The sequence below is a fragment of the Mya arenaria genome, chromosome 13, assembly GCF_026914265.1.
Source record: "Mya arenaria isolate MELC-2E11 chromosome 13, ASM2691426v1".
NCBI classification, from domain to species: Eukaryota; Metazoa; Mollusca; class Bivalvia; order Myida; family Myidae; genus Mya; species Mya arenaria.
Genome location: NC_069134.1, coordinates 55245942 through 55318030, shown reverse-complemented (window position 1 = coordinate 55318030; position 72089 = coordinate 55245942). Strand labels below are relative to the sequence as shown.

The 72089-nt window shown below is 33.7% G+C and overlaps 3 protein-coding genes across 3 annotated transcripts; 1 reads left to right on the top strand and 2 right to left on the bottom strand.

Annotated features, from left to right (window-relative positions):
* Positions 1-7646: 7646 nt before the first annotated feature.
* LOC128214991 (probable low affinity copper uptake protein 2) lies at positions 7647-10305 on the bottom strand. The gene is made up of 4 exons (XM_052921724.1): positions 9842-10305; positions 9565-9628; positions 9042-9150; positions 7647-8754 (listed from the first exon to the last, which is right to left on the bottom strand). Exons 1-4 carry the CDS (start codon positions 9923-9925, stop codon positions 8442-8444), a joined length of 570 nt encoding a protein of 189 aa, XP_052777684.1. The 5' UTR covers positions 9926-10305; the 3' UTR covers positions 7647-8441.
* A 16260-nt stretch (positions 10306-26565) lies between these two features.
* Positions 26566-29896, bottom strand: LOC128214888 (uncharacterized). The gene is made up of 4 exons (XM_052921591.1): positions 29052-29896; positions 28340-28403; positions 27321-27435; positions 26566-27092 (listed from the first exon to the last, which is right to left on the bottom strand). Exons 1-4 carry the CDS (start codon positions 29250-29252, stop codon positions 26828-26830), a joined length of 645 nt encoding a protein of 214 aa, XP_052777551.1. The 5' UTR covers positions 29253-29896; the 3' UTR covers positions 26566-26827.
* Positions 29897-42760: 12864 nt separating this feature from the next.
* LOC128215392 (alpha-1-inhibitor 3-like) lies at positions 42761-71804 on the top strand. Its single transcript, XM_052922079.1, has 31 exons — positions 42761-42917; positions 43152-43222; positions 44044-44169; positions 44468-44507; positions 45389-45476; positions 45882-45963; positions 46548-46663; positions 47383-47530; positions 48078-48287; positions 50996-51145; positions 51506-51580; positions 51736-51781; positions 52425-52545; positions 52792-52909; positions 54287-54400; positions 54750-54860; positions 55122-55250; positions 55464-55602; positions 55849-56025; positions 56224-56302; positions 56531-56687; positions 56871-56960; positions 57337-57526; positions 57970-58166; positions 58520-58678; positions 59276-59338; positions 60069-60178; positions 60660-60807; positions 61180-61282; positions 62291-62406; positions 71622-71804. The coding sequence occupies exons 1-31, from the start codon at positions 42761-42763 to the stop codon at positions 71802-71804; spliced, it is 3813 nt and encodes a 1270-aa protein (XP_052778039.1).
* Positions 71805-72089: the final 285 nt, after the last annotated feature.

Below are 72089 nucleotides of genomic sequence, written 5' to 3'. Positions count from 1 at the left end.
TGGCAACAAAATAAAACAAAATTCTTATTTTAAAGAAATACTACGAAATAGAAATCCTACAGCTCACTCTCTTCACCTCTCTAATTCACATATGATAATTCAATAAGGTTTTTAAAGCTGCATTCTCAGATTTACCGCTTTGACAACTTTAATTCTTTATTTTTTGTCTTGAAATTTTGCGTAAATATCTGCAAACCAGTGATATAAGACAGCTGACAAAAGATCACATCGCAGATTTTCATACTTCCGTTCGAAAATAAATGTTTCATGGCTAAAAGCGTTACTATCGGTTTAAGAAAATGAATTAAACATCAATTTTTGAACTTAAATTAAATATGAAAAATATATGCGATCTGATATTTTGTCAGCGGTCTTACATCACAGGTTTCCTTGCATTTTTGCTAAATTGCCCTTTTCCATAACAAAAAAAATAAAAAAAGTAATCAAAACTGTCAATCTGTGTGAGTGCAGCTTTAAATTGAGTTGCTTTAAATATCTTAAGGAAGATGGGATAAAAAGTGTGCCGGTTACATTAAGGTTTTTGACTTATCCCTCGATACTTCTGAAAACCTATAAACATTCTGTAAAACACAAATGTATTGTTTCTTTTTATAGTCACCTGGTTGCTGATGCTCTAGAGGACCTTTAAGGACAAAAATGCTGCTCAAAATTAGTTTTTTCTGGAATTCTATACCGCCTCCAGAGAATGGAAAATGTCTTCAAATAAGAAGAGATTCTAAATATGTGCAGTTCTGGCTCCTCCAAAATGCTTCTTTGTAGTCAATTTCCTTGGAGTTGTTTAATACTCATTGCAAATTATCCAAACGTAATAATTTATATTTCATCAATTTTGTCACGATCTGTGAATGCATTAAATGAACACTATGAGACTATATCAAATTTATGACAATATATAGAATTGTGTATGCCTCAAATGATTGGTAACTGGGATATTGCATACCTTCACAGTAGTATATATTAGTTTTATTCTGTTAAAAACTTTGATTTTATGTAATTTTGAAATTCTGATGTGCCTGCAACCTGAAGTGGTCAAACAATTTAAAACTTGGAGTGGATGCAGCCAAGAATCCCATATTTCAAGAAAGTGAAGATGTTAGTCACCCCTGTCAAATTTGTTTGTGTGTAAATTATTCAAAATGTGACATTTACAGCAAATGTGTAAAAATTCAGCAACATATGGACAATTGCAAAACGCCGTTCTTTTAATTGTGTGCCAAATTTACCATTTAAAACCAGATATTAGCATAATTTGACACTGTTTTTTCCAGATTAATCTATATTAATTAACAGTAAAGATAACTGTAGCCTAAATTTGTGCATATTAACATAATGTGCACGATTAGCCTCATTATGGCAATCTGTGTAAATAATATGATCTAGTCATTTTAATTGTTTCACTTGTTTTCATATACGAATGGTTTTGGAATGGAAATTGTGGCTTGCTCTATTTGCTATATATATATATATATATATATATATATATATATATATATATATATATATATATATATATATATATATATATATATATATATATATATATATATATATATATATATATATATATATATATATATATATATATATATATATATATATATATAAAACCTGTCTTAATGACATTGATGACGTTTTAGGGAAAACCGGATTTAAATGACGTCACGTAGTTTATCCAGGAAGTGAGAAGTTAGATTTGTAAACACTGAAGAAAAAATAGATATTTGTACAGGTAATTGACTTAGATGTGTTAAAATGGATGCAGAGTTGGAGGTAGTTATCTTTTTATGTATTTCATTATTTTGTTCTGTCAAAGGAGGGCGTAAATTTGGTTTTACCATAAATTTGCACTTGATATAACATGTGAATAAATAACGTTACATGGATACATCACCTTATATCGGCATCATAACATCCCTTAAAACTGGTTAAGTTAACTTATTCCCTGGCTTAAACGCATTCCGTCAATATATACATTTATTATTGTACATCGTAACGTTTTATAAATGAGAATTATTATTATTTTATTCGTATTTTGATGCAATGACATTCAAAATGAAAATCTCTTTGTTTTACTGTATTTGAATTTATATTGTTTAGTATTTTGTACAGTACTGTAATATGCTATTCCAATAGATATGTTCACTAAACGAATAAATATGTACAAAAAACGAAATATCATGTTTAAAATGAGATGGAAAAAGTGTCGAGTCATTATATCGAATTATGACCAAGAGTTGATGTAATATATAACGTTAATTAAGAGTTAGACTGATGAGACTGTGGCGCAGTTGAAAGATCATCGTGCAGCACCCGGGAGACTCAAGTTCAATTCCAGATATGAGCTATACTTTTTTTTTTGCTTTAATCACATTTCCACTAAATTGTGTTGGTATATATTGTTTTATCATTGATCAATTTTGAAAAAAAATGGTTCAAATAATACAAAACTACCCGGTTCATATGACAAATATAATGAGGTTTTTCCTATAATATATTTTCAGGAGTTAGAGAGTGTGTACTCAAATCATTTTGGAAGAACGCCACTTTCCACACCATTTGCATCACAAGAGTAAGACGAGGCGTGTGAAGTTGATACTAAAGTCGACAACGATGATATTGACACAATTGGCGGGATATTGGAAGGTCGTGTGAGGGATTATATTTTGCAGCTACAAATCGTAGATGAAGATACAGACAGCGATGGCAATGGAGAGGCTGAATTAGATGAAAGCGATATTGAAGTGGCTGAAAATTGTGAGCTTACAGATATAAAGAAAGTGTGTAAAGATGGATGTGGGTGTCAAAGGAAATGTTCACAACAGCCTAATGTAGGAAATGTGTATGAACACATACTCAACTTAAGAGAAATGGACACAAATGAAAAAGACATGTATATTATGGCCATCTTACATGACGACCGCGCCAAGGCAACAACTAAGAAAGGAAAAAAGAGACAACGGATGCGTTATACATTTAAATTTAATGGGTCCATTGTTTGCAGGAGAACATTTCACCTCTGCTATGCCATAGGAAGAAGTGCCTTAAAAGGTCTGATGGCGCACATGGCAACAAATGGGATCGTTCCAAGGACCCATGGAAACACTGGAAAACGGCCCAAGCACGCCCTAACGTTTGACGATGTGCAGCGCGTGGTAAAGTTTCCTGAATATGTAGAACGTGAGGGGTTACCAATGCCTACAGCTCCAAGAGGGCGAGACAATATTCCGCCAACTTATCTCCCTGCAAGCGAAAACGAAACTGAAGACATTCAAACCCACAAGAAGACAGATAAATCTTACGTACGTATTAAATGATAAATACTGACCTTTTTCTATTATCCTTTCCCTAAATTTGATAAAATTGAAGTAGTATGTTTCATTTAAATATACACACTTGAGGACAAACATATGGACATTCTTTCAAATGTTGAGTTATCAATCTCCTGAATAAATATTGTTGATTGAGTATATTATTTTTTAAAGTCACAGATGTCGACGAGCATTGCTTCGTGGTACCTACAGTTAAAGAGGATTGAACATCTGCATATCTTAAACATGCAACATTGTAATGTTTTAATATTTTATTTCCTTTGATTATGTTTAATGTATGTATGTCTTCTCTTGTAATGTTTAATGAAATACAGATTGTTTCGGAATATAGCATGTTTATTGTTTCTGTCTGTTGTTGTTTGCGATTCAATTTCGTCTCATTTTAAGGATAACTGCAACACATGTAAAATATATATAGAATTTAAAATCAAGTTGTTTGAACATGTAAGTATATTGAAAAACATGAATGTGTGTCATACACAAAGAGGATAATGTCACACACATATTTCACCGAGATAACATTCCGGTACGGCAATATCGGCTTCTGTTGATTTGAAGTGACTACAGTTTACCTCAACTGCGTCTATCCAAGTCAAGTATCCAACTGACAGCAGTGACTGCATGTGGTCTAGTGTGCTCATCCTGCCTGGGAACAGGCGTCTGCTAGCAGACTCAAACAACAACATATTGAAGCTTGTTTACCTGCTAACCAGTTCCATGGCGTCTCAGGATTTTTTGTTTGTTTTATTCTTTATATATATTGTACCAGGTTTTGCAATACTATTGTTGTTTGTTCATTTAAATAATAACAAATAAAAATGGCAAACACTTGGGTGTTTTCAAACGTTGTTTTATCCATTGGCTGATATGATATTATAGTTTTGCATACCTTAACTGAATTGTTCCTGTAAACCATGGCAAATATTTGACCGACGACAAATAGCTTTTTTGTCAGCGGGCAATTAATAGCGACATCAGATTTTATTATCACCCTAGTAATTATATGATCTGGCAAGTGAACATGTTAAGGCTCCAGATTTAAAGATAAGCAGTTTAGCAGGTCGTTAACGACGGCCATAATGCCTCTTGGTCCATTAACTGCATAGTTTTGAAACTTCCGAATTATGTTAAGGTCCGTGTCAAGTTATGTTGTGTTATGGTGCTCTTCTTGTAATCAGTTACGTAGATATAAGCAGCAGAAACTTCATATAGTAAAGCTAGGTAAATAGAAAACTTGAATATTTCGTGCCCGTTGCCATCTCTTTTCGCTTTTCGAATTGCATTTTCCGTCATTTCCATTTTTTGCCTGAATAAAAGAGATAAGCAAGTCTGGCTATACTAGATTGTCTAGGCTGCTGGCTTGCAATTACTTCCGGTTACTCATGTGGAGTAACCGAGGTTATCAACAAGTGAAATGTTAGTTGTTATTAACCGAAGGTCAACGTAGGGTCAATTCGCATGAGTTGTTTATCGCTCTTCTAAATTTCTATTGGTCAAGTAAATTCTCGCTTTACACGTAATAATCCTTTGTGGTAAAGCTTTCTTTCGAATCAAGCCATCGTCAGTACAAGGTGTGTTAAAAGTTATGGAATTAATTTCATCGTCATTTAAAAAAAACCACCCTACCCCCCTGCATATTTTAGGCAGCCGAGCAGTACGCTTTATATACAAACATTAGCATCAGACGCATTATATTATCATTTTTCGATGTAAATAGTTGCTCTCTTCTGTTGTGTTGTTCGAATATTTCAGTTTTGCCATTACCATCGCTCTATTGAATGACGTAAAACCGGGGAAGCTGGCGACCCAGTGCAGAAAGTTCAATGTGCGCAACGGCCATTAGAAGTTGCCAGACGAATACCTCGAAGAATCCAAGTCCGGCGAGGCTCCCATAGACTATATGAAAAAATGTATTTTGTGTCTCCTAAGCAGAATGTGTAAACTATCATGATACCTTGCCTTTGTTGAAAGGGTTTGTACGTTGAACACCGCGTCAATACCCGTTGTACAAGTACGCCATACTTCTATTGGTTAGCGCTCGGCAGCACCTTTTCTATCCAAATCTTAAGCAAATTTATCATTAACCATTTTAAAGTGCTTTCCGAACATTGCTTTTCCGTGACGGAATTCACTTACATTTGCTAAAGAATGAATACTTGTAATTGATAGTTGATACTGATTTGCATATTTGCTGAGCTGAACTAAATTGTATTGTTTAACTGCTGCAATAATTGATTGCTTATTTTCAACCCTGAGGCTTTGGGGTAGGTCGCCATGGAAGACGCCAAAGTTTGGCAGGTGACCAGTTGGCCTTTAATCGGGTCAACATTTTCGGACCATTTTATTTCAAAAATTCATTTTGGGTCAAGTGGGCCCAAAATTAGTTTTTTGCGCTATGGCCATTTGGGCCTAAATAATTTGCGCTGTGGTCAATTTGGCCCAGATATTTATATATGTGAAAGGGGAGTCTCGCCAAACATTCCAAACCTTTTAAATGTAAATGAACAAAAATAAATATGATGAAATGGACAGCTAAGTTGTTTTTCTTCGTTTAAGAAATTTAATGTGTAACATGGAAATAAAGTTAAGAAAGCGTCGCCTTATTCAGGTTTAGGAAGAGTATGGTGTCAAATTAAATTGGTTTTGGTCAACTTTGTTGATAACTGCGAATATAGCTTTTATGGTTTAACCACCAGATTTCAATATACCATCAAAACAAGTATTCGGACAACATTGGTTACAGATTATGTTTGTTTTCGGTCACGTTTTGTTTCGACACATGAGTCGGGATACACTGATTATTTTGGAATTGTAATTTGTATTTTAAGGTTCTAATAATGAGGCGTTTATTAGTCTAAATATACAAAACAATGAGTTTTTTTCATATAACCATTTTACATGACTTGTTATCGTCACTGATGTCACAGCTTGATTTAAATTAAGGTGAAATTATAAAAAAAATACTTCTTACTATAGAAATCTTTACATCTTCTAAAAAGATGAAATGTATGAAGCTCTTAAAAACTTAAATATCAGTGATATGAGTTAAATTTGCTGTCTCATTAAATACAACACTTAAATTCTGCTATAACCTTTCACGATAAACTATGTAAATGATATGTTTAAGCAGAATGCTTAACAAAAGTCCTTGATATGGGATTTATCATGTGCGACCTTGACCGTATACTGTGCGACCTGGACCGCATAATGTGCGACCTTGACCGTATAAAGTGCGACCTTGACCGTATAATGTGCGACCATGACCGTATTATGTGTGACTTTGACAGTATTAAGTGCGACCTTGACCGTTTTAAGTGCGACCTTGACCGTATAATGTGCCGTATAAATACTGCGACCTTCTTCAATAGATTACTTTTTATCTTAACTCCAAACCGTGCTCTATTCATCGTTAGAACATTCAAAAGCTAACTCTTATTCTGAAGTGTACCACGCTTTATCTGGTGTCTATTTAACAGTAAACTACATAAAAAAGACAAATTATTTGTTTGATGTTTTCTCTAAATTCAAGTATACGCGTATCATTATCATCGATTTTAGTGTATTTAAAGAAAATCATATATAATTAGTTGTGACATAATGGAAGTATCTCAAGCTTTTTCCAGTGGTGCTGCCTATTTTCTTTATATTAAAAAAGTTCATATTTATGTACCTTAGAGTTGTATTAAAGATACTTTCAACCAATCATACCGAACATACAAATGGACCCATGACAGAACGAAGTGTAATGTATTATAGAAGGGATTGGTACACATATATATTTTCCATAGGCATGTATTACTCTTTAAATTGATGATTCCTCTACGGTTTCATATACATAATTAATTTCAAAATGATCTTAGTTTGGCATCAATGCACGGTCATTCAAATCAAGTCATGAATGGTTGTAACATTGATCTTAGTTTGGCATAGGCAATGCACGGTCATTCAAATTGAGTCATGAATGGTTGTAACATTGAAACCCATTTCTTTGGACAAAAAGGTATAAGATACATATGTTCAAGAAACAATCAACGACTCATGACTTGGTGTTTTACAGTGGCAATGCAGTGACCCGTATGTGACTCACATTATTATGATAAAATGCGATTTGTTTAAACATTACCTGGATTTCGCTACCATACACCAAGTAATATTGTAAGTTCTGTCATCGTCAATATCGTATAACGATCGGCAGATGAGTTTAATAAAAACGTATAATTTACGTATGTGTTGTACTTCATTCAAATGTATATGTGTTCAGATAATATTTAGTAAAAAAATACAACTGAAATTAAATAAATATTAAACTTTTATTGTTTCTGTACATGAATTGCTAAAACTAAACAAAAGGGAATATGGCGCTTGCATAAAGCAGATGACGATACAATCAGCGCACCGTACAACATACTTATCTATAAAATATATACTATTAGACGGTTTTGCAGAATGGCTTATCTTGATTTTCCCAAAACATAAATACCCATAACATTTATAAAATGAACATAAACAAATCTTTGTCAGTGATATTCCATCTACGAATGTCTATTCAGAATAACCATAGAGTATCCTTTTAAGGTGTCCAGTTTATTGTAGGTAGAACGTAATAAATTGCAACGCCGACCAGTTGCGTGATAATTGGCACAGGTGTCTTAAAACGGCCCGAGACACTGAGACAAAGACAATACATGTGCTCTTCTGCAGCCAAACTAAGATACTCTTGTAGAACATTATCTGATTATATTTCGTTCTACTGGTACGTAGTAAGTGTTGCGTGAACATATTATTATACAATGCAAACTACAGAGAGAAACCTAGTAGCAAAGTTTTTAACGAATAATCCGTTAAGGGGCGTAAGACAAGGGGTTGATATACACAAAACGTGAGACACGCAATGTACAAAATTAACACAGACATACCGTAGACGGTCAAGGTATTGTCATTAATGAATGGGGGGATGGGCCTTGGACGATTAAAGAAACAGTTCACGAGGCGTTAAAACAATTGTATGTATATATTACACACAACACAATAAGCTTAGCAGTGTTTAGGTCTATGGAAAACATATGGACATAATTTTCAACGTAAAGACCCTTAACACGAAGCCTCGATTAGTGGGCATATCAATTCTACATTGTTTCCGGACACAGTTCCATTAACATGTCTCATCTCAATGCACGTACGTCGCTCATTGGTCTTTTCGAAACCGACATTGATGTACGCCGACACGAATGGGCGGAGGAGAAGATATCCAACACCTTTTCCCAAAATAGCGGAAACAAGAATCCAAATGTTTCTTGACACGATACATAGCACCATAAGATACAAGAGGGTAGTTGTCAACAGTTTGTTCAGTGTAGCAATTAAATGAAAACGACTTTCAGCCGCCTGTTGGTCATTTTTTGACCTGAAATAAACATGAAATTTACTTGTACATCATACCATAAAACAAAAACAAACGCAAATTTGTTTATATATGTTTGTTATCATTATTCGAATTAATGTACAAAATTTATATAAGCATTATGGTGAATCACTCCAAGATCCTGTTTTAATCATTCACTTCGTAAAAATCTTTCCTTTTAACTGCATAAATTGAATGTTCTTGATCGCTAAAAGAAAGCTTGTATTCTTTTGACAATAGTTTTCACTTTCGAAAAATGTTTTGTTCACGTGACAATTATCAAGATTTACCTAAAAGTCTTCAGACTACGGTTGATTTCCCATTTGTTTTGAATCCAGTAGGTAAATCCTTCATGCAACATCACTAACACCAGAACGAACAACATCGACAGCACAACACCTGGAAGTGTTGATGTGATCATATGAGAGTGAACACATAACTTACATGTTAATATTTGGCACTAAAGCATATGTTTCCTTCTTGTTATATCATAGTTATGTAATAGGTCAGATATCTGTTTCTAGAAAATAAAAAGTATCCTAAAAGAGATCAAGCTCACCACACATTTTGTAAAGGTAAGATTTGTGTAACAATCTCATTTGTCTAAGGTATAGGAGATTAAATGTTTCAAGTGTAAAACCAAGATTAAGAAATGTAATGAGATACCTGATCGTGCTATGCATCATTGGAGATAAATTTAAATATATGCATACAGTAATAGTCAATGTCCATAATAATTTCACATCGATAGTAGCCTCCATATTGTTTATTTCTATGAAAGTAGTTCAGAATTATTTATGACAATGAAATTACCTGCAGGGAAATTAAGCTGCAATCCTTTAAAGATAAAATCTCCATGATTTTCTGTGCTGAAATACTGTCAAAAATAGTTTAGCATTTAGAGCAAAAGTAACAATCTTAATGATAAATAGGGACATGCCAAACTGTCGGCAGTATAAGATTATTTCTGTTATAATGTTTAATAGCACAATGATAAAAGGTCATTGTTAAAATGACAACCAGCTTAAGACACACAATACGTTAACCACAACGACGCAAACATAGTTTAAAAAAAACATTGAATACTTACTTTTTGAATATTTGGATTCATCTTATAATTTTCTTCAGTGCTAAGGTTATTCATGGTTGAATTTTCGTTTGACGTTCCTCCCATGATTGTACGTTGCGTTTCAGAGTGTTACGGTTGTAAACATAAAAACAAACGTTAAAGGTGTTTTGCCGCCTTTGTAGCCTTGCCGAACATCAGCCGGTTTCTAAACCAGCACATTTCATTAGATACGCATGGAATCACCCTCTTTGTACTTTATTATTTCTAGTTTGCTTCATTCTTTACATTATTATTGCATTCGGTTGTTTTGCATTGGCCTTAAACTATAATATTTAAATCCTCGAACTGAGTGTTATTATCCTCTGTAATAAATTGGTCGTAGATATCCACTTCTTCACTCTAAGTATTACCTAATACGGTAGTTATCCAATCAGGCTTCAATCTGATTTTTTTTCGTATAGACATAGTTTATAAAAGCAATTCATTTGAAATACTTATGATACAACAACCTATATCAATGAGATCGCGGTGAACGAGAGTGTGGTTTTCGGTTGAATTCACATCCAATGCAAGTTTAAATTCGCTTTAAGAAGTATGATTATGTTTGCATTTAAAGCAGACATTACACTTCAATTAAATCAAAGAGCAAGCAAGTCGGTAGTATGCATACGATTATAATCTATACTATTCAATGTGAATGTTAAAATTATTACAATTTTCTATCTTTCAGCTATACGCTTCATCTTAAAATTATTTTGCTCCGATGAGTTATTTTTATTTGAAGACAGAAACGAATTGAATGATGAATATCGTTAGTGAACTTTATCATTACCCGAGCACGATCTCTCTTTAACTACCACTGCCTCTGTCGCTGTATTCCTACTACTACTACTATTTCTTCGCTACTACTACTAATACTACTACTACTACTTCTACTACTACTACTACTACTACTACTACTACTACTACTACTACTACTACTACTACTACTACTACTACTACTACTACTACTACTACTACTACTACTACTACTACTACTACTACTACTACTACTACTACTACTACTACTACTACTACTACTACTACTACTACTACTACTACTACTACTACTACTACTACTACTACTACTACTACTACTTCTACTACTACTACTACTACTACTACTACTACTACTACTACTACTACTACTACTACTACTACTACTACTACTACTACTACTACTACTACTACTACTACTACTACTACTACTACTAGTAGTAGTAGTAGTAGTAGTAGTAGTACTACTACTACTACTACTACTACTACTACTACTACTAGTAGTAGTAGTAGTAGTAGTAGTAGTAGTAGTAGTAGTAGTAGTAGTAGTAGTAGTAGTAGTAGTAGTAGTAGTAGAAGAAGTAGTACTACTTCTACTACCAATGCCTTCCATTCATGCAATCAGCATAACAATATTTCATTTTCTCCTCATAAAACAGGAACTTATGTTTAAATTTACTCTGCTGTCATATGAAATACTCATGTTTCACCTGTACATTTAAGGTATAGTACATATTTTTATGAGTACTCTCTTAAAAGTATGAGTTGAGTTCATTTGTTTCGAGTAATTGACAAACCAGGATGGAAATTGAAAAATGTCATTTATTCACATTAAATGACGTATATCGTTACAAACGAACAATATACATGGCCGAAACAAAGTTGGAGGTAAATAAAACGCCCTCCAATAAAACATATCAAATAATACAGAATGCATTATGTAAGACAAATGGTTAGATAACAGTATAGCAAATGTAAGATAACATTATAGCAGAAAGTAAAAAGATAATAGAAAAAGAATATCAACACAAACAGGCATGGCGTTTAAGCGAAAATGGAAAGGACCTTATTAGGTATATTAAGTAAAACGCACTGGCCTATAGATTGGGTGAGGTAGGGTGGGATAAAAAAGCTTATGAAAATACTGCGTAATTCAGGTTGGCATAAGTTATCTGTGAAATTATTGCGTTGTGTTATCCGCAAGATGAGATGGTTAAATAATACTATCAAAATTGTAAACTCGGTACTAATAATTTACTACGTAATGCGTTATGTCCCCTGAAAGTATCATAAATAAATTTATTTCTAAGGCAATAAATTAAATTTTATGAGTACTCTCTTAAAAGTATGAGTTGAGTTCATTTGTTTCGAGTAATTGACAAACCAGGATGGAAATTGAAAAATGTCATTTATTCACATTAAATGACGTATATCGTTACAAACGAACAATATACATGGCCGAAACAAAGTTGGAGGTAAATAAAACGCCATTAGAAACCCCAACCTCAACTCAAGCGCTATAAGAGAGTGCCAATGTGGTCAATCATGGACGATAGAGAAGAAGCCCACAACTCCAGTCTCTAATCCATGTACCAGACCTACAAATCAAGTCTCTGAATAGCAATAGCATATGAAAGAGAGAAAGAGCCCACAACTCAGTCTCTAATCCTACAACTCCAGTCGCTAATCCATGTACCTGGCCTACAACTCCAGTCTCTGAAAAGAGATAGCACATAAAAGAGAGAAAGAGCCCACAACTCCAGTCTCCTATCTATGTACCAGGCCCACCACTCCAGTCTCTGAATAGAAAAAGCACACAAAAGAGAGAAAGAGCCCACAATTCCAGTCTCCTATATCTATGTACTAGTCTTACGACTCCAGTCTCTGAATAGAAAAAGCACAAAAAGAGAGAAAGAGCCCACAAGTCCAGTCTCCTATCTATGTACCAGTCTTACGACTCCAGTCTCTGAATAGAAAAAGCACACAAAAGAGAGAAAGAGCCCACAACTCCAGTCTCAAATCTATGTAGCAGGCCCACGACTCCAGTCTCTGAATAGAAAAAGCACACAAAAGAGAGAAAGAGCCCACAACTCCAGTCTCTAATCTATGTACCAGGCCCACGACTCCAGTCTCTGAATAGAAATAGCCATAAAGGATAACCACAGGCTCCCACAGTTGTACTCTACAATAGAGTAATACAACACTATGCTTCAACAACTGTATTCTACAACACAGAAATACAACAACAGGCTTCAACAGCTGCACTCTACAACAGAGAAACACCACAAAAGTCATCTACAGCTGTACTCGACAAAAGAGTCATTTAACAATAGCCCAAACAGCTGTACCCCACAACAGCGTAATACATTCATAGGCTCTCAATGCGGAACTCAACAAATGAGATATATAACAACAGGCTCCACCCTGTGTTCTGTACAACAGAGTAAAACCAAAATGGGCTCCAACCGCTAACTCCATCAGATAGGAATAAAACAAAAGGCTCCAACAGAGGAACAAAACAATAGGCTCCAACAGCTGTACTCCCAAATAGAGTAAATCAACAATAGGCTCTAACAATTGTACTCTTAAACAGAGGAATACAACAAAAGGCTTCAGCAGTTGGACTCTAATCACAGGAATACCACAACAGGCTGAATCAGTTGTACTTTTCAATAGAGTTATACAACAAAGGCCCCTACAGCTGCACTTTACCAAAACGTAATACAACAATAGGCTCCAACAGCTGTACTGTACTACAGAGCAATACAACAATAGGCTCCCAATAGCTGTACCTTACGATAGAGTAATACAACAACAGGCTCCCAACAGCTGTACCTTACAATAGAGTAATACAACAACAGGCCCCAACTGTAGCACTCTACAACAGAGTAAAACAACATTAGGATCCAACAGCTGAACTCTACTACAGAGCAACACAACAACAGGCTCCCAATAGCTGTACCTCACAATAGAGTAATACAACAACAGGCTCCCAACAGCTGTACCTCACAATAGAGCAATACAACAACAGGCTCCCAATAGCTGTACCTCACAACAGAGCAACACAACAACAGGCTCCCAATAGCTGTACCTCACAATAGAGCAATACGACAGCAGGCTCCAACCGTTGCACTCTACAACAGAGCAATACAACAACAGGCTCCCAATAGCTGTACCTCACAATAGAGCAACACAACAACAGGCTCCCAATAGCTGTACCTCACAATAGAGCAATACGACAGCAGGCTCCAACCGTTGCACTCTACAACAGAGCAATACAACAATAGGCTCCCGATAGCTGCACTTTTACAATAAATAGAGTAATACCACAACAGACTTCAACAGCTGTACTCTACTATAGAGCAACAAAACACTAGGCGCCTACAGCTGTACTTTACAAAAGGCTAATACAACAATAGACTCGAACAGCTGCACTCTACATCAGAAATACAACAAATTGGCCTAAATAGCCATACTCCACATTTATATAAGAGTATTACAAGAATAGGTTGCAATAGGTTATTACAAAATCGGCCCCAAAAGCCGAACTCCACAATAGAGTAATGCAAAAAAAAAATTAAAAATAATACAACAATAGGTTCCTAAAAGCCATACTCTAGAATAGCGGAATACCGTAACTGGATCCTGTAGCGGTACTCTGCAATAGAGTAATACAACAGCAGGCAGTACAATAGCCGTACTCTGTAATAGAATAATGCAACAATACGTTCCAATAGCCGGACTAGACAATAGAGTGAAAAGCAACAATCGATCTTAATAGCCAAACACCACAATAGAGCAATATCACAATAGGTCCTTATAGCCGTACTTAGCAATGGAGTAATACCCCAATAGCTTTACTCAACAAAACAGGAAAACACTTATCGGCTCCAAAAGCCGGACTCCACAATCGAGGTAATCTAAAATTAGGTGTCAATAGCTGTACCCCACCAAAGAGTAATTATATACAACAAAAAGGCCCAAATAGCTCTACTCCACAGAAGTTAAACAACTATCGGCAAATACACACATTCCACAAAAGAGAAATATAACCAAAGGCTCCAATAGCCGCAGCTTACAATAGAGTAATATAACAATATGCTCCAAAAGGTCACTCAACAATAGAGTAATTTATAAGAACAATATGTCCCAATAGCAAAACTGCCAAATAGAGGAAAACAACAAACGACCCCAAATAGTCATTTTACAATACAGTTATAAAACAATAGGCTCTAATAGCCGTACTCCACAATAGAGGAAAACAACAAACGACCCAAATAGTCATTTTACAATACAGTTATAAAACAATAGGCTCTAATAGCCGTACTCCACAATAGAGTAAAATAACAAAAGGCCCCGAATAGCTGTACTCCACCAAAGAGTAAAACAACAATAGGCCCCAATAGCCGAACTCTACAATAGAGTTATATAACAATAGGCCCCAATAGCCGAACTCTACAATACAATAGAGTTATAGAACAAATGGCCCCAATAGCCGAACTCTGCAATAGAGTAATAGAACAATTGGCCCCAATAGCCGAACTCTGCAATAGAGTTATATAACAATAGGCCCCAATAGCCGAACTCTACAATAGAGTTCCCCAATAGCCGAACTCCACAATGGAGTTATAGAACAATAGGCCCAAATAGCCATACTCCACAATAGAGTTATAGAACAATAGGTCCCAATAGCCCAACTACACAATAGAGATATAGAACAATAGGCCCCAATAGCCGAACTCCACAATAGAGTTATAGAACAATAGGCCCCAATAGCCGAACTCCACAATAGAGTTATAGAACAATAGGCCCCAATAGCCGAACTCTACAATAGAGTTATAGAACAATAGGCCCCAATAGCGGAACTCCACAATAGAGTTATAGAACAATAGGCCCCAATAGCCGAACTCCACAATAGAGTTATAGAACAATAGGCCCCAATAGCCGAACTCTACAATAGTGTTATAGAACAATAGGCCCCAATAGCCGAACTCTACAATAGAGTTATAGAACAATGGGCCCCAATAGCCGAACTCTACAATAGAGTCATAGAACAATAGGCCCCAATAGCCGAACTCTACAATAGAGTCATAGAACAATAGGCCCCAATAGCCGAACTCTAAAATAGAGTTATAGAACAATAGGCCCCAATAGCCGAACTCCACAATAGAGTTATAGAACAATAGGCCCCAATTGCCGAACTCCACAATAGAGTTATAGAACAATAGGCCCCAATAGCCGAACTCCACAATAGAGTTATAGAACAATAGGCCCCAATAGCGGAACTCCACAATAGAGTTATAGAACAATAGGCCCCAATAGCCGAACTCCACAATAGAGTTATAGAACAAAAGGCCCCATTAGCCGAACTCCACAATAGAGGTATAGAACAATAGGCCCCAATAGCCATACTCCACAATAGAGTTATATACCAATAGGCCTCAATAGCCGAACTCCACCATAGAGTAAAATACCAATAGGCTCCTATAGTCATTCTCCACAATAGAGTAATATAACAATAGGCTCCAATAGCCGAACTCCACAATAGAGTAAACCAACAGAAGGTCCCCAAAAAGCCATACTCCACAATAGAGTAAACAACAATTAGCCCCAAAAGCCGAATTCTACAACAGAGATATATAACAATAGGCCCCAATCGCCATACTCAACAATAGAGTTATATAACAATAGGCCCCAATAGCCGAACCCCACAAAAGTCGTTTAAGAGTAATACAACAATCAGCCCCAATAGCTGTTCTCTACAAAAAGAGGTACACAAATATCGGCCCCAAAAGCCTAACTCCTCAAAAAAGAGTTACCCAACAATCGGCCAAAATAGCGGAACTATATATATATACACCAGGGCTCTCGCGAAAAGCTGACTTTGGCAAAGTGCTCGTCTAAAATTCCCTTACTTCATCTATATGTCACATCAAGTGACATTGACTTGCAGACAATATTTGCACTTGTAAATCAGTCAATAAGAGAGTATTTGGTCATTGTCCCATCCGATATAAAATGATAATGATAGTCAACCAATCAGAATGTGCATTGAGAAGACCCTGATCCAATGACACAAGTTTGCCAAAATATGATAGAGAAAGTAACATAATTATGAAAAATCATGTCAAGCATGAATTACGGAAAGCATAATTGATATACATGTAAGTATTGTACAAACAAGCTAACTCAATCTAAACATAGTTGCATTTAAAGCGTACAAAAATAAATAAAAATAAAAAACATGACATATAAACAAAAATATGAGTGGTTGTAGTGAAATCTTCAATTTTTTTATTTATTTTTTTGTAATTACAATATAAATATTTCTTGCTTTATGAAGAGTTCACTTACGATATTGTCCTCAATAAGTTACGTTGCCAGAAATTTTGGCAAAATGATGCCATTTTGTTAGAAGAATTTTCATAGAATATCTCCTGATAAGTTTGTAATCAAGGAATGTGACATTCGTACCCTATCCTGATCGTACCAAAATCAGATTGGCCCCTGCACTGAATGAGAAATATGTATGGCAGGAAGTAATTTATGATTGTGAAAGCATTGAATTTAATTAAGGTTGACAGAAATCGGTTATAAATGAATGTGCATACTGTGCACTGAAAAATTAAATGTAAATTAACAACAACAAAAAAAAAAAAAAAAAAAAAAAAAAAAAAAAAAAAAACAATATTGCCATGCTCAAACAAATTAAAATAAATTGTCAAAGTCTCTCTGTGTATGGAGAAATTCGGCAGGAGTTGAGCAATGGACAAAGTTAATGTAGTCTCTAACACCGAATAACAGCTCCAAAGAGTGCCGTGGGATAAAAATCGAGTCCTCTGGCGTTGAAAAGTACACCGTCCAGGCAGATAACGTTGGGGAGGGGGGGTGTCCGGCAGTTGTAGCACTTTATTAAGCCAGTAATGAAAAAAGTCCTGAGGTCCACATTTAGTTTTCAGGGTTCGATGGAATAATCCTGAACCTCGTTGAATCTCACAACACTAATGTTCCTTGTGTCTCATTGAGGAAGTAGCTGTGGAATAAAATATCCTTGTAGATGGAAGCGGGTTGCCCATAGCGATACCAAGGCAAACATGCACAACACCATTGGGGATCCACTATTGCATTCGCGCTGGCCACGCCGTTTTCTCCAATCATCATGATAATATAGAGATAATTTCCTTTCAAATGTGCAGATAACACAGCAGACTGTGAATCGTCCACTACAAAAGCATCTTCCACCGTACTAGCATACTCGAGGAGGAAATGATAAAGTCCATTAACGAAGGGATCATTCAAAATAAGTTCATCCAGTTTCTTTGTTTACATCCGAAACTTATGTTACGTAAACACACACAAAACTGAAAAAAACATGTTCGTAGCTGGACGAGACTGCCCAAATGCGTATATCCCTAAAAGGTTAACAATTAATCAAATGAAATCGATCAAAAAATAAACACTGAAGACCTTCAATTGGGAATTAACTTGAAAATAAAAAAGCTTATGAAAATACTGCGTAATTCAGGTTGGCATAAGTTATCTGTGAAATTATTGCGTTGTGTTATCCGCAAGATGAGATGGTTAAATAATACTATCAAAATTGTAAACTCGGTACTAATAATTTACTACGTAATGCGTTATGTCCCCTGAAAGTATCATAAATAAATTTATTTCTAAGGCAATAAATTAAATTGTGGTTTGCTTTATCGCTACATACTGGCACAGACTACGCTTCAGCAGTTATTTTTAAAAACAAACAACACCAAACCATATTAAAACTATTTTTCTTAGCAAATAATTTCAACAACAGTACCAACTACAATGAAACAAGCTTATTGTAACTATACCAACTAACTTTTGGATATATAGAGAATAATAGGTTAGTGCCGTAGATGGAGGGCGGTTATCTGGCAAGGCGGAGGATTTTCCGATAAATTCCGCAGCCGAGCCAGATACACTTTCTCCATCAACGACACTAACCTAGTATTCTCTATTTATCCTTTTACTTCATTAAAATATTAAAAATTACCTTAAAATTATTATTTTAAAAATGGAGGACAACTGTTTTTCCCTGTTGACATCACCACACTCAATATCCATGTTTAAATGCGTCCCAAATAATTCTTAAAACTGTTTAATTTTATTCAATACATTTATAGCCAAAGTAATTGCATTTAAATACGTCAATATCAATTCAAATAATAAAAGCTTTTAAAAGTGCATAAACGTGGATCAGTCACCAAACATGATTTAATCATTTAACCATTATTTCGCAAGTCACAGAGTACAATGATCACGAGTGTTTACAAACAATAGCCGCATGGTCAATGGATTTTATTTTGATATTAAAGAATAGAGTGTTAGAAGTTCAGAACTGCACCGGCAAAGCGAGAGTTCATTTCTGTTGTGAGATTCTGTCATTCACCACAGAAATGGAATTCGCTTTCGTTGAATGCTGCACATTTTCAGCATTTGCGGTTGGGGTAAGTGGACATGAGTTGTATATATGTATATATGATAGATGGTCGTATGTTCGCAAACTATTAATAAGAATCTGAAGTTGTAGTTGTGCTTTCTCTCTGACATTTCAGAATAGATACGAAGTTCGTTTTCGCTGTCACATGACAACCAGACTTTAGATAAACATCACGTGGTCTATCATCCTAATACACTCAAATTTACACGGCACCTTGTATATGTATTATAAAACTACACACGGTAAACTTGGCCCGTTTACACAACTTTGTAATAAAGTCAAACAATCCTATGAACCTTCCATAACAAGTGTATCAAACGTATAATAGAAACATCTTTAACCAAAATGAAACGTTGTATGTGACTTGATATCAGAGGACAGATATCAATTGTTTTTCACTACTCTCGTAGACAAGTAATTGATAATCTGCGCCAATTTCCTCTAACTGACAATTGTAAAATCCCTTCATGACAAAGCAATCTTTGCCAATACCATCCACATCTGTGTCTTTTCTATGTTTTACGGAATTCATTTTCTCACGTTTTCCTATTCCATCGCTATTATGGTTAGTCCTACTCGTGGCAAGGCAGGCACTAACAGCAGGACGAAGGAGTAAGTAGCCTATGCCAGCACCAAGTATGGCAGAAACCAGCATCCACACGTTCATTGTCATAACACCCAACATCAGAAGGTAGCCGACGATCACCGATAACATCTTGTGAATATAAGCAGTAATACGAAGGATATTGTCCCCAATGAAAATAAAATGGATTGATTTAAAGAACCATTTCCTTATGTATTTGTGCATACAACTGTAATATCTAGTTTGCCAGTCTATGTGTAGTTTGAATTAATATGTATAGAACTAATTGTATTCTGTTGGGAGCCACATACATGTTTCTTTACTGACCTCTCTGTTACTTGAGTGTGATTTGATCCGTTTCCCTGTCGAATATGCAGCCAGTGTTTAATTTCCTCTAGAAAGCCTGCCAGAACAATCACGATTAACATGGCTCCTACTATACCTACAGAAAAACACAATGTGTATGACATAAACATTGAGAAGGCAGCAAGGTACAAGACACAACCACAACAAAGAATACTGTAAAGGTCACTCCATATAGGATGTTCTAAGCTCGGGCTTGCAGTAATTTTCGAAAAAGGTATTTTAGGGTTTTCACTACAATATCATAACAAGTAAAAAAAAACTTGGACGATTTAAGGGTGTGTGTGGGTGTGTGGTGGTGGTGGGGGGGGGGGGTGTCCTTGGATCCGATAGTGCAAGAATTACAATGAAAGGGAAGGAATTATAAATATACTTTTGTTTGTTGAAATAAACTTCAATGGGTTTTCCATACAACCACATTATATGCCTAGTTTTACATGTCAGTGATTGAACAGCCTGTTTTCAATTAGAGTAAATATAAAATAATCAAAACGCTAACCGCCAACTGTAGAAATCTTCACATCTCTTAAGATGAAATCACTCTGGTATGTAGCGCTAAAATACTGCAAAAAATGAAATAACTTTAGTGTGCTATCAACATGTTTGATAATCATCGCTTATGTCATGCACAAGTCAAAGGAAAACATTTCGTTTGTCCCAAAGTGCATTGCTAAATAAAATACTTACATTCCGAAATAGCCCATGACGACGTACGATGTATATTTGTTTCAAGCCGAATGTTAGGGTAAAGAGCTTAATTTGGAGTGGTTAATGAACGACAACGGTTGATATTTCAGAATCGTAAACATAATTGCGGCCTTCTTGATAAAATTATCATGCGTCTTAACTACAATCTGATATATATGTATGTGTGTATATATAGCCAAACAGTATAACAATACCAGACTATTCGTTAAACAATTTCTAAAAAAAAATGAAAGCATTTCATAATCATCCATATTAGTGTATAAAACAGTTAATCGTAGCAATAACATTATAAGTTGTTAATTAGTGTTTAAATCTCAGGCTAAGTCAGAATGGGTGATCATCTCAATGTTTAAATGGATCTAGAGTTAGAATAAGATCAGTTTTATGAGCCGATCTGTACAACCTACCATGTGTTCGTGCATTATGTCACCCTGCATCATGCTGTCGTGCAACATATTTCCACGAGCCATGTTCCCGTGTTCCATGCTTCCAGTTTTAATCCTCCCCCCAAAATCCGATTGACATGTTATCATGTGCTCATGTCCAGTATTTGTCATATTCCCGTGCATTATTTGAGCGGGCCCCACTTGCATTTTCCCGTGCTGCGTAAGATCGTGTCGATTTTCAGTCATTATCCTCTTTTAATTTTACGATCGATATTTAACGATATATTTATAGTTCACGAGCGTGTATTGTTTCCGTTTGTCTACGGGTGATATATACATTCGTTATTTGAACTACCATATGCGTGATTATATTCTGATGGCTTTTTCCGGTACATTTTCGTGTGTATATCGAGTTCCATAAATGTTCCATAAAGTTAACAAAGCAGTTTCTTGTTGATGCAATTCTATAAAAACATCCTCTGTTATAACACTGTTCACTTATACAATCAAGACAAATGCTTTTTTTCTCAAATGTTTGTGTTCACTTTTTATCGCGCACAATATGATTGCAAACATTGATATGCATGTGATACAAAAGTCTTAAGAAACATTGGATTATTTATATAAGATAATTCAACCAAATATGCTTCCGTTTATTTGCATGAACTAGGAAGGTACTTGCTGGTGATCGAAATGCAATAATAATTAAATTAATTTAATAAGTCAATTCATTGTTAATTTTGAGCAGAAACAGAATGGTGACTATCTTCATCACGTTTCTATACATATAGTCATCCTCGTGTTTATGTTATAATATTAACTTGATAAATACTATTTTAATTTCTTACATCATTCTTGTGTTTGTTTATCTAAAGTGGCACTCGTATCTTAAATAAATGCATACGCATGTTTAACAATAATACATTTTGAACGAACAACTTTAACTTACTAAATAATACATTTGTGGAAAATATTAAACACTGATACCCACTTTTTAACCGTGTATTTAATAGATGAAAACGCAAATATATTAAACGACTGGTGAGTACTAAAAGATTTACAGTGATCAACTGTCGCCTCATAAGGGTGACATACGGTGTTTTCTGCACCTTTTGTTTCAAATTAAACACTCTATCCTTCACAAGAAGCATTGATTTCGATATGTATTCATTATTTTCGGTAAATTAGACCAATTGTATTAATTGTGGTATATCTTATTTAGAAGTAAGAGTGCATCTTTAAAAATAATCTTCACCAGTCGGACTATTTGCAGCGACTATGAAGTGACTCCCTTGTGATAATCACTTTTACGACGAAATGCAGGGGATTAAAAAGTTAACTTTACCTCAATTTCGATACCACCCACCAAATAAATAATGTAGTGTAACTGAAGTCCAAGACAACATCGTATTATTAGCACCCGATTGATCAAGATTAAAGCGGCTGGGATATCCATTAATGAAAGTTCAAATATATGTTTCAGATTTATTACAAATCGATTTTCAGAGAGGCATATTGATAGTATATAAATAACTGAAGCTAGCTTATATTTTAAGGCAGTCTTTGTCTGCATATGAGTTGTTCTGAAAACTAAGCAGACGTAAAACTGATGCTCATTTAAGGCAGGTGACAAACAAACAGTGCATGTAAAGTAAGCTAATCGCTAAATGTTTACTGATTAGCGGTTTCGCTACGGTATGAATTACCTGATAGTGTTATGCTACATTGGGGCTAGATGTAAATAAATGATGCAACATATACAGGAATAGTCAATGTCGAGAATAATTTTACATCGAATTTACGCTCCATAGTGTTTGAGAGTATAACACTGGCATAATTTGAATTCAAGTTTTTTATTGTGACCAGTTTAATTAGAATTTGCCGTGGAAATGGAATTAACTGCATGTGAATTAGTCTGCAACCCTCTACAGATAAAATCGCCATGGGTTTCCGTGCGGATATACTGTCAAAGATACTACAGCGTCCGTAGCAAAGTCAACAATCTTTAATCTTAACAGTACTTCGTGTATCTATGTAAAGTTTGAAGGAAAGACAAAAACAGCATTGTTTAGACTTTTAAACTTTTGATATTAATAATGATATAAGGTGATAAGCCAAGCGGTCAGCAGTAACAAGAAACATGTTCTTATGTTGAATGGCACAATGATAAAAGGTAAAAGTCAAATGGATAGTCTACTACCAACACACAATAACTTAAATGCACATTAAACATTGCATACTTTCTTTCTAAATATTTTAATCAAACTTATGATATTTGTCAGTGTTTAGATGGGTCACTGTAAAATACAATTCTCCTGTACGTGTATGTTGATGTTTAGAGGGTAGTGGTTGTAAATGTGAGAACAAGCGTGCCTTTAACTTGCCGCATTCTTAATTTTTCCTAGAGTGACCGGTCGACTTCCCACAAATGCTGCTCGTTCAATGCGCATTGATTATGGACGTTCACTCCCTGTGCGTTTTTAGTTTTGCTTTGTTATTATATTAATTATCGCATTCGACTGTTTTAAATCGGACTGAGTAATATTATCTTAAATCTTAAATTGGACGTCATTATTTGTTGCTTTTTTATTATAAGTCGGTAGTTTCTTTTTAGCTTCTTTACTCAATTATTTTGGAGTATTACGTTGGTCGGGCGATTATAGGCTATATTACTTGAGTATGACCTAGATCAATCGTTTCACTTTTAGATTGTATTAGATTGTATACCACCTTTGACGTCTTATTGCGCATGTTATTTTTTTTATTACTTTTTTATTCCTCTAAAGCCCCCAAGTAAATTATTTTGCTGTTTCCACAATGTTGTGTGTATTGATGTTGATGAATTTGAATCTTAAATGTATTTTTCAGTGAATAACATATATGCATTGTTGTATAAATACAGTTTTGTTTGCCATAAGAAGCAGCGTTTGTGAACGGATTCGATGTACCGGTCTCTGTCAAAAATCCATACATGGAATATCTCGCGCCTAATAATTAATTGTCACAGCACAAAAAATAACAAACATAAACGTTAATATATTTTAACATAAGGTTGGAAGTGAATGTTGACGATTTGACGATCATAACATGCAGAAACAAGGGAAGATCGTTAGTCTATCTCTATTACTATGATGATGTGATTCTGTCTTTTTTGTTTTGGTAATCAGCTCATGTTGACGGTAAGGTGAAATTTTATCATATTCGAAATAGCTACCAGTTGTGTAAATTATAGATAAATTGGAAGTGTTCTCATCTGTGAAAATGATCTTCGTGATTATCTTCATGTTGTTTGAATATCATGTTCCTGGACATTTAACTGCTGCTGCCGACGTGAGAAAACATAGTCAAGGTCATGCTATGCATCTAAATCACACAGGTTGTTTCAGTTATTTTTGTCACGCTATTTCAAGCGACGCGAAAGTAATTCTTTAATTACACACCGTATTATACGGGATCAGAAAACGACAGTATAGTGATACGGATTTTTTATAGCTGTATTTCTGCTGTTGAATATGGATAAAGAAACTAATAGTTATACCATAAAATGCAAAAATGTGATGCAAGAAATAAGTACTTGTTATTTGTCGCTGGATACACTTTATTAAACTATTTAAATAGCGTGGTATGAATGTTTTTGACACGCATGAATATGTGTTTATTAAAAAATGAAACAAAACACTAAACAGTTTGTGTCTCGGTCGGTAATTATAAAGCCTCTGAAGCATTTCCTAGAATAAGTCAACTATCTAATTCAAATATACCACTGTAAATAGTTTTTGTTTGTTTTAAGAAAATTAGCAGCGTATTATGGTGATTGACATGCTTCGGATACCTTCGATTTATGCAGTCAGTATTATAATATCTAAAATTAATCCTCTTCACAAATAAGATGCATACCCCTAATGTATCACTGACAAATGCAATTGACTACAGAGTAATGTCATGTATGATTAACTTGTATAATTAAGTATAATAATTAATGTTCATCTTGGTGGTTTGCCTGATAGCTACATTGAGTAACGACTACGCTTTTAGTAGTTTATTTCGAAACTGATATAAAACCATATAGCACACATTTTTGTGAGAACAAATAATTTAAACAGCTTCTGAAAAAAGTTTATTGATTATCGACGGTCTAACAAGTAGATAGATATATATATATCATATATACTGTGTTAGTCTTGGTCAACATATTTATCATGTGTTACTGTGCATTATAGTGGAGTATGCAGCTTACTTTGCTCTCTGAAATGTAAGTGTATATGACATACATGGGTAAACTTTGCCTTTTTACCCAATAATGTAAAACATTGAAAATATCACGTACGAACCATATATCACAAGTTTAACAAAATTATAACATATACATCATCAACCAAAGTGACAAAGTTTATATAACTTGGTATCAAAGGAAATATACCAATTGTATTTTTTTCACTGCTTTCGTATGCAAGCAAATGATATTCTATCCCCTTATACATTACTGACATTTGTAATAAGACTTAGGACATAGAGGATATTTGTTTATTTCAGTGTCGTATTTTATTTCACGAATGTCATAGAAAAACATATTTTCACGAGTTCACTGTTTCTTTTAAGCTTAGTTTCGGAGTTGTTTTTTTTTATTTATTTCTGAATTACCCCCTTTTTGAAAAGGATAGGCTTTACGCCGCTACCCATGGGGCGCCCCTCGTGCATAACTATAACTTTTCTACCTTCGGTTTGCTGAAAAATAGTTCTCTGCTATTAATTCTTATAGCTTAATATTCGCTCGTTTTTTATTGCAAAGCTTTATGAACAGTAAACAATGAAGTATTATTAGTGCACATATGTTCCAAAAAATAATGAAAACACTTTTTATTTTAAGATGGGCAAGAGTACATAACCAAATTACTACGCCGCTATTTAAAGAATGAAAATTTGGAAGGTCAAATGTGTTAGCAAAACAAATGTGGATTCTCATTGGATTTTAACCATTCTTTTTAGTTTAAGACTGCATGTACGCGTGTTTTTATAGTAAGTTAATATTCAGTCATCTTACTGTCAGAGACCAGTCTGTTTCGCTTTAAGATGTTTGTTTTCCAGATAAAGAGTAGATGCCACGCTAGTTTGTTGACACATTTTGAGGTGAGGGTAGGGTAAAAAATATCGGATCTATCTGTAAATTGCTGTGTGAATTCTCCGGGAAGCTCATTTGCAACATTTACTACAATGGTTAACAGTTCAAAATACATTTGAACGATGATATAAAATTTTATTTATGTTTCAACAGTTCTTTTTGTCTGAAATTTGTTTGGTATGAAAGCAAATGTTCGAACATTCAGCTTCAAAGATCAGTAAAATGTTTGATAAACGGGATAACCGGTAATAAATAAGTTGTTAATTTCCAATTATATATTTATTTAAATCGATAAAACATTTCTTTATTTCTTTTTTAACATTTTTTTACATAATTTACTGAAGTCCAGTGTTCTGTTTTGATCAAGGCAGGTACATGTAACAACAAAGGAATTTAAAAGTAGTTCTGAAAGTTGATATTTTCACTCCTTATTTTGCAGTGAAAATATCAAATTGATATTTTCACTGTTGTTATTTCACTGTTAAAACCCCATATTTCATCGTAAAGCATGAAAGAAAATGCAATCTTTGTCAATGTATTTTACATCTGTGTCCTTTCAATGTTTCACCAAGCTCATTTCCTCACGTTTCCCTATTTCATTGCTTTCATGCTTGGTCCTTCTCATGGCAAAGCATGCACTTACAGCAGGACGTAGGAGTAAGTAGCCTATTCCAGCGCCAAGTACGGCAGAAACCAGCATCCACACGTTCATTGTCATGACACACAGCATTAAAAGATACCCGACGGTCACCGTTAACATCTTTTGTAGTGAAGCAGTAATACGAGCAATGTTGTTCCAAAAGGAAGTGAATTGTCTTGATCTGAAAATATGAAAGGCAAACGGCTTATGAATGTAATATATGGCTGCAATTTCCTATGACAAAACTGTAATTTATAATAGCATTACGTTTACTTAATCTTGTTTTCCTATTTTTTGTTCATGTGATGTTGAGGTTGCGAGTATAAAGTTTGTTGAAATTTGTATAAAAAGGGAAGGTATTAAAGCATTTAAATACTGAAGGGATCTACACACTCGTTTCCATACTTACTTCCCTTTAACTTGAGTGTGGTCTGGTCCATTTCTCTGTCGAATGTAAAGCCAATGTTTGAATCCCTCGAGAAAGGTTGCCAGTAGAATCACGACTAACATAGCTCCTACTATACCTGCAACGTCACATAGGGTGTATGAAATGCAGATTAAGCAACACAAAAAGACAAACAAGATACCAATACTCAATGATGTGCAAAGTTAGTCCGTATCAGCAACGGCTTCGGCTTGCAGTTACTTTCGAATCTCGTTTTTCGAATTTAATTCATAATCAGTACTCGGACAACATTTGTTACATATCCAGCTTTTGTAGTTTGTGTTTACGTTTGGTTTAAGCCCATGGGTCGGGTAAAAATAATCTCTTTTTTATTTTAATTATTTAAGGATTTGTCGCATTTGATCTTGCGCTTATGCTGTTTTGACGCAGTACGGCACGCGAGCAAATTCCATGAAGCGCTCCAGCTTCTTGTTTTTTTTGCCCGCTCGCACTAATGCGTTCAAAATAACAATAAAATTACGATCAATACTTATATTTACATTTCTAAAGAAATGTTCACTGTGATTAAACATTAGTAGTATCTTCTGCAATGAAGTATTTGGTCTCAGAGTAATGTAACCGACAAGAAACGTTTGTATAAAAAAGCTGATTATTGTATCATTGGATAATAACCTCCCGCTTATCTTATCGAAGCTCAATATTGAAGTAAACAATGACGTCATAATCCCTGGAGTGTTATACAATAAGAATGTCAAGTTTTATATGTAAAGGACTAGGCGAATGTAAATATATTATTTTACGCGTAAACGTGTACGTTTAGATACACAATAAATATAATATGTTTCATTATTAAAGCAAATAAATACTTGAAATTAAAAATAAAAATAAAAAAAAATATTTTAAATTTAAATATACGTGAATGAGTTTTACTATTTCAAATAACGAATTAACCTGACTATTTATCCAAATATTTACATTTCAATTAATTGACCCGTTTTTAATAATCATAAAATCCAACTTACCGCCAACAGTGGAAATCTTTACATCTTTTAAGATGAAATCGCTCTGGTATGAAGCGCTAAAAACCTGTAAGTATCAAATGTAATAACTTCAATTTACTGTCAACTTGGTTGAGAAACATCGCTTATTTCATGCATGATTGTTAGTTTAGATAACAAAACATTGACTTCCATTTTGATATAGAGAGATTAATTAAATAAAATATTAAGATTCAAACTTTAACGATGTTCGATGTTTCAAGCAGAGTGCTTACGGAAAACTTACGGAAGATTTGAAGCTGTTAATTTGCGACCACTGTTATTCAGAACCGTATATGAGAATAAACGCACTCTCCTTGATAAGATTACATCGCATCTTAACTCCGAAATATACCCATTTCGTTATCAAAATAAATTCCGCTCGTCTTCTAATAAATCTTAAAATATCATATTTGAATGCATTGATGTCTTACGTTTTCATCAATGTATTAAGTTTTTAATCATAAAATAGTAGCAATTATCTAATTAATTATGACCTTATGAAATAACTCAAGCTTGACGAGAACAGAACGTTACCTCAATAATTAAATGCATCTACGGGTAGAAATAAATCAGTTTGATAAGCAAACCTTTATGTGTCCATGTTTAACCCTCCATGGGTCATGTGTCCGCTTACCATGTTCCCGTGCACAATATGTCAATTTGTTATCCCTATAAAAGTTATTTGACCGCTTACCATGTTCCCGTGCGCCACTTGTCCATGTTTTATCACTCCATTTGTCATGTGGCCGCTTTCCATGTTCTCATGCGTCATGTGTTTATGTGTTATCCCTCGATGAGTCATGTGACCGCTTTCCATGTTTCCGTGCGCCATATGACCATGTGTTATCCCTCCAGGAGGCATGTGTCCTGTATGTGTCATGTTCTCGTGCATCATTTAATCATGCATCACTGCATTTCCCGTGCTGATCAATACCTTATTGCTTAAATGTTTTCTTATTTTGTTCCTGATATCAATATGATTAAATTAAGTGATAATTCACGTTGGTATATCATTCTCCAATTTGTCTATATATTATATCTCCCTTCGTTACCCGAACTACCTTATGCGTTATTTACCCTAATGTCTTATTTTACGCTCCATTTCGTGAATAAGGCGATGAGTACCAAATATCTATTTTTGTTGTTCATTAAAACGAAATTCCCATATTATAACATTGTTCACTTTACTTGAAATGGGTTAAGCAAATATCCTCTCTTCTGTCCTGTTTGTATTAAAATTTTATCGCTTAATCCATTGGCAAAATGCTTATCGAAAATAAAAAAATGTCCAATCTTTATCCATTAATTAAGCGGGCCACCATATAAATGCATAGATTGATACACATTTTTTTATTTAAGATAATTTCAACCAAACTTGAGTCCGTTTATTTGCTGAGATAAGAACGTAGCCTGCTGGAGATGGAATTGCAAAAAGTGAATTAACATCGATTGAGCTTTCATACAGTGAAAAGATTATTGTCAATATACTAGTATTATAAACAACCGATGTCCTAAGACAGAAACATTGAAGATGGTTTTCATCATGAAGTCTATCTTGTTTTTAGATCACTTTTATTAATACAATTTCAATATTTTTATATTAAAAAGCAAGATATGGAAAACATTAACGCACCAAAAGCGAATGTAATGAATGCAAGAACAGTTCAGTTGACATTTACTTTCTTTCAATTATTATTGTCTTCAATAAACGTATGAAGTGTTATTTTGAATAATGAATTTCAAAAGAAACCTTATGTAAGGTTATATTCAAAATGATCTGAGATTCGTATAAACAATGCACGTTTAATCAAATAACATTCATGAATGGTTTAAACATTGATACACCTTTATCTGACGCGGAAGTTATTAGGTATTTGTCTTTCTATTTGATATCATTTCAACGAATCAGGAGTCGGTTTATTTTCAGAGACTAGGAAGTTACCCGCTTGATAATCACATTATAATGACGAAATGTAAAGAAAATTTACCACATGTTGACAACCATACACAAAGTAAATAAAGTTGTGTAATTTTAGTCAAAGTCAACATCATATTATTAATATTCGGTTGTAAGAGGAAGATTTAAACAAAACGGATATGCTTAATATAACAGTTTTATTATATGTTTCGTATTTAACACAAGTTAACTTTAACAGGGTATATTGAGTATAAACATAACTGAACCTGGGTTATATTTCAATCAAATTTTCATTCGTCTGCTGCTAGGTTTTGAAAATTACCCAGAAGTGAAACTGACATTGCTATAAAGCAGGCGACAAACAATCAGCGTTCCGAAAAGCAAACTTAAAATATTTACTGACGAGCGGTTTTGCTATCTCGAAAATAAGGGTCTTTTCCATAGCTTAAATATCTCTGGTCGTAATTTTCTTTCAATAAATGTGCCGTATATGAAAAAAACTAGTTTTTATTCAGTGATCTTGCTTTTATCAACTCATGTCTTTTCAAAATGGTCCTAGTGTATCCATCCAAGTGTCCAGTTGAAAAATAGTTAATGCCTTGATTAGGTCTTCAAAGCAATAAAGTCGACAAGTAAGGTAAAGCCAAGTTGCAGAACGTATCGCGTCCAACACATTCTTGCAGCGCATATTGCATCCAATATATACTTGAAGAACCAACTGCATTCCGGACATGATCTTATTTTCAAATAAATTGAATACTGTTCGAAGTATAAGACACGTAAAATTTAAAACCAATGTCTACAAAATTATATTCTTTACTTAAGTGAAAGTCTTGAAATATTTACACTTTTCCATGTTTTAATTTTATAAACTTAAAACGACAAATATCAAATATAATTATAATTGTCCCAGGAATTTTTCACACTCTTTGCCGTCAACAAAGCTCCAAATACGCCATATATTTTTTTAAAATTTAACGAACTTTACCAATCCAAAACAATCTCGCATCCGCAACTGCAACAACACATACTTTTAGCACGAACTACATCCGTCACTAGCCTATAGAACAAACTGCATTCAAACATTAATAAACAACATCTACGGCATCCAACACGTACTTTCAGCACCAACTTCATCAACACATACTTGAAGCATAAACTGGATTTCGGTACAGGATCTTATTTAAAACAAATTCCGGCCATCTTTGACAAAAAGGAAAACTTAGATTTAACAAAGTATGCTTTACTCAAATGAAAATTACTTACGTCAAAATTTCGAATATAATACTTATTTTTGTCACAGGAATTATTCAAATTCCTTGACATGAACTTTCATGACACAGAATTTCTGATTATTGTATTATTAGAAAAATTCTTACCTACGAAAAGAAGAAGCATAATTTAAATAAATCCAATACATACTTGTAGCACCAATTGCATTTACACAAACTTGAAGCACCAACTGCATTAAACATTGATTTGAAGAGCCAAGTTCACTCAACACTTTTTTAAAGCAACACCGGTACCTACTTACAGCAACATTTGAATCCAATACATACTTCTATCACAATCAACTTATATATGCAGAATCTACTCCATCCCATCTTGCACTAACGAACTGCATTAACACTTATTTGCAGCATCTACTACATCCCATATTGCATTAACGAACTGCATTCACACTTACTTACATCATCTACTACATCCCATTTTGCATTAACGAACTGCATTCACACTTATTTGCAGCACCTACTTCTTCCGATATTGAATTTACGAACTGCATTTACACTTATTTGCAGCACCTTCTACATCTCATATTGCATTAACGAACTACATCAACACTTATTTGCAGCATCTACTACATCCCATTTTGCATCAACGAACTGCATTAACACTTGTTTGCAGTGCCTTTTACATACCATCTTGCATATAAGAACTCCCGTAACACTTATTTGCAGCATCTACTATATCTCATCTTGCATTAACGAACTACATCAACACTAATTTGCAGCACCTTCTACATCCCAGCTTGCATTAACGAACTGCATCAACACTAATTTGCAGCACCTACTACATCCCATATTGCATTAACGAACTACATTCACACTTACTTACATCATCTACTACATCCCATTTTGCATTAACGAACTACATTCATACTTATTTGTAGCACCTACTTCGTCCAATATTGCATATACGAACTACATTCACACTTACTTACAGCATCTACTACATCCCAGCTTGCATTAACGAACTGCATCACACTAATTTGCAGCACCTACTACATCCCAGCTTGCATTAACGAACTGCATCAACACTAATTTGCAGCACCTACTACATCCCAGCTTGCATTAACGAACTGCATTAACACTAATTTGCAGCACCTACTACATCCCATCTTGCATTAACGAACTGCATGAACACTTATTTGCAACATCTACTACAGCCCATCTTGCATTAACGAACTGCATTAACACTTATTTGCAGCACATTCTACATCCCATATTGCATTAACGAACTGTACTAACACTTATTTGCAGCACCTACTACATCCACTCTTGCATTAACGAACAGCATTGACACTTATTTTCAACACATTCTACATCCCAAATTGCATTCACGAACTGTACTAACACTTATTTGCAGCACATACTACGTCCCATTTAGCATTAACGAACTGCATTAACAATTATTTGCAACATCTACAGCCCATCTTGCATTAACGAACTGCATCAACACTAATTTGCAGCACCTACTAAATCCACTATTGCATTAACGAACTGCATGAACACTTATTTGCAACCCCTACTACATCCTATCTTGCATTAACGAACTGCATTAACACTTATTTGCAGCACATACTACATCCCATCTTGCATTAACGAACTGCATCAACACTAATTTGCAGCACCTACTAAATCCACTATTGCATTAACGAACTGCATGAACACTTATTTGCAACATCTACTACAGCCCATCTTGCATTAACGAACTGCATGAACACTAATTTGCAGCACCTACTACATCTCATATTGCATTAACGAACTGCATTAACACTTATTTTCAGCACATTCTACATCCCATATTGCATTAACGAACTGCATTAACACTTATTTGCAGCACCTACTACATCCCATCTTGCATTAACGAACTGCATTAACACTTATTTGCAGCACATTCTACAACCCATCTTGCATTAACGAACTGCATTAACACTTATTTGCAGCACCTACTTCATCCCATCTTGCATTAACGAACTGCATTAACACTTATTTGCAGCACCTACTTCATCCCATCTTGCATTAACGAACTGCATTAACACTTATTTTCAGCACATTCTACATCCCATATTGCATTAACGAACTGTACTAACACTTATTTGCAGCATCTACAACATCCCATCTTCCACTAACGAACTGCATTAACACTTATTTGCAGCACGTTCTACATCCCATATTGCATTAACGAACTGTATCCAGGCAATGTGAAGAGCACCTGTGATCGTGATTATGATACATATATAATAAAGTCATAATACTGTACAAATTACACCGTAACTAGAACAGTGAGCTAATGAAAGATATGTTTTGAGAAATTGAGTCAGTTGAATAACGTAAGTATAATCTTTTGGACGAATGGAGATATGTGACATCCATTAGAGTTATACTCGAGAAGTTTCATTTGGGAATTCTTTTCTTATAACAATGAAGCATGAGGCATACAAATCGTTGGACTTTTAATCAAACGTATACGTAGTAATTACAGTTTGTTCAAAATTGACAAATATGTTTGCTTTTCGCTACGTTATTCGTAATGTATTATACATATAAAAAAAACAAATTGATTGCGTTTATGTATTTAATAAAGTTTTTTTTAGGAAAAAGATGTGTTGATTCAACAACGGTGGATTCTTTTATAATACAAAAGTGCTCAAATAAGCTACGTGCTAATACTGTCAGTAATACAATATTTGAAATAATAATATTTATGAAGCTGATATTATTGTGAACAGACATACAACTTATTAATACAACGTAACCAGAACAGCACCCTCCGATTTTTCTGTTTTGCGAACGTGACTGTTTTTGTTCAGCTCTAATCATAATTTGACGGAATCGAATCAGTGAAAAATCCGCTTAATTCTTGGAATATTCTACGATATCATCATTGTCGCGAGGCGTTGACATAACTAAACGCACAAGGCAGCATGCAGAGCCAAATAAGGAAGTCATCACTATTTAATACTGGCCAATATGTACCTACATTTAGGTGTTTTAGGTTTGTCACGTAGACCAACGTTTATCAGAAAACTGTACCAGCTTACGTGCTAAATTGTCTTGATAATGCACGTACAAATATAAACATTATCGCTTAATAAGGATTAGTTGGATTACTTCTATGTAGGTATGCCTAGGTTTTTGTGTTCTTATGAACAGACCATAGCAACATGTTGTTATAATGACGGTTGACATCATACTTCACCATGTTCGTCCTTTAAGACGATTTACCTAAAGGAAAAATCTATTTCAAGTAAAAAATACATGCTTGTAGGAAAATGCTTACTAACTATACAATTTAAAACAAATAAAAAAATCTAACAAATCCCAACCAACCATCAAACCAACGGATTGAAACTGATCGATTTATCTCAATTATAGAGATCTTTGGCATGATGCGATATGGTTCAACCATTATGTGCCAGCAATGTTGAACCCTTTTCCGCAGCCAGGCAGAAGGGAGACACAATTACTACAAGAAGTTCATTCAGGAATATACCGCAGCGGCCTTTTATTGTATACATTAATCCATTGGGAATCAATAAGTTATTTAAATCTTTTGAGCGTTGATTTCAATTAATTTCAGGTGTTATATTTATATGAAAAGCTTCAGAGACGATTACAGTAGTCGAATGTTAAATCAGGTACCCAGTTTAATGGCACAGGGTCAACGCCAAGGAGCGTAGAACACAAAGACAAACATTGACAAATGGAACAACAACACACTACTTGTGAAATATATAAAAACTAGGGTTGTTTAACAAGACTTGTTAGATACCGCCTTGGAACGGTCAGTAAAATGTAACTTTACTGGAGGTTTAAACTATTCCGTGTGTATGTATGATTGATCAAAACATGTTTTTATCAACAATAAATCAATATTAACTTCTAGGACATTTAAATATCGCAGTTTGAATGCCAAATTTACAAATTTCGCAAATTTAAAATAATGATTGACTATATGCAGTCCGACAAATTTGAAGCCTTGCATCGCATTTTGCCTTTTCCATTATGTTTGAATATAATGTTATTTTAATTATACAACATATTTTTGTTTACACGCTTGTATATAACATTCTATGTATATAGGAAGATGGTTTATTTCATATCCAAAAGCCATACGACCCATGAGGACAAACACAATATTTACAAATATTTACAATGTTATATACACATACATGCTTTGGAGAAGGCACACAAAAAACAACAAAAAATAAAAATTTAAACAATCCTCTAAAGAAAACAATGTTACTTTATAAATAGTAAGTTGTCTAACATCGCTAATTCTATCTTATTATTATAGTACTATATGCGTCAGACTTGAAATTATAACAAAATCACTTAAAAAAGATTTCAGTATGGCACGATTTTATGATGAGTGCATGCTTAGAACTATAACAGTTAAGTTATTTATAAAGAAATATCGTTTGCATCTGATTATAAATTTGATACATGTATGTTAATCTGTTTACATATCTAACCATGCAGGAGCTGACCTAGCCACTGGTTGAAAACGAAAGTGTGTCTATGAATTTTGACATGGTGACATTCAAAAATATATATACATATACATAATATTTACATTGAATAAAAAATACAACGAAGAAAGAACACAATATTAACATAACGTAAAAATACAACAAAATGAAAATATGATATGCGCTGTTAGAAATTTGTCAATATCAATTAGTTTGTGTGTTTGCCATGTAAGGTGCTTGATAAAAATAATCGGTTAACAGGTTTACAAAGGGTTAAACAAGAAGAGCTAACGATGAGTCACGGTCACGTTTATCAGCTTACGACAAACTACAGTTATATTTTTACACCTTTGAAGTAGTCTATGCGTGGCTGTAATTACATATTATGGAAATAAGTCACTTATGTGAATATAAACTTTGCATGTAATTATTTATTAAAGAACTTAATCATTTGTAAAGCGTGTACGAATCCAATGCTGAGAGCCTTAATCCGAATAAATGCTGTACCAGTACTAAGTGACGTATTAACAGTACATTTTAAACTAAGACTTTGATTAATTAAACAATTAAAATGCATATAATATGACAATAAATTAATTTACGAAAACTGTCTATTTCTAATTTTTAGATGCAAGTGTACAAAAATGGCTTGAATCCAAAGAAAAAAACAACATCAACAAGTGAATAAAAGCATTGTGAGTATAACAGTTAGTTATTATGTCTATTTTTGCAAACACAGTCAAATTAAATAAAAAAGGGGCTACTTAACAAAATGGAGAGTATTTATATAATAAATTGAATGATTTAAAATACACCTACCGAATGTACAACTAGGTATTGAAATTCGTTCTTGTTTTTAAACATGAAATATATTCACTGCTTGTATAAACTATGCATCATAACCCTTAACGTAGAAAAGCTTTATAAGCAAAATTGGACAGTTTACGTATTACAGTCTCATTTTGGTTAGTCATAAGATCAATAAATTTAAACATACATGGTCTCTTCCAGTAATATTTATCAATGTATAATTTTCTTAAATCCTTAAATAGGGTGCATTCAATAACAAAGTGGTACTCATCATCTAATTTATTACATATGATACATTTTCTATCATTGTATGGAATACTAGTTGGCCTATGCCATCTACCTGTTTCTATTGCAAGATGATGAGAAGATGTGCGTATTCTACTTAATGCTATTCTATGCTTAGGAATGATAACTACATTTAAATAAGTTTTGAAATCAATACTGAAGCTTATTTCACGATAAAATAACGCTCTTGTGGAAAATATCGAGTCAGAACTCCATTTTTGTATAAAGTTATCATTTAGCCTTTGCTTAACTAAGCTTAAAAACAGTTGTTTATTTCCGACACCTTGAAAAAACCAAACATCATAAAATCCTAAAGATGATAACAAGTCACGTAAAAGGCTTGCCCAATTTTTCTTATTTGGAAACAATTCTATGTCATTTGTTAATATTTTATATACAATGTTCACATACTTATGTTCCTGAGATTCGTTTATTAATTTAAACCAATACTTGATAATTCTAAAACATCTACCAAGAATTAGAGGAACTCTACCAAACTCTCCATATAGAAAATTATTTTGGGTTGATCTTTTGACGCCTAAAATATTTTTTACAGTACTGTGTATGAACACGCTCAATATAAGTTACCTCGTGAAAACCCCAGACCTCACATCCATAATTTAAAATAGGTAATACTAGCTTATCAAATAATTCTAATCTATGTTTTACACTTATATTTGTTAATTTTAAATATTGCCTTCCTTGACTGACCAGCAAGTGTTATCTGGGTCTAATTAGATGAGCCACCGGCTGTAAAAACGATACCTAAATAGTTGAATGCATTAACAATTTCTATGATTTCACCATTATATTCAAAATTTAGGTTCCTGGGTATTAATCTGATTTTCTAAAACCCATAACCTTTGTTTTTTCCTACATTTACTTTCATTTTCCATGTATTGCAATACTCCAGTAAAATATCAAAGCCTTTTTGCAAGCCATCTGGTGTTTAAGAAAAAAGAACAATGTCATCTGCATATAATAGCAGGCATATTTTGAACATATACATTTCAATCCCTTCATAACCATTAAGTAAAAGCATTTCTTCTAAGTCATTTAGATATAATGAAAAAAACAGTGGCGATAAACATTCACCCTGCCGCACTCCTAACCTACAAGAGAAATCATCGCTAAGAGTATTGCTTACTTTAACTCTTGATTTGATACAATCACACATACTTCTTATAACATTAAAAAAATACCTCTAACGCCAAGCCTTATTAATTTCTGCCAAAGGTTTGGTCTAACCACATAATCAAAAGCTTTGCTAAAAACTATAAAACCGCAATATAACTTTTTATTATTATTAATCATATTGGAAATGAGTCCATGTAGTACAAAAACATTGTTAATAGTGCCCATCTTTTTTCTAAATCCAGCTTGAGCCTTAATATATACAAAATAATGCTCTGCCCAATTATCTAGTCTATTGCTTAGAATATGTGTAAACAGTTTACCTAGAAAATGCCAAAATTCAATGCTTTCTTAAAAATTGCATGTAAACTATTTAGCATTTCATTTTTTCCATATATCAGAAATTCATTTAGCATATTATCTGGACCTGGGCTTTGCCAGATTTCAAGTGCTTGATTGCAAAATATATATATATATATATATATATATATCTTTCATTAAATAGCAATATTTTCCAAAATAAAAAATACACATAGTTTCACATAAAAACTAACTGTATGACGTCACGTGATTTTAATCATAACCACATGGGAGGCTGTTGCAGCAACTACCAAAAGCCTAGAAGTTTCTATATACAATAATAAAAATGCATCAAAAATATTTGTAATACAATTATTAATTAATTTAAACACTGGCAAACGCTTGTTTATATTGTTGCGCAAGGTTTAATACATCAAAACGTTTCTGTAAAACCACACGTTAAAGCTGCACTCTCACAAAAAATACCGTTTTTACAACTTTTTATTTTTTGTCTTGGAAAGAGCAAATTTTTGCGTAAATATCTGCAAACCAATGAACCAAAGATTCCTCTTCTGTTAATCAGTTACTGACGGTTTAAGAAAAATGCATAAAACATCAATGTTTCAACTTAAATATAAAAATCTGCATTCTATTTTTTTCTCAGCAGTCTTATATAACTGATTTCCATGCATTTTCGCAAAATATTGGCTTGTTCCAAGACAACAATTAAAACAGTTGTCAAGACGTTCAATCTGTGAGAGTGCAGATTTAACAAAAAACAACAACACAAGAATCTAAAATACAAGAATCTAGGATCCATCAAAAGATGTAACCTAAGACAAAGGGAGCGCTTATTATATTTATACGGATAGGTCTGCTTTCAAATGAAAAGAGTGGTAACATATAATGTCTCTAATGATTAAATTATAGCTTGGGGCGAGTGTACTCATTAGAAGAGAACGTGATCTGGCACACGCTTTAGGTCTGCATGTCAATAACATGCCTTTTTGCTATGATTAATTGCATAATCGGATTATTTTAATCTTTTTAGCATTTCCCAGTTTAGAACACAAATGCGATTAAGAAGATTACGAGGTGTATGTATTTATCATGACTCAGCCGATGCAATGACTGATTGAATAATCAAAGCGCTGAAAACACAGGGGTGCCCATTGCGTTTACAAAAAGATGGGCATGAATTTTAATGTTATGACGTAATTTAATGAACAAGCATCCGTCGGCCGCATCCGTCGTGCAAATATGTTTTGTGGGAACCATATTCCATGTGTCTACAAATATATTAAGAAAATCGTATATATCTAGTCAGTAATGTCATCTGAGTTCATGTAAATCAGTCGCGATACTTTCTATAATAACCATTGGATATATATGATATGCAATATAAATAGGCTGTATGAGAAGTTTCATTATCAACATGTCATACCTTACGGACATGTTTTAGTTTACAACAATGGCAAAATGGTATGTAACAACATTGCCCATCGTCACAAGTCGAGTTAAGATGTTCGATTAAATTATCCCACCCTGTGGTACTATTCACCTCCAAACAAATCATCCTTTTCAAAGATAAGCCTAATAAGTTGTTTACAACATTAAATAATACAGTGAAAACTACATTGACAAGCTAACTATTAACACTAAAAATGAAGATCCTGTTTAGGATAAATACTGATGTGAAAAACTAAAGAAACGAGCTCAGTAGCTAAAAGTTTAAACATAAACCCCGTTTAAGTGTTAACGCCAATGACATATAACGCAAAAACAAAAAATCACAAATAAGAAACATGGAACAACAGTACAAAACTCCTAAAGGACAGACACACAACGGAACAAAACATCAAATCATACAGCATACATATATCAAAATATCTGTATTTATAAACGTTTTGGTTACCACCTTGGTATTATCAGCAAATTATACAATGAATATTTATGCAAAAATGGGTAAACGCCAAAGACATAGAACATAAAACAAAACATCACAAACAGGAAACATGGAAAAACAGCACAAAACTACACGAACAGCACAGTGGATACATACTATATATCAAAACCTTGGTCTGTTTATTAAGGATTGTTAGGTACCGCCTTGGAACGGTCAGTTAAATGAAAATTTACTGGGAGTTAAAACCAGTTTAAGTGCACAAACCTCACTCTTATTCCAACAATCCTAAATAAAGAAAAAAACGTAAAAGGTAAATCTTATCAAAGTATGCATTAACTTGAGGAAACTCAATAATAAAACAAATAATAATAAACTTATAGGTAAAATACTTCTATGAAAAATACGGACGGGGGATGCCCAGTAGTCAAACGAATGATTTCACCAGAACGTGTCTCTCAGTCCCATAACTTTCCCAACACTTGAAGTCATTAGCAAAACATTGAATGTAAGCCTATTTGGAAATTCTGAAGAAAACCTAATCCAAACAGCTGTATGTCGGCTTTAACGCATAAGCAGAAGACATATTTATTTGTAACGCATGCGCATTTAAATCTGTTGAAGCTATAAAACAAGTAGCGTATTGTTTGCTGACTTATTTGAAATGGATCTTGTAAAAGGTACGGTAAAGTCAAGACAATTATTTAACTGTTTTGTTAGAATGCGTGTATGGTAGTGATACAAAATTGTGTTGGTAACTTTCATAGTTAAACTATATGCCATGTGTATGTTGCGTTTATTTTGCTTCATATGTACTGAAATAATTAATTATTACAATAGCTGGTAATATAACCAGACAGTGGATATTAAATAACAGTTATGGAACCCTTCAGCCGAATTCAGTACTAGTTTCCTTTTATAAGTTAATGTTTTTTTATTTATCTTAAAATATTTATATTACAGCATTGTTTTGCACTTATCGTGGCTCCTTAAATAATTTTAGATTTTGTTTTACTTACCTATGTGTGAACACTTACTGTTTAAATGACATACATTAATTTATCCATACACTTAGCTAGCTTTATCTTTGTTATTTGATTACCGACTGAGAAACACTCAGATTCTATTGAAAACAATGCATTTAATAACTCATTTAATATATATTGTTTAAGGTGGAGGCGTGTTCGCGGTATGTTGGCTGGTTTGCCTGACCTGGTCTGTGGAGGCCGGGTACTACAACTGGTATGCTTATAAGTGGGTCTATGTTATTTTAGAGTCGTAAGAAGGTTTTTCATTTGCACGCTCTTTTGATATATCTTGTCGCAAATGTGTTTTTAAGATTAACGGATTAAAATGATATGCAATCGTAAAATGAGCTTTATTATAACATTCAGTTTTTACTCTAAAAGCGTCAAATAAAATAGAGACAGCTTTATTTTTCTTTATGCATTACAGGCCAATACTTGTTCTTATAGTGTAGTTTCTTTGGCTATAGTTTAAATATTTTTGTCAAGCCAATTCCTGTCCATTTTACCGGAAATTCGGTCTAACCATTCTAACCACAATTTATTATGTCCACCTATTTAGGAACATGGATACAATTATTCCGAATCGCATCATCCCTGGTCGCAAATTCGTTGTTGTCTGCGATTTGGCAACGGCCTACAATGACGTCAACATACCTATGAACGGGAGTCATGTGATAACCTTGTCCATGAGCCCTCGTGCGCCAAATACGTTTGTCCCGGGCATAGTGAGCGTACTGATGGATAAAGGTTGAACTCGACAAATAATTGACATACATATGCTTCTTTTGACGTTAAAGCATAAAGAACAGGAAAAACATGTTTAATTGAAAAATATACCTATTGTTAAGTACTCCACATAATTCAAACTATTCGCTTTAAACATAATATAAGTTGCATTTTTCTCTTTTTAAGATAAACCGAGAAGAAGTTTAAGCCTTGAGGTTAGTTTGTTATCATGTTGTCGAAGCATGAATATTAAACAGCCATTAAATCACAACCTTCTAGTACATACAAGACGTTTTGTTTATCTATATGAAAATGTCTGGATTGTAACATAGGACTGTACAGACTTAGATTAATTAAAGCATAATAGTAGCAAAAGCAACGGTTAAACAAAGGAAATAATGTACTTGCCATTATATACATAGTGATAAACTTTGAATTTTTCTTACATTTCTAATAAGATATTGTTACAAAGAGATCACTGATATATTAACTAGCTAAGATGAAAATCTGAAATATGCCTTAACATTGGCAGTTTCCGGGAAAAATGAAAACGGGCAGCTACAAAGGACTCCTTACTGTGACTAAAGACGGTGTGAGTGTTGGTACACGTAACTTCTACCCAAATATACATAGCGATTCCGTCGACAAGCAATTCCCTCTAGTACAGACGGACAAAGGTATCTACAAAGCTGGACAAACAGGTGAGATAGGACTAGTTACATAGATGACTGAACCCTGTGAGAGGTCGTGGCCTCGAATCCCAACACAAGTGACACGTTGCAAAAATATTTCAACTTAGTGTCATATATATATATATATATTGTATCCTTATCTAAATATGTAAACAAATGTTATTGTTGCATTGCTGTACTGTTGTTGTTGATAACATTACGTGAAACATGATTTTTTTTTTAAATATCGAAATCGTTTTTCAGTTCAGTTCCGAATTTTGGTCATAAACGATGAACGGAAAGTGGTACAGGAAACTTTCACCATAGAAATATTCGTAAGTGTTCATCCTTCTATTTAAAGAATAATATGAATAGTAAGGCTTGTTACATCAAACTGATTTAAGTTGCGTTGGTAGTGTTTATAAGTTGTCATACGATGGTTTATATGTTTCTCGCAGATTAACAGCTAGATTCGAGCCGCTGAATAATCCACTTTTTTAACTACATAAAACAACCAATTTATGTCAGAATTGGAATTGGAGAGTTTTTTTTCGGAAGCTTCCTGAATAATCAAGATCAGTCTGGAGAAATGAGCGTTACCGCTAAGGCGTACTTGAAGACTGTCTGTTTGCTCTTTCCCGACTAACCTTATTTGTTGCATGCGAACACAATATTTAACTTCTGGCAGATTTTTATGACCATCACCTTTTCGCCTTTTGGAAGACATTTTAGATACATTTAAGAACAAAGGACACATGCATGTTCGTAGGTCTTATCTCGACATTTTTTTGTGTGAAAATGAAACTAGACAGTATAATTAAATCCCGGTATTTAAATCAAATGCTAACCTTAGTAAAAGGTACAATTTTCGCATCAAAACAACACTGAAAGGTGGACGCAGACGCACAAACGTATTAATACGTCATAATTGCTTTTTGATAACAAAAAACAACAACAAACAAACGCTTCCCTACCCACCTTTTTCCGCAAACTCGGGAAAAACAATAGTTTAAAAAATAATGGAAGCTACAAGGATACGTTTTGTCATTAATAAACGACTGAAGGGTACTTTTTCTTGACATCAATTTAACCATAGCATTTTTGTGTCTAATCCTTTAAAATTCGGATATTATGCTTATAAAAAAAATATTTCAAGGACGCCGACTCCAACAGGGTGCGACGCTGGGCCAATGTTACTGATAGTGGCGGTGTTTACATCGGTAGAATGGAAATGTCCAGTTATCCCGTTCTTGGAGAATGGACGATAAAAGTTTCAAATGAGGTAATAAGATATTAATAAAAGACAGAAGATTCAATTCTTCCAATCTCATTTGGCATTATCATGGGATGAAAATATATATAGATTGTGCCTATATTGCCGTTCTAAGTAACACACACATCAGAAAAAAATCGAATTGTGAGTAAATTAGCAAAAGTGTATAAAAGAGCACACATAATTATTTAATGTACCATAATAGTTTAAACGTGTAACATTTTGCTTAGAATCGTTCACTATTTGATGAATTTAGGTAAGTTGATAATATGTAGTTGAGAAGTAAATACCTGTGTTTGTTTTTCAGAAATTTACCAAAGCAACGTATTTTGATGTTGAAGAATTCGGTAATAAAATGTATACTTACCCCTGACAAACCCCACCCACCCGTAAAAGGAATAAAAAAAACTAATTATGTGGTGTTGTACACGCCAAGGAAGCATGTCGCAACCCCTATTATTTTCTTATGTTGATATATTGATTTTCTAATTGCACTCTAAATTCTAGAACGTACACCCATGTTAGAAAATACCTATAGAGAAGTATAGAGGGTGCTTAATGCTTTTCTTACTTGCTTGCATTCGGCATTTATTTTATAAATGCTATGCTGTCAAAATGTTTAATCATCTAAACTGATAGTGTTTAGAGCATAACGGGCTTTTTTAAACTTCATAAAGAAAAATAGTTTTTGATGTTTTTCTTTTTTTAAAATATATGGTTTTCATGTTTTGAAATTATATTTGGTGATAGGCAACTAGAATAGGCAGCTAAAAATCGATGTTTTGTAGCCTGTATTAACTAAATATGATAAAAATTATGCTTTAAAAATACGATGTCCCTAAGAACATTGTTTGTACCTTAACGTTCCAATCGCCCTAAGTAAAATTGCTCCTCAACTTCAGCTAATTTTTATCTTTAAAGAAATTGATTTAAAAATATGTGTGTTACAAAATAACTTGAATCCTAATAATAAACCTTTGTTTGACCTTATACATTCAGGAGATGTGGCTCCATTTTGTTCCTGTAATGTATAAGATATAGTGGGGGCTCTGCGACAGGTGTATTATTTGCTTTCATTTAAATCAAGCTTGATCTTATGCTTATGGCACCACTAGAAATACATACAATTTATAACCGTTTCAAGAGACCTCGGAATGGTAAGTATTTGTAAATATTTATATTGCTGATTACTTATTGTAGGAAAATGAAAAAGTCTATGCTATTTCAGAGCTTCCGAAGTTTTATGTGGAGTTGGATTTCCCACGGGAAGTTTCCACGGTTTCAGAAGACTCTTTAAACGGGAAAGTTTCGGCCCTGTAAGTTCAACATTTAAGGGATAAGACTTGGTTGATAATAAATTGTTTTTGATTTAATTGGAAATTATATGTGAACAGGAGGGTAAAGGTCGAAGTAGGTTGATACATTATGGTATTAGAAGGATAGATGATGGTAGCATAAGGGTAATAGAATAGAAAATGGATGTATGAGGAGAATATTACCTGAAATAATGACTATAATACTTGGTATAAGACAAAAGAGTTGCAGTATCAGGAAGACTTGATGAAATATCAAGATTTAAATAAGTGTCGGGTCAGGATCTTGCATGATATAAATGATATACGTTATCATTTAGAAATATACATGCTAGCAATATCAATATACACGAAAATAGATTATAAAAAAACATGATATTGGATTTAATTTACATACCTGCTTTGTAGGTACACCTTTGGAAAAGGTGTGTCTGGTGACCTGGAACTAACATTAAAGTACTCGAGCTACAGTGCAGTGAAACAGTACAAGGTAAAACTCTTTCTATAATAAGTAAACACACTCTATATTTACAGTGCAGATAACAGTACCTTTTAAATACCTTTTCTTTAACAAGTTTATAGCATTCACTATATACAATATAGTATAAGAGTACAAGATAAGACAACTCTTTCTAATGGAGGTTTTTAATAATCTTTCGACGTTTTTAAAAACGTAGTAGGAAATCCTTTTAAGGAATAAATTTATAGTTAAGGGAAGTTAAACAATCTTAATCATGGACTATGGTAGTGTTTGAGTACCGCACGAAAGTTACAACAAACGTCCAAGAGGTTCCCTAACTATCAATCCCATGATGCGCCACTTTATTTCAAATAATGAGGCCGCCCTTTGTCTCACACGTGTGCCTATGTTTATCAAATAAGTCAATAATTTAAGCTGCTAAGGTGTAAACTTATTGGTGTGTGTCATGTTGTATTAAAAAAATTGTCTAAATCCAGTGGATGGACTATAAAATATTTGCAAAGAATTGACGAAAGTTTTTAGTGTGATATTCCATTATTCCTAAGTGACTCTCTAGAAATTAATGTAATTATGATGATATCATTTATTTTCAGGTCAAGGACGGATCCGTTGATATAAACTTGCCATTTACAGAATTAGCCTCAGACTTCAAAAAGTCATATTTTGCTCGGGACATTTTCAATGCCTCTCGTTATTACACCAGCGTGCTGTACGTACTTGATTAAGTCGAAAAATTCTAGGGAAATCTTTGACATTTATATTTTTCAGTTTTAAAGGTTACGCATTGTTAGCGATGAATAGTAATTAAACATACATAACGTATACCCTTGGTAACTCTTTTATACACAGGTATAACAAACTATTGAAAATATGTATTTATATACTACTGATACTGATTTGGTGAAAAATAAAGGTTTTGTATAATTTAGTCCTGATTCAGAAAATGACGGTAATTAAGGCATGCAGGGCAAAACACCTTTCATAAAAGCAAGTTTAAAACCGTTTGTGCAGATAGTTTTAACACATGTAACCCCTTACTCACAGCAATTTAAACTGTGTCGTTTATAGGTTGTATATAAAAGATAACGGCTTTACTATAAAATGGCGACGAGTTAGCACATTAAAACCTAATAAATTCATGATCTCTAGGATTATGGCTTAATACGATGAAATTTGTCCATATACGTTATTTTTCATTATTTTGGATCATTGCGTTATCGTAGTTTTTCATAAACAACAGCCGCTAGTGTGAGACCTATATCACTGTTACCAAACACAGCGTAATAAATGGATATCTGGCAATGACCGCTAATGCTAGAAATTTAAAATTATAAAACATTACAACTTTATATTTTACATTCATAATTTCATATTTTACACTGAAACTGATATAAGTTTTTCTTAAAATTTATTTTTCTCTGTTTCAAGACGGTTAACAATTTTTGCCAATGTCGTGGAAGATGTAACGGGAGTGAATATTTCTGCAGAATCGTTCATAAATGTTAGAGCATACGACGTTGCCGTAGGACTAAAGTTTCAGCAGAAGTTTCACATTGGACAAGACGTAGACATTTCGGTAAGTGTTAAATCGTTAAATTACATTTCATTTAATAAGGGACTAACTTACCATGCAACCTGGCAATGTTATATCAGGTCCACCAAAATGTTTATGAATTCAATTTATAATATTTGTTTTCATTCAATAACACTGTTTCTGGCCTAGTTTAAGGAGTAAGGCTAAGACATTTTAACCTGACCACGCAGTTTTTAGCCCTGATGCCACAGCGGGTTGCCAAATTCCCTCTGTAATATTTTTGGCATTGCCATTTAAGGCTATGCTAAAAGAAACGGGGCAGTATTGGTAATGCTTTGCCTAATCAATTTCTATTGATCCGCAAACAGATCGATAATAACGGAAACCAGAGGGCATAAACTAGAACCACCAACACACAACTATATGCCTTACCCAAAATTAGGGAGGGTGACTGCGTGTCATTTATCAAAAGATTAAAATATGCCCTTATGCCATTACACTGTTGTTAAAGATAGATGTATATGACAAGACTTAAAGTTTAATCAAACTATTTAGATAAGCATTTTGTATTTGATTTCATTTAATTCAGGGGGAGATAACCAGATATTCTGGCGACCCCTACCCTGGGATTGCATCGGCGGATGTTGATGTTTGGGTTGAAATAAGGCTCTACCTTATCAATCGTAAATGGGTCATCATTCGCAACTCATCACGGATTGATGTTAGCGAAGACAACACATTTAGTTATACAGTTGAAGGGAATGATTTACATTCGAACGTGTCGTATATCTACACTCGGGTAAGTATTTTATATGTACATCTTGTAAAATCACCGGCTACAACATATTTGAATATACGCATACTCACTTTATACAGATTCCATTTTCTTTCTGAATATGACATGGCAATATATTTGACAAAATGCTATACTGCTGATTTTATTTGACTGTTTCTGAGGAGTTGAAATTACACGTTTAATTTCAATTTCAATTACAGCTTAGGCCTATTGGTTTTGCAATCAGACGTGTAAAAAGATTTTAAACCAGTGTTTAAAGGGGAAAAAATAAGGTTTAATCTTTACCGTTACACCAAACGTATGATTGTTTACACAAGGTTAATGCGTGTTGTAAATTCAATAAAAGTTACAAAAATGTACGTCAATGAATAATAGTTTGAAACTTAAGTAGCATAACGTCGCATAGGTGGCATTATCTCTAACGGATGATGACATAATTAAATTAAAACTGGACTTAAACCTGAATATTTTAAAGCTATCCAACAAAACTAACCAGCAAAACCTACGCTGGTCATAACGAGCTTTTGTATTTATTCGAGAAATCCAATTTTATTAAAATAGTGCTTTACAAACAGCTCAATGCATCCAATAATAAGTTAGTTTTACCATTTTAATTGCATTTATCTTAAAAAGATAACAGTTTTAAGTTAACAATAAATGAAAAGTGAATTAAAACAGTTCGCTCTCCCTCACCCCATTTATCAAGACATGTGCCAGAAAACTGCAGATTGATATGCCGTAGCCCCTTATATACCGCGCAAAATCGTTATTATATTATCAAACAAGCAAGTATCCCTCAATTACCTCGGTATAATGGTTGTTTTGGTCGATTTCTTATGCCGTGATTTTGGAGTCTCCTGGCCTATAAGAATCCGTGGGTAAATCAAAAATTGATTTTTTTAAAACAATAACAAATAAACAACAGCAAAAATCATTTTTACATTGGTGATGACGTATCGCACCTACAGTAAAACGCCTCTACACAATCAATTATCAGTAAGGGTTATCATCAATTATTAAATTAAAGCAAGAACACGGCAGAAAAATGTATTGTTCTATGGTGTTTTTATGAAATCAAAGAAACACTTATATGATACTAGACAATTTTTTTGTAGTATTTGACTTTGAATTACAATGAACATGCCATTGGTCCATTAATATTTAATTTAATGACAATTTATCACTATAACTTGAACAGCGATCATGGTACTTTATCCGTTTATTTTTTCTAAAATGGATTGTATCATTCATTAGGCTGTTTTGCGAAAAGTCGGAACAACAAGGGATATTTATTCGCGTGGATACAGTATCTACCCATCAACCAACCCCCTGGTTAACTCTTCTTTGACTTTGAAACAAGTATCAGGACCCAAAGTGTTGGTAAGATGGATCGTGGTGACTTAATTATAGTGCATGTGTCGATCGCAAAAAATGTAGTTAACTAAATTATATTTTAACGGACACATTGGTATCCGAATGCTTTATCGTCAGTTTATAGATGGATTTAATGCGAAAAGGTACGGACATCAGCAAGAAAAAATGCCCATATGCATATGAATAAATTTAAAAAATTGAAAATAGTGTGTATTCCAAATATTCCTTGTTAAATATCGGAAAACACACTAAGGTTAACATTTGGTTCTAAAAAGCTTCTTAAATACGCCTCTAAAGTTAAACTAAATAACGCAATAAAGCATAACAATATTTAAGTTTTACTAACTATTGAAAGTAATGAGTGTAAACAAAAACATTCGTTTTTATTTTAATGTAGACTGTAGGTGACAGCGCAAGATTTAGGATTTCAGTGACTGGCGAAACGGTTACAGCAACGTACAAGGTATCGTTTTGTTCCTATGGCGAGTAGAGTCTTACTAGAATGACTGTTCTTCAAATACTATCAGACACAGTATCAGTATTTCGTTTCGATTTCCGTTAACTATGTGAATAGGTGATTGTCTGCGATTACCAAAAAACAAATTTATTAATATTTGTGCAAATTTAATGAGTTTCGATCATAAAATGCGATAATATTCAACTTCAGGACTAAACGTTACTATAATACTAAAAAGAGCTTTTAGTTTGGACGAAACATTATAAAAGTTACCAGCTACTAATTACATGGTGTTATAGAATTTGTGACTATACACTAGACCACAAGAAAATAGTTGCATATATTAAAGTAACGATTGTAGGTTGTTTCAAACGGATGGTATGTTGATGAGGGAGAATGGTTTGACCTTTCTGAAGGTCAACCGAAGCAAATTACTGTCACTGCAACAGAAGAGATGAGACCAAACTTTGTCGTCATGGCGTGGTCAGTGAGGGCAATAAAAAAGTATTACACAGACGGTGTGTTGATTTGTTTATATCTATAAATATGAATTAAACACATTACTTTGACACAAACCTTGAAATGTTATATACTGCACCTGTATCTGAGCTAATAATTCATATCTCGAATAAAGAAATCTACAACGTTATAGTGTTTGTATTTCTTTTTGTTAAGGAATCAATGAAGGAACTGACGCGCTTCAAGTGGATATAAAACCCGATGAAGCAACTGAGGTGATTATTTCAATACGTTAATGGATGGATGCATAAAAATTCAAATCATTTGTTGTGTATTTATCTGAAAACTATTCCAAAAAAAATCATTATTGTAATAATTCATTTTTGTGCTAATGTTTTGTAATCTTTATGAACATCTCTAGGTAAAAACACGTATATCCTTCGACAAAAAAGAGGTAAGGCCAGGTGATGCTGCCAATATTCACCTGGAAGGGAACGCAAATTCTAACTTTTATCTGCTATCAGTGGACAAGAGCATTCTGATTTTGGATCCAGGCAATGATATCACGGAGGTAAGAACACAATGTCTTTTACGTTTTTTACTATTTTCCATTCATCTTAATTCAAATAACTGCTCGAGCAAACCGGTTTATTATGACTGTGATTGTGTTATGTTTACTTTCCTTACTAAGGCAGTTGCCCCAACATTGATATTCATGTAACGATTGTGTGAAATCTTTTGAGGTATTACTATGCCCGTTGATCGACTATTCTACTTCAATAGTTGTGCATTTGAACAGGATCATATAACAAATTTAGGCTGCTGGTCATGTATGAATAATCCTTATTTTCAGGTAAATATAAAGCAAACCTTAAGCAATCTAGGTACTTTAAAAGAGTAGTAATGTATGTTTATAATATGATTATTGCAGAAACTTCTGCCTTCATTAGATAATGGGAAAAATACCATTACACTTGATGACTCCTCATTTAGCAACATTCTTCGGGTGAGATATCCTTTCTTTTTGGTTTTGGTAAAGAATACATCTTATCTAAATATTCTTGTTAGAGAAAAGTCGGGGTGAAAAATATATTTTGTTGTTTTTCAAACGAATTATTGATTACAAAATTGATAAATAAGCAATTAATTGTTCCTTTGCAGTCGGTATGGCTGTATTACACCGGAATATCACTAAGAGAAAGAACAGGTTTGATAAGAGTTGCATGCAATAATAATCCATAAAGTAAATGTTTCACATTTTTTATCATGTTGATATGCTACGATATAGTCACTCAGAAAAAAATCCATTCGGATTAATGTCCTATGAAAGAAAATCTATAATTACAGGAAGATAAATCATAAATGAGTGAAGTACCAGTGTACTATATTTATTAATAAAGACCAAATTCAAAAGGAATCTGTTGTCGTTAAAAATGACAATGTTTTCGGTTTCTGTGTATATATTCCATCTCTAACAAATTCAAAATAATATTTAACTGAGTCCTACAAAGTCGTTCATTTTCTGCGCCTCCGAGTCATTGAACATGAATTAGTGTTCTTTAACATTGAGTACGACTGATTCCTGCTTCGGTAAGGGGAAGTGAAAATATTTCAATTTTAATATTCGTCAATGAACATTTCACAATAACCATATTCTCATAGTTTGGATTTATGTCGTTGTTGCGATGGATCTCCTTTTCAGAATGTACTTAAATCATTTTGTATTATAGCAGACTTGATCACTACTACACAAAGTTCTTCGACATCAACGGTTGGGTTCGAAACTTCTACTACTACTACTCCTACGTTTTCATCATCTTTAGCAGCAGAACAACCAACAACAACAACAGTATTTGCATCATCTTCGTCTATTACAACTTCACAACCGAAAAGCAAAGACATCCAAGAAAAATCGGTGACACTTCGAAAGAAATTTCCCGACACTTGGCTATTCAACAATGTTACGTCAGGGTACGATTAAAGTGGTGTTTGTTTGTAACCTTAAATGGCAATTTAAGCCAAAATTGTGTGCCAATTTAAGACAAAACGTAGTTTAAGAGTTGTTTAAAAAGTCGCTTTTAAATCAACTATCACTTAAATGAATCGAGAAAGAAAACAAGTATTGCTGTAACACAAGATTGTATTGGGCAAATAGGCTGAAGGTATCAAAAAAAATTTGATATACTGATTGATTAATATGACGGACATGTTTGACAGCGCGACGGGAATAGCTGAGTTTATTGCAACAGCTCCCGATACAATCACCACCTGGGTGGCCACATGCTTTGCTATTGATGGAAACTCCCACCTGTCTGTAGCATATGCCCCTGCAGAGGTACTCCAGACTTTTTACCACATTTTCATTTGAATCTCTTATTTCATTAGTTTTGTTTCTAGAAGACGTGTAGTTTCTGAGTAATACGTGTATGATTGTGTCTCTAAATATTGTTATATTCTGATAACTAAGCAAGTGTATACAAGTAATTGAAATCATTTAGCTAAGTTACCAGATTACTGTGACATTTGGAATTCCAGTTAATACTGATGATAAGACTAAACTTGTGGTGGTGGTGTTTTTTTTTAAATTGGCGAATTATTGTTTTATGACACAGAGATGTATTAAGGCCATGACATACACGTTGTGAACATTTCTTTTTAAAATAATGTGCTCGAAACTATGCTTTAACTAGGAACACCGGATATTAAGGCATTGAGTGTTTTGTTTTGTAAATGCAAGGATTAATACCTAACATTGAAAACTATGAGTAAGTTATTTAATGCATTTATTGGTTCTAAATTCATTTATGTAAACGTTTGGCGTTCACAAAATCAAACAAGTGAGAACGAATCCTATTAGAATAAATACCAAAAATCGTTGAAAGTAACACTTATACCACCAATGACGATCATTCCTCTTTTTATACATATATACATGCTTCTTGTACATTATTTATTCAAGATTCATCTGAAAAATTGTATTATCAAAAATGGTACCTTAACAGAATTAAACTGTCGGTACACCCACTCCTATTTAAACTGATATATTAATCAGAAGTGGCATTAAGGACATTGAATACGTTGCAAACCTTTGGTGTTGGAGACAATTTTTAATCAATTTTTATTTATATTAATATTAGCAATACCAAAAGTATGAATAAGAATAACTATTATATCAAGTACGACCACATGTGTCTAAATATGTATTATAATTAATACAGCCAAAAATAGAACGGACCTGATACACTTATCTTTATTTGTTACGGAATCTCTCAAAACAATGTCGAAAAAGTATGATATTGGAACGTTATCAAACAACTGCTAAGTTTTTTATGCGTTCTTGTGTATATATTCGTTTGTTATTATAATTTGACGTATATACTATTATACATTGGATGTGTTGTTGATGAAGTTAAAAATGACAAATCAATTCATGCAATTTATATTGACGCATCTGAGACTTAGATGTGCAGGGCAATTTTCACCCGTACAGTGAATGTAATTGGTTTTAAAATAATGAAAAAATAAGTAGGGCTGCAAGTAGACGCGATTCGTGATTGTCACAGAAAAGTAATGTAATTCAGATGAACTTAGATATTCTCATATGAGGTAAAACTTCCCCTAAGTGAATATTCATAAAAAATGATAGTCGTTATCTGGATGACGTACTATATTTATACATGTCTTATGCTTCAATTATAGATACTTATTTCAGTTGAGGGTGTTCTTGCCCTTCTTCGTTAGTGTTCAGCTACCCTTTTCCGTCCTGCGCAATGAGCAAGTTGTAATACAAGCAAATGTGTTCAACTATCACTCGGAAGATCTCTATGTAAGTGATATTCCATTTACAGTAGTAATATGTATTTTTAATGACATGATATGTATGTATATGGTTACTTTACCCTTTTACTTTCTAACACGGATGACTATGCAGAGTTTCCAATTCCATGACATTCTATTTCGGGGCTTGGCAGAGAAATTGTTACCAGTTCCTGAACACTGGTTGTATTTACTCAATAAAATGAACATGATTTAAAAAGCATTTCATTTGATCCGTAAGTGATAAGGAAGATTCAAGAGAGTTTTCAGGTTCAACGTGTACGTATACATATATTGACTTGAATATATTCATTGGACATTGATTTCTTCAAAAGATTAAAACAAGTTTGGTTTTACAGATTCTCGTCACATTAAAGAAAAGCGACTCATTCAGAGGACTTGCTGTTTCAAAAAGAGGAAAGTCCAGAAAGCTAAAGGAAAAATGTGGCGATCTTGTTCTGTGCATTTTGGTATGATAATGCATCAATAAATAAGTTCAACCATAGAAAAGCGATTGTATTAATTCAATGTTGAAATATAATTAAATACTTCTTATATTCTTAGAAAGTCTTATGTTTGTGTTTTGCTTGTGAGGAAATACGTATGAGCTTTGAGTATATAAAGGTAATATATATTTTGAACCGGAATATGCCAATCAATTTTACGATTGCAGAGAACAATAAATGCAATGTTACTTTTTGTTTTAAAGCATTACTATGTTTGTACTGCAGGCGAAATCAGGTAGGGCTACCCCTGCATTTTTCCCGATCGTTCCCTTGGAGATTGGTGACATTAAATTAACAATTCAGGCCGACTCCGAAATAGCCAAAGACACCGTGGTAAAAGACTTGAGAGTAGAGGTAAGTACCGAAAATTTGTTATAAGGTAGATGGGTTGAATACGTAGGCCACTCAAAATAAAGCATATGTCAGTCACACTAGCATACGGACTATAAATTTATGTGAAAATACCTTATGTGTCTAATCGTAGTAAAATTGAAATCTACATGGGTATCATCGTATCCATAAATACACAATACACTTCATCATAGAATGTATGTCTTTACAACCTAGCCGGAAGGAGCGGAGAGAAGCGTGGCGTACCCTGTCCTGATCGACTTGTCCCAGACAAACACGTTTGATTACAGATTTGAGCTCTCATATCCTGGAAATGTAGTCGAAGGCTCCAAGCGATTGAGACTTACTTTAAATGGCAAGTCTATTTTTGTTTTAAGAAAGGTTAATACTGGATTAAGATATTCATAAAGAGTTGAGGGCTCTTTAGACATTAAACTAGCACAATTGTGCTTGTTAAGTATCTTTTCACAAATAATGTTGTTTTGCAGTCTATGCCCAGAGGCAGCATACATATGCTAATGCAAAATTCCCTTTAAAATGTTCTAGACGTTAAAATAATAATTTTGGTAATTATTACGGACATATCTCATATGTATCTAAGGTGATGTTATGGGGCCTACAATCGACAACCTAGATAGGCTTGTTAGACATCCGTATGGCTGCGGAGAGCAAAATATGATATCTACAGCCCCGTCTGTATTTGTTATGGGATACTTAACTGCTGTCGACCGGTTGGACGCTAGCCTTGAGAAACTGGCAGAAAATTTTATTGGAATTGGTAAATATTAATAGCAATATAGCAATTTTTACTACATTTAAAATGAGAAAAATGGATTCACACGAAAATCAGAAAATTAGAGTATACTTATTCCTTAAGCACCTTTTTATGAAGTTATTATTCTTTATTGTGTAAAATACTATTAAATTAAGTGATCGTATATCTTGTTAAGAAGGACATTTGACGTCTTTTCCTCAGGAATACAGCGCCAGATGGGTTACAGACACTCGGATTGGTCTTTCAGTGCTTGGGGCGGGTCCGGATCTGGGAGTTCATGGTATATGTTGATTATATACATAATCCTAAATCTTAAATATGTCCCTTTAAACAATTGTCAAGAAAGAACAAAACTTCCTATATAGTACTTTATTTGCTATTGTTTTTGAACTTGCAGAGATATTATTGAATAGGTATTCAATTTTTGTGATATAATTAAATTCTTTGTATGCCTTACTTTATTTTAATTCTTTCGAAACGAAATGTCATTGTGTTTTTTTCTTTTCAGGTTAACATCATTTGTTCTAAAAGTTTTCTCAAAGGGGACATTTTACGTTGACGTCGATGAACGCGTTATAACGTTACCAAGCGCGTATCTTCTTTCTATCCAGAACAAAGACGGAAGTTTTCCGGAGCGTGGACATGTTAATAGTCGCTACATGCAGGTTTACCTTTTAACTGTTTAGTCAATGTTGTTGTTGTTTATTTTCCAAATTGAACAAAACGTAGAAAAACCAACGTAGACTTAAAACACATGCAAATGGCTGACGTAACGAAAGAAATAAAAACGTATAAACTTACCCTGTTGCATTGTCAGTGGCCATGTCCCTAGAAACTTCTGATTTTAGGGCGGATCAGTCGGAACGGTAGAAAGAATGACTGCATACGTATTGATCGCTCTGTTGGAAGCTAAGCACGCAGGAAGCAAAACAATCAAGGTACATATTTATGGTACATGTATTTTACAAAAAAAAATAGGAAATAATCTGTTGGCCACAGTGGAATGTATAGCCATGGATAGCTAAAAAAATCTTAATACAATCATGTAATATGCATTAGCAAGTATATCATCAAACAATTCCTGTTTAGGTTAAGCGATGCCATTGGAAAGTATGTCTGTATAAGCGTCAGCTAATAAAGTTTAAGGCAAAGGAACCAGACAAAATCAGAACAATAATTAATTCTACAGTCCGAACCCCGAAGCTTTAGACTCATCCAAGAGAATGAGTAAAGACACGAAAATAACTGTTCAAACTATAAGTGTGTGTATAGCAAAATATCACATACATGTACACTATGATTGTTTATTTACAGTTTAGTGCTGATCAAGAAAGTAAACTAGAAGCAGGCATAAAAAGTGGCATGAGATTTCTTGAACAGAACTTAGATAACATTACATCCGTTTACTCGCTCGCCATTACAACCTATGCACTTGGACTGGGAGAATCTAAATTAGCTTCCGACGCATTATTGCTTTTAAAGAGTAATGCAAAGACTGCAGGAGGTAAAACTTATTTTAATTTTAGAAAGAAGAAAAACCGTGTCGTAATAATTCATATATAAAATGTAATGAACATGATATTCTAGAACACCGGATAGGCATTTCAAAAATGCACTTTTCTATGTATGTTTTCACATAAAATGTATGCTAGAAAAATCTATATAATATGTGATCCTTCCAGATAGAAAATTCTGACCCTCGGGCTGCGTTGCCGGTAACTCTCCAAGCCTTGTTACCTGGCAACGCAGGTGCCATCGGGTCGGATTTTTCTATCCGAAACGGCAACACACAACATGTAACATTAAGATAGAATGGTAAGCTTCCTTGTTATATTTTCTTTGATAATGTTTGCCCAATTCAAGTTTCTTGCTGATATACGTCAATAGTGTAAACAATTAATAAATAACAACTATATAAATTGACTCGTATTAATTGATGTCAATCAGACATGCTCTACTGGCAAGAGACGGCGCCTGTCCCCTCAAAATACCACTACGGGCCTTCTACAACGGCAGTGTCTATTGAAATGACAGCATACGCGCTACTCTCAATGTCAGTTTCCGGTGACAGGGTTGACGGAGCACGAGTCAACAAATGGCTGATTGGTCAACGTAGTCCGTACGGTGGATTTATTTCTACCCAGGTAGGAATACAGCTTTTGGCGTATTAAAAACAGAAAATCGACAACGATTGGGCTTTGAAAATGCACCTTACAGTAACCATCACAATCAATATGAATGCAAACAAAGGAGGCAGTATCATAATGCAACTTAACGCTTTTATTATACTTCCTATTGATAAATAGTGTAATTACAATGACATTATCTAATCAGTTAAATATAAGTGTAGTTAAAAGGATTTACAAATATAAGTTATAAAGAGCCCATGCGTATATCGAGCGTTTCCCCAAGAAGCATCGCATCAACAATACCAACGGTTGATCTGAGTTCAATGTGACAATGTCTCATTTAAATAACCCGTGTTGTTTACTCATAGGATACAATGATTGGACTAGAGGCCCTCGCTGCATTTGGGGCACTGATGAAGTCACCGCCTGCTGACATGACTATCTGGATATCATACATGGACGACCGTCATCATAAACGGAAATTCCGAATAACGTCGGAAAATGCAATGGTGTTGCAGACAGTGGATGTACGTAACCATTCCTTTTTGTAATAAACTGTTGTCGACTTTATATGTGGACATAAACAACGAGATAACTGTGCCTCAGCCTCCAAGCCGTCGACATCTCATTTAAGCTTTTAATTAACGTTTGAAGGTGGCACTTTCTTTCTGTGGAATTAGAGTGTATAAATAAGCCATCGTAATAATTTGGGTTTTTATAAGAGTTTCAATTATATTTGAAAATATGTATCGTTCATTTGCCTTTCAAGTACAATAACTTTGGCATTAATAAGTGTGGCAATTAAATTGTACATAAGGTATCGACCATATGACACTTAAAATTATATCATTGTTATAAAGTATAATTTCTTAAAAACAATGTCCAAATGTAACGTTGCTAGTTATGCTAGCAAAGACTTCAACAGTGTCAATTTGAAAGGTTTGAAATCAATAAGAGTCTCATTGAATTTAAACACACATAACAATACTGTAAACAGTATATTTGCCTAATCTAATTCCAACTATGCTCGTCCTCTATAACTCCCATTACACAAGTAGATCAAAATGAATTGACAGTAGTGTTTTAAAATTGTAACCGAGTTTCCATATTTTCAATGTTTACAGCTTTCGACAGATACCAGCGAAATTTCCGTGCATGCACTAGGGGAATCGAAAGCCATTATTACGGTAGGCATATATGTTAATCATTGTTTAACACGTACGTTTTTTATAATTAGGCTAAATCATATGTACTACTTAGCTTGATATCGATCACTTCTACTTTTTAAGTTTGACCAAAAAGACCAGGGTTTTGTTAAGATGAAGCGCTCAAATGAATCCGTATAAGTGTATACTTAAATTTAATAATATGAAAGGCTAAATCACCATGCTATTGGTCAAAGATTCATGTGAACCCTGTCGATGGCTTACAACTTAATATACGGGATTATGGGGCTGATGCGCGCATAGTTATGTATATAGACAGTCATGGTTGAAAAGCAACAACACATAAAACATTAACAGCGTGAACAAAATATCCTGCTTACGCAATGCAGAACTATGCTTGACATACATCGCTCATGTCAGGTTTCATTAAGATCTGGATATGGGTTTTGGAAAGGGATCTTATTTTAAAGTATATTGATAGCAGTTAAGAGCTATAACACCGTGGAAAGTATTCATTCTGTCTGACTACCTATCTATTACTCTAGCTACACAGCTAAGAATGAGGCACTATTGGAATCCAGTATATCCCCTACCACTTTGTAGTTGGAGATTATGATTATACTTTGACCAAAATAATGCAAGATAATAAAAGGACTTCCAATTCAAACACTGTATGCAGTTTTCCTCTTTTATAGTTAATGGTTTGTTTCACAGGCATTTTAGACATTTAACGCAATTTTCTGGTTTTTAGGTATCCTTGTTCTACAATATATTCATGGACCTTGAAGACCAAGATCTCCGTCTGGAGGTTGATGTTATAAAAGAGTCCGTTAATGGTTTTACAGTTCGTTCTTGTGTTAGGTAAGCTATATCAAAGATACACATACATGAAACGACTACAAGTTAAAACGGCGATAATGATTGGTGTATCATTTATGTTGTTAATTACAAGGGTTTGTTATTCATCTGAAGTGATATAAACTTTGCATTTGTGAAATTTCATTATATTGTGGTCGGTCTGAAAAGGCACATTTAAGTAGCCATTTAGTGCATCGAGCAAGAAAACAAACAAACAGAAAGAAGAACGTCATTCTAGAGCAACGTTTACATTTTTGCTAATGGCGCAAGTGGGAGGTTCTTTCTGTTTAACAGGCGATTAAGAAGTCTAAAGTTAGGTGGCCGAACAAGGACTTACTTACCAGTAGAATTCGTTAATATGATGATAAAATTTGTGACTTGTAACATGTCAATTTTTAAATCACTTACGGATTGGTTTTGGCACGATCTCTCCGATTGTATTGCATACACATTAGACAGAAACTTCCATTTTGTCACATTACAGTTGGTTGGAAAAAGACATTAGTGGCATGGTTGTAGCTGAGATAGGAATTCCGTCAGGATTCAATGCATTTAGATACGGAATATCTGGACATGAGCTTCTTATGCGGACCGAAATTCAAGAGAAAAAAGTTGTTTTGTATTTTGATCAGGTAAAATTTGTTTCATATTGCATGAAGTGGTATTTTCATTCGAATGAGATTAAAAAAACAACTTCACCATTCTTACATAAACATTATATTGTTCTTTTTCGTATCCTTATAGTTTGTTTCATACTATTGTTATACAAACTAATCCCCCCAATAGACTCGTGTTCTTGTAAAAATGTTGATGCATGTTGGTTTAGTTAGTTGTGTTTTCGTATGATGTGTTATTTTCTTAAGATTAGGTTTATGTCGTTTGGGATCTAAACAGCCTTTTTGATAATTTGGTAATGTTTCATTGTAATTTTTATATGAACTCATTCCTATAATTATAATATAGTTCAGTTGTTATCGTTGCTATTCGTCATTGCAATACTATAGGTTACCGAAGCGAAGGTATGTGTGGACATAAGCATGGTCCGAGACACCATGGTTGCCTCAGTGAAGCCGGTTCCATGCACAGTGTACGAATACTACGAACCAAGCAAGTTTTTTGTACTTATATCGTTGTTACTTGTGTGTTTGTCAAACAAGTGCTTAATACGTGTCGGTTAAAAACAAATACAGGCGCATGGTACTTAATAATATTGGTAAGGAGCAATTCATTTAATACGGTGTAGGTGGTTAGCAAAGTAATGTGCATGGAATGTGAGAACTATTATTCTATTTAACATTGGTAAGGAACACTTGTTCGTTATTGTGTAGGTGGGGAGCGAAGGTTAGTTGCAATTCTTAAATTAACATGGTTGAGGAGCACGTATTAAATTCGGTGAAGGTGATAAGTAAAGGCATGCTGCATATCGGTATATTCTTCTCGTTAGGAACTTCTATATATTACTCGATTTAAGTATGTAAATGGTGTCTTAACAAATAATTTTGGTTTTGTAAAAAAGATGATGAACCTTGCGTTTTCAAACAAAATATGCTGTTCAATTGTGAAACAAAGGAATTTTATCTAGTTTCCAGCAGTAATTTAGAGGATATTTGTACAATATGAATTCGCGTATTCAGCTAAACCAGTTTTGCTCGGTTTATGCTTACATTTTAGTTAAATATCTATTCATTTGGGTTTGGTTAGATAAACAAAACGACACGAACCAAACCTTTTGAGAACAGTAAAAAACAATTGTTTCAATAGTTATATGAACAACTACAGAAACAGCTCAGTAGCCAAACATTTAGACATAAACCGTACAGGGTAAACGATAAATGATCTCAAACAAGATGCATGGAACAGCATGAAACTCCACAACAAAGACAGTGCATTTTTACTATATAAAAACTAGGTGTGTTTATCAATGATTGTAAGGTACCACCTTGGAATGGTCTGTAACTCAATTTACTGGGGAGTTAATGCAATGAAAAAACTACAGTGTATTGAAAATTGAATCATTATTAAAAAATATCATGGACAAAAATAATGCATTCATTAAAGAATATGTTTATGTAATAATGTAACGACATTGGTCAATCATATTGTCCTATTTTGCAGGTAACCAGATGACAGTGTTTTACGCTCCTCTGAAAGCGAAGAACTCAAACATTTGTGACGTGTGCGGAATAGAATGTGGCTGCGTGGGGGGAAACGACCGGATGTGGATGCCCATGGTGAGCTGGATGCCAATATTTTAATGGTTTATATAGTGGTTTAATGGTACTGTCAAAAGTGGAAAATGTTACTAATGGATACTCAAATGACCATTTAGTATTATTTCCACTTTCAAACTGTTGTCCAACACTAAGAATGAGCAACTTTATCCATGAATATGATAACTAGTACACTGTCTAAAGAATGCAGATAAAGCCTGGAAGTTAAACACAAACACAATATTTGTCTTTTCAGAAGTGGTGTAAGACTAAGATTGGATAGTGAAGTGTAAGTAGATAAAACTCATACATGTTTAAGAGCAAAGTCATATGAATACGAGACAGTGTGTCGATTACTAATGCAGATCTAAATCAAAGATAAACCAAAATTGTTTCAATATACTTATATGGTGATAAATTTAACATCTATAAAGTTGTTTCAATAAACTGATTTTTATATACCGATTTGGTTAAAAATCTCCTTGATCAAGGTATTGATAGTGTTCTATTATAAACTACCTCTCCTTAACGCTGTTCCATTGTATTTTGTTCTTATTTCAGGTATAGGTTCAACAAACAGATTTAACAATCTGAGATGTTTTGTTACAATATTCAAATCCAGTAAAGAAAGGAACACAATTGATAAAAACTATAATGTATTGATACCAATTTAAATTATTTTAAAAATCCACCAATGTAAAGAATTGAAAATATTATGAAAAGGTGATGGTATGTTTATTATATATTTATTTTATTGCTGTCAATAAATACACAAAGGAAATCGTCCAAGTTTTTTTCAATCGTTTTTGAATTTACAAACAGTCCACTTTTATCTAGTTAACATATTAAACAACTTTAGCTATGATTGTAAATGTGACGGAGATGCTTGGATATATATGCGGATAGTGATATACAAATGTTCGGCAAAACTATGTAATCTAAACGAGGTCTCTAAAACAATACATATCATACGAGTATATCTCCATGGAACTCACATAACACCATCCATACAAATGGCTTGTACGTGTTAACTCAACTACCCTACATCATCAATAATAATTGGTAAATACGATTTAATCTCCTCAGCATACACATAACAACATTTATGATATGATTTGGCTTATACGAGTAAATGCATTGAACAGACATAGCTTACATAAGTTTTTGCTATTATGTGTTAACTTCCGTTACATAAACATAACATCATCCATATTAATTGTTAAGTGCGAGTTAACCTGCATAAATATAACAACATATATTTGTACTCGGCCAGGGAACTTGAACCATTCCCGAGAACTGGTTGTGAAAACGAATTGAATGAATGATTAATAAATTGACATGTCATAAAGGAAAGACAGTCCGACAATTTGAACAAATTAGGTAATTCCGCGTACTAAGATAACGTGGAATTTTATAAAAATAGCAGATTGTGCCGCGCTACATGATGATGACGATGATGATGATGATGATGATGGTGATAATAATGATATGGATGATTTTGATGATGATGATTTCGATGATGATGATTATGATGATGATGATAATGATGATGATGATGATGTCAAACATATATAAAACTGTTTATGTCGAATATTTGCCAATCATCTTCAATCTGCCTTTTAAGCAAGACTATCCTTGCTTTATATTCTTCATGCTCTCAAAGACATACATTTGTTGAATAGCATCAACGGAAGAATCTGCTAAAATTGTCAAATTTGTTAACTATTTAGATATGAACCATGAGGTTAACATTAAGTAAAAAAGTAACACAGTATCAGGAACATATGAATGTATGAAGCGCAAAGTAGTTGAATACAATATTTGTATATTGCTTTTTACTGCAATGAATATTAAATCATAACAGATATATATATTTTTTAAGCCTCCGACTAAAGATGAATATGGTCACGAGACGATGTTTCTTAAGTAGTGTGAGATGGTAGCCTTTTCAAAGAGGGAGTCACAGCATCATACCCTTCAAAATAGTTCACTGAAACAAATTGTTTCACATACACATACATACCCATCCTAGGTAGTTATGGATTTAAAACTCATCTGAAACATCGAAGAGAATCTGTTTCCTTAACTGTGTGGTATAAACATATAACATATCATAATATTATATTGCGTTTTGCTTAACGTCACAATATACAAGATAAGAAATCAGATAAATAATAAAATACATCATGACGTATGAAACGATAGTCACTAAAACTGTGTGAATGTATTATTACAACATATATCGTTGTTGTGACATGCCGTCATAACAACGATATATCCGATTCGTTTTATACTTAATAAACAGCATACCAATATGAATGATTAATAACCATACAAAAGACCTCCTCTTCGTCGGGCCCGGCGCCGTCGTCATGCTGACCCTGAAGTGGTCATTTTTGTCTACCAACGTCTTGTGCACAGCTGCATCTGCAAACGAACACGACGTATAACTGACACCTCCTACACAATGAGTAATATAAAGTGCTAAATAATACTGCTTTGTTGTGTTTAATACTACTCATATTTTGAGAGTCGTTATGGTAAAAACTCTAAATTCTTCTTTGCTTGTTTAAACAGCGTTTACTGCTTATTATTTTTAAATCTTAATTACAGTTTTAGAATAATATTAGCGTTTGTTTTTCGTCGTCATTTCTAACAATAAGGTTCCCAACTCTCAAAAAATTGCTAGAAGATTTAGAGAAACATATGAATATGAAAAAAATCCCTTAAGTGTTAATGTGTTTCTTGCTTCGTCCAATTCAAATGATGCTGCCATGAAAAAATATATTTTATCTGAGAAAAATATTAAAGAATAATATATATGTATCATACAACATGCTAAATCCAATTCAACATGAATGGTATAATATTAAAACAACAAACACAACCTAATTGTACATGCATAAGTAAAGAAACTGCGGCTATATAAAACTGTTTTGCAAACATATGAAACACCTTGAGGAAATGAGGGAAAAAGGGATGAGTAGATCTACTCAAATGGCGGAATCTTTTACGCATGTAGCTATTAAAAGGAAAAGCATTTCGATCGATGACTAGCAAAATCACGCTGCTTTAAATAAGGCAGATGTTTATTATGGTTGCATATTTCAGATTTGTCAATTTAAAATAAATCATTTATAGTATAAATGCAGTAACTTTGCAGTGTCCAAGGTAAACCGTATATTATTGCTTATAAAAAAGAACATAAATTTCCGTTTCATTTGAAAAAGATGCCAAATTGAATACGCAGGTTAAGTCATTAAGTGAAAAATTAACGTTGCATATAGCACGTCTTTAATATTGTGTCACAGCACCGTATGTGCTGATGCTTGATGTGCTAAAATTCCAACTTTGTGTCTAGGCTATCAGCCATGACATTTTGTAGGATCTTATCACTTGTACAATATTCTCATCTTTTGGTCCAGTCTTGTATATTTTCAAAATCACAATATATATGAGTATACCACTAACAACCAACAAACCTTCCATAGTCATAGATTTCCCCGTTCGCATTTTCTCCCGAAACTGTCAATATTAAGGCAGGAGTCGATTTTCTACCTTTCAACTGTTTAATAGATCGCGTCGTTATATTAAGTCTATTTGTATGGCACTAGAGTCGAAAATTCCTCACTTTTTTCATAAAATGTATTCATATAAAACAAACATGAGGGTTGGGTGTATAGCGCCCCACCAAACATGCATCAAGAAAACACAGTAACAAAACTAACTGAAACATATATATACAAGTACCAAATATGTTTTAGAAAAGATGAAAGACGAGAGTCACACATTTACACTGCTGTCACTGGAAAGTTCACAATGGGCTTTATATTTAGTAATTGTAAAATGTTTTTATGTTTTACTAATAATCTAACATAGTATTATATTTTTTTTTTATTTTTCATACATACGGAAATTCCTCACTATGTTTGTAAAGGCGTGTTTACTATGAAATATGATATGCTATTTCACGAACACTTGGCATTGTCTTAAAGTTCCTCAACATCATGAGTTTAAACAATTAAGCTGGAAACTTAAGCATCGAAACTCAACTAAAAAAATATTCAACGTAGTTATTTGGCATTTATGGAGTAGTTGAGCTTTATCAAAGGGGAAATAATAAACATATTGCAGAGAATGTCAGAACAATGAACAGATGTTTAAGCTTAATCTCTTAATTGTAATACGATTAGCTTATTATGACACGCGTTTATTCGAATAATATGCACAAGGTCTTACTGTTTCTTCCTATTTTTACCGTCAGTTCCCAGAAGGATATTTTGTTTTTATATAAGAATGATTTTTTTCCGGTATTCTTGGAAAGATTCGTATTATGTTGTAAACTATGTACCGACGGGCTGTTGAAGCTTAGCGGGTTATGTTCATAACACATTGTTATTTCTTGAAACTGCTTTCTCATCTAAACTAACAAATGGTTAAAACATCAAACCAATCCGATTATGCTCTGTATTCATACTAAAATAGTTATTAATAGTAAACAAACGTGAGACACAATAATTTCCTATGAGTTAATCCGCTCGATGCTTCAATGTAATCTTTACAGATAACAACTTATTATGTAGTTTACCAGTATAATTTGCAAAACCATTTTGCCTTGATAAATTGAACTTGAACACTAATATAAATGCGTTGACAGTAAAAGGGTTTGACAGTGAATTGATATTGATAATGGTGTTTGAAATAAAAGGGAAGTAATTAATTGTTTATAGAACAATTTATAAGATCATTTGTTATGAAATAAGTTATTTTATACGTTTATTATTAGGTAAAATATGTATTGATAACACTATCTTAATAATGCTGAGTGGAACTGTGTTGCTGTATGTATGCATGAATGTCATTCTGATTTCCAATCAACAATTGGATCCATTGGCAGTTACTGAGGCAACATAGTGGAACAAGATACAAAATGGCATGCTCTACATAGCAGTTACTTATAATGTAGAAATGTAGTTACCACTCGTGTTATACGCTGATGGTGACAATATCTCAATCCAATGGGGATTGTTAGGCTTTTACCGCGAAAACCGAGCAAACTTGTCTGACATTCAAGGGCAAACTCTATACAGCAGTTACGTACACGGTCGTAAAGTAGTCACTGTCACCATGCATGTAATGTGATGATAATAAACATTAACTGGCGTCTTTTAAATTATTCCAAATAATTTAAAAAAAAAACATTGTCTACATTTCTTTTGAAGATTTAGTACGTACGGTTTCCTTTTTAAACCTATAATTTTCCGGAGCGTGCCCTAAGCTGTTTTTTGGAAACCTAGATCCTGCAGTTATTAACGTTCAATACAAAAAAGCTTGTTCTGGGCTATGACTTCATATTCAACTTTAAACCACATTGACTGTTGTGCTATTTTTGTGTAAATTAGATATGGACGATGTCGAATATAATTATTGTTTTGATTTTACAGAAATATCGTTATGATAAATATCGTGGAACTGTTTGATTGTTCGAATTATCAAACGTCTAAAAAGCATGTAAGGATGCAATCACAGTGTGTGTATTCCACGTGATAAATTACGTCATATATGCTACGGGCAGTCTATGCCGTTAAAGGAACCCCGCCTTTTTTGTTACCCGGTTTTTTAAGGTGATTAGTTTTATAAAACACTGTTTCCAAAATAAAGTTTTGTCAGCGCTACCTCCGTCAGACGGTCGTTTTGTGAAAAGGTTTGTCGAAGTGTTTAAGAAACTAAAGTCTGAATGAATATCTGGTAAAAGAATAAAGGCCGGGCTCCGTAAGCGGAATATACTGCGCTATGTTTCATTTAAAAAAAAGTGAAGTTATCTTTGTTTAAAGACTTCATTCGAAGCAAGATATTACTTTCCTATGTAGTATTTATGACGCAATTTATCACGTTGTATACACACACTGAATCAGCAAAATAGAAATAGTCAGCGTAGTATATTTATACTGATATTATTATTTTTTTTATAACATAATGATAATGTTACTATATGGTATTAAAAAAATATCATATTATTTTTACACTGTCTTTCTTTATATCATTGCGAACGGTTATTGAAACCAAGAATTTGTTCCAAAATACAGCGATTTATAAGACAAGAAAATATATTTAGGATACAAATGTTGACTTCACCAAAAAAAATATACTAAGACATAGAGAAAGTTTATTGCATTTTTATTAGTACGAAGAGGTTTTCAAACAAAAACAAGATGTGCAACCATTACGTCCAAATATTGAATATTGAAACATTGAGAATATCAATGCTAGTTTTAACCATTATTTAAACCGACATTTTTGATCAAGCATGCAATGGGATAGGGCCACGAGTTTTGCAAACATCAGTTACGGCCTTCTCAGAAAGTAAACATTGAAGAAGAACGTGATCCTGCGTAGATATCTGGCTTAGTTTCCATATCAACAACTTTCCTTTAAATATAAATAAGTGCATAATCGGATTGGTTTTGATCTTTTTCGCATGTACCGTTACATTAATGACCCATTTTAGTTTTCTGCTTTAAAATAAACATATAAACTACAGGGGCACAAACAATTATTGAAACATATATCTGGGTTCAGTCCTAATAGACACTAAACAAGAGGCAAACACCGACGAGTATTTCATAACAGACTTCACAAACATAAAATGTTATTATATGTTGGGGCTGCTGCTTTTAAACGGACAGCAAAAAGGGAGTTCACTGTGGACTAGTATTCAACTTAACACTTGTCTAAACACACAGTTCTAACAAATATTAAAAACCTAAGTCACATAAGAGCAAACTTTGCCTATGAAACAATCGAGAATTTTATTTACCATAAACGGATCAACTTATTCCCCAACATTACTCAACTCATCACATACAAATAAATCAATCAAGCCGTCGCCTACGCAAGTGACAGCCGTATTGGTAACGCATGCGCGTATATAACCGTTGATGCTATAAATCAGTCTGCTGTTTAACTGAACGATAATGGAGGTAACAAAAAGTACGGTAAAGTCGAGTTTTATTTTTTTCTCTTATTAGATTCATTTGTTTGAAAGCGCTATGGAAGTTATAAAATCAGGTTATTGTTTGTCAGTCATAGGTTTTTCTTTTTACGTTTATGTTGCCAATCACTTATGCTTTATTTGTACATTGCCATCAAGACTCATTCTGACAATGACTGTAACAGTTGCAAACCTTGCGTAGTATGTTAGAAATATTATCTTACCATCTTTTGATAAGGCCTTTTGTTGTGTTTTGCCTTTGGGTGATAAATATTTTGTTATAAGATTTTCTCATTTCTCATTGAAACATATCGTTAACGCCATGGTAGTTTGCACATTTAATCTCCTGTATGCAATATTTGTACTCAATGTTTAAACTGTTTATCTGTGAACCTACTATTTAAAATACATAAGTTTACTTCTTCTATATATATATATTAATTTCATTCACATGACCAATATAGATTTCACAAATGTGTTGTATCATATTGTTGTATTGTACCGGAATTTCAATCAAAAGCTAACACATACATATGGTGTATAGTTGCTATCTAGCCGGCTCGAAATAAATATGATATTATCTTATTTATCTTATCAATAGGCAAATTTTATTTGATTATATGTTCGAAATACTAAAAATCAAAATCATAATATAATAACAAAAATTAATTCGCATGTACTAGGCTAACTTTTTTTCATTTCTTTATTAATAACAGAGATCAACTCAGATCTATTGGAAAAAGGGAAATGTAATAATCCCGTTTATATTATATATGTACTGTATTAAAGGTGGAGGCTTGTTGATAGTGTGTTGGCTGGTTTGCCTGACCTGGTCGGTAGAGGCCGCATAAACCTATTGGTATGCATATAATGCACTTCGAGTCCGTTTGATATTAGTGTCATTAGCCATTGTTACATGCGTATGCTGTCGGATTTTGTCAGTAGTCGCAAGGTGTTCATTTGCCAATAAGATTGAGATGAGATGCAATTAGAAAATGACCTTTAACAACAAAGAATTTTACTAAAATATGGCTAAAAACGTTCACTATTTCTTCGTAAAATGGGTTAAATAATCAGCTTATATATATTTATTAACTAAAGCCCTGTCCGCTTTTGGAGGACTTAAAAAATATACAGTACATGTTAGGTAGGCGGATAGCATACACAAAGAGCAAACGCGTTTAATATGCACATTAATAAGCTTAAGATAATTAGTTTTAAATTAATTTATATTAATGTATTTTTATCTTCTGTTTGCGACATTTTTACAAAATTAATTTAAGCAATTTTTAAAGCTAGAAATCAGATTATTTTTGGACATTTGTGGCATTCGTAAAAATTGAAGGTATTTGTAGTTACGACCTATAACCCCTCCAGTTTGATAGATGGTAATCCTTGTAGGCGTGGTCTTGAGGTAACGGTATCCGCCTCTCAAACAAGTCCAAGGTAAAAAAAGGATACCAGTACTGAATGACTCAAAATGACTTGTACCGAATGAAACAAATCAAATCTTCATAAAAACGGACACAGATCCTATATATAGTTTCAACTATTTAGAAAACTGGATACGATTATTCCCAATCGCATTATCCCAGGCCACAAATTTGTCGTTTTCTGCGACTTGGCAACGGCCTACAATGATGTCATCAACCCAATGAACCGCAGTCACAGGATCAGCATATTATTAGTTCCTAGAGCGCCGAATACATTTGAACCCGACAATTTCAACGTAACGGCGGATAAAGGTTAACCTCTACAAATAAATGCAATACATGAATTCCTTTTTTCTTTAAAAGTAAACAAATAAGTACAGTTGTTCTAATATCTTCTGTCAAATATTACTTAGACTTATACAGAAATATACACTGTAAATATGACGTAAATTGCATGCATTCTCTTTTTAAGATAAACTAAGGGTATTTTTAAGCATAATGGTGAGTGAGTTACTATATATTTCAAACATGACTATATTAAAAAAGTATTACTTATCAGCCTTCCTTGTACCATCTTACTCTATTGTTAATGTACATGTACATGTCTTTATTTTATCAAAAAACAATAAACTGAAATGTTTTTAAATGCATAATAGTAGCAGTACCCAGGAAATTATATTGTTTAGCACTTATGTAGAATTTAATGAACTTCGAACTCTACTGACATATGCAATATAGTTAATGTTACGAAGAAAACACTGCCATTAAGAAATTACAAAAGGCATATCTTAAACCTGGAATATCATTGACAGTGTCCGGAAAGTTTAAAAACGGGTAGCTACAGCGGAAGCCTTACTGTGACTAAGGATGGAATATGGATTGGTAGCACTACTTTCCATGTGCTTGTAGAAGGCGATTCCGAAGACAGACAATACCCTCTAGTACAGACGGAAAAAGGCATCTACAAGGCTGGACAAACAGGTGAGATGGGCTAATTGACATGTATATTATATGACTCAACCTAATAAGAAGTCGTACTTTAATTTTGACCACCATTTCCCGTTTGCACGCTATATACCGTATCATAAATACGCTATAAACAAGACGGATAACAAAACATTATGTTGATCAAATGGTTAAATCAACAATTTGACGCACCTGTAAAATGCCAGTCCGTCCAATTACCGAAAGCTGTGCCAGACAGCAAAAGCAGCAGCAAAGTTAATTCCATCTTCACTTTATCCATTTGCATAACAAATACCAGCAATGCAGATGCTTGG

Bases quoted from the DNA above. Each gene is read 5' to 3' on its own strand.
- LOC128214888 (XM_052921591.1), bottom strand. From the start codon at position 29,252: ATGATGCACGAGAACATGACACATACAGGACACATGCCTCCTGGAGGG. The intron at 28,404-29,051 runs GTAAGCGGTCAA...TGATACTTACAG, and splicing joins AAGTGGCGCACGGGAACATG to GTTTTTAGCGCTTCATACCA. The intron at 27,093-27,320 runs GTAAGTATGGAA...TCATATTTTCAG, and splicing joins CACACTCAAGTTAAAGGGAA to ATCAAGACAATTCACTTCCT.
- LOC128215392 (XM_052922079.1), top strand. From the start codon at position 42,761: ATGAAAACGGGCAGCTACAAAGGACTCCTTACTGTGACTAAAGACGGT. The intron at 45,964-46,547 runs GTAAAACTCTTT...ATTTATTTTCAG, and splicing joins GTGCAGTGAAACAGTACAAG to GTCAAGGACGGATCCGTTGA. The intron at 51,782-52,424 runs GTTTGATAAGAG...CAACAACAACAG, and splicing joins ATCACTAAGAGAAAGAACAG to TATTTGCATCATCTTCGTCT.
- LOC128214991 (XM_052921724.1), bottom strand. From the start codon at position 9,925: ATGGGAGGAACGTCAAACGAAAATTCAACCATGAATAACCTTAGCACT. The intron at 9,629-9,841 runs GTAAGTATTCAA...TATTTTTGACAG, and splicing joins TGAATCCAAATATTCAAAAA to TATTTCAGCACAGAAAATCA. The intron at 9,151-9,564 runs GTAATTTCATTG...CAACACTTCCAG, and splicing joins GCAGCTTAATTTCCCTGCAG to GTGTTGTGCTGTCGATGTTG.